The sequence below is a fragment of the Papaver somniferum genome, chromosome 9, assembly GCF_003573695.1.
Source record: "Papaver somniferum cultivar HN1 chromosome 9, ASM357369v1, whole genome shotgun sequence".
In the NCBI taxonomy this organism is placed as follows: Eukaryota; Viridiplantae; Streptophyta; class Magnoliopsida; order Ranunculales; family Papaveraceae; genus Papaver; species Papaver somniferum.
In genome coordinates this window covers 12584334-12656422 of record NC_039366.1, presented here as the reverse complement: position 1 = coordinate 12656422, position 72089 = coordinate 12584334, and the positions used below count along the sequence as shown (strand labels likewise).

At 36.4% G+C, this 72089-nt stretch overlaps 4 protein-coding genes and 2 long non-coding RNA genes across 11 annotated transcripts; 2 read left to right on the top strand and 4 right to left on the bottom strand.

Annotated features, from left to right (window-relative positions):
- Positions 1-1461: 1461 nt before the first annotated feature.
- Positions 1462-5232, top strand: LOC113307568. 2 transcript variants are annotated; one of them, XR_003339181.1, is made up of 5 exons: positions 1462-1499; positions 2119-2177; positions 2900-2968; positions 3537-3675; positions 5115-5232. It is a non-coding gene; the product is annotated as an uncharacterized LOC113307568 (long non-coding RNA). The 2 variants fall into 2 exon arrangements; XR_003339182.1 differs by having other exon boundaries at positions 5053-5160.
- Positions 4033-6721, bottom strand: LOC113307566 (transcription factor bHLH103-like). Of its 3 annotated transcripts, none has more exons than XM_026556001.1 (7): positions 6663-6721; positions 6025-6088; positions 5303-5742; positions 5029-5211; positions 4804-4905; positions 4506-4697; positions 4033-4426 (listed from the first exon to the last, which is right to left on the bottom strand). In XM_026556001.1, the coding sequence occupies exons 3-7, from the start codon at positions 5708-5710 to the stop codon at positions 4328-4330; spliced, it is 984 nt and encodes a 327-aa protein (XP_026411786.1). In that variant the 5' UTR covers positions 5711-5742; positions 6025-6088; positions 6663-6721; the 3' UTR covers positions 4033-4327. The 3 variants fall into 3 exon arrangements, with proteins under 3 accessions (XP_026411786.1, XP_026411788.1, XP_026411787.1); XM_026556003.1 differs by having other exon boundaries at positions 4813-4905; XM_026556002.1 differs by lacking the exon at positions 6663-6721 and adding an exon at positions 6311-6402.
- Positions 6722-9757: 3036 nt separating this feature from the next.
- LOC113314402 lies at positions 9758-12985 on the bottom strand. Its single transcript, XR_003342390.1, has 3 exons — positions 12566-12985; positions 11327-11859; positions 9758-11023 (listed from the first exon to the last, which is right to left on the bottom strand). It is a non-coding gene; the product is annotated as an uncharacterized LOC113314402 (long non-coding RNA).
- An 11455-nt stretch (positions 12986-24440) lies between these two features.
- On the top strand, positions 24441-30574 carry LOC113308551. 2 transcript variants are annotated; one of them, XM_026557016.1, is made up of 3 exons: positions 24441-24587; positions 24692-24857; positions 30315-30574. In XM_026557016.1, exons 1-2 carry the CDS (start codon positions 24510-24512, stop codon positions 24827-24829), a joined length of 216 nt encoding a protein of 71 aa, XP_026412801.1. In that variant the 5' UTR covers positions 24441-24509; the 3' UTR covers positions 24830-24857; positions 30315-30574. The 2 variants fall into 2 exon arrangements, with proteins under 2 accessions (XP_026412801.1, XP_026412800.1); XM_026557015.1 differs by lacking the exon at positions 30315-30574 and having other exon boundaries at positions 24692-24999.
- Positions 29881-32101, bottom strand: LOC113308549. 2 transcript variants are annotated; one of them, XM_026557013.1, is made up of 9 exons: positions 31977-32101; positions 31680-31836; positions 31506-31599; positions 31285-31406; positions 31042-31172; positions 30685-30942; positions 30525-30602; positions 30309-30443; positions 29881-30201 (listed from the first exon to the last, which is right to left on the bottom strand). In XM_026557013.1, the coding sequence occupies exons 2-9, from the start codon at positions 31714-31716 to the stop codon at positions 30103-30105; spliced, it is 954 nt and encodes a 317-aa protein (XP_026412798.1). In that variant the 5' UTR covers positions 31717-31836; positions 31977-32101; the 3' UTR covers positions 29881-30102. The 2 variants fall into 2 exon arrangements, with proteins under 2 accessions (XP_026412798.1, XP_026412799.1); XM_026557014.1 differs by having other exon boundaries at positions 31285-31367.
- A 1399-nt stretch (positions 32102-33500) lies between these two features.
- On the bottom strand, positions 33501-36444 carry LOC113308927. The gene is made up of 3 exons (XM_026557378.1): positions 35675-36444; positions 34112-34175; positions 33501-33887 (listed from the first exon to the last, which is right to left on the bottom strand). Exons 1-2 carry the CDS (start codon positions 36310-36312, stop codon positions 34115-34117), a joined length of 699 nt encoding a protein of 232 aa, XP_026413163.1. The 5' UTR covers positions 36313-36444; the 3' UTR covers positions 33501-33887; positions 34112-34114.
- Between the last annotated feature and the right edge of the window lie 35645 nt (positions 36445-72089).

Below are 72089 nucleotides of genomic sequence, written 5' to 3'. Positions count from 1 at the left end.
CCCCCAATCTATGCGTTCTCTGGCGGCTAGATACTTTAGTGCTGTGTCGAAAGAGTTACCGATTAACTTTAATCTGTCGGCACGCGATGCTGCTCTTTGGCAATGCATCATGATTAAACATGCACAAGATTATTTGTTGGCTGTTCCGATTGAGGGTCTTAATCAGAAGATAGGTCCTAGACAATTCAGCGCAGTTTTGTGTTATAGACTGGGTATCCATCTTTTCGAAGAGGGTAGCACTTGTCCTTGTTGTGGTAGAGACATGGATATTTTTGGAGACCACGCTCTACATTGTGTCAAGGATATTGGGATTAAGTTTCGTCATGATCTTTCTCGTGACACTTTTTCTGACATATGTTACCGTGCTAGTGTTCCTGCCAGGAATGAAGTCGACTTAGGTCTCATCTCCAATACTGGCTCGGATTTAAGACCTGCAGATATTCTAGTTCATAACTGGATTGATGGGTGTGATGTATGTATGGACGTGACTGGTGTCTCTCCCTTCACAGGTGATGGAGTACGTGCTTTTACCCCAGGGCAGGCTCTCACTAGGGCTATCGATCGTAAACATGTTAAGTATCTTGAGAAATGCACATAGCATGGGCTTGGATTTGGGGTCCTTGCCTTCACTACTTTGGGCGAGATCGGTGGTGATACTATCAAATTCCTAAAGAGACTCCGTAATTATATGGCTAATAATGATGCAAATGTCAAAGTTGTAGATTTTCTTTTCCATAGATTAGGTGTTGTCATTCAAAAAGCGGTTGGGGCTCAGCATGTTGCTAGACTCCCCTCCAATTTCTTGCCACGTGATAAGTGTAGTTTTTAGTTTTTGATGTTTAATATAAGCATGTAATGGCCTTTTTCAAAAAAAAAAAAAAAAAAAAAAAAAAAAAAAAAAAAAAAAAAAAAAAAAAAAAACAAACAAACAACAACAACGAAGGTAGATTCAATTAGGGATTTTGCGATAGTTTAATATCTTTAGTGCAATAGTTTAGTATCTTTAGTGCGATACTTCGTTTTACTAATGATTTTACGATTGTGACTTTAATCAATGATCAAATATTTATGAGCAAACCATTAGTCAACAACGAAAAGAAATTCAAATAGTTTGAGAGGGAGAACAAGAGGAAGATAATTAAACTGATTTTGATTTTGATTTGTTTAGGTTTATGTTCTTGTTTTAATTTGATTAGTTTAGGTTTAAGTAATTTAAAACAATTAAGGGTAACTTAGTAATCTACTTATTGCTAGGATACCCCGTATAGGTACAACCTAGATGGTATCATCATTTTACATGCCTCGAAAAAAAACGAGTATGCCTCGAAAATTCAAAACAGGTTTCATTTTTGTTTGCTAACTTTCTGAGGCATATTCAAGCCCAATTTTCTTCGAGCCCAGTCCAACCCAGGGTAAGTTTTTTACGCGAAAAGAGGGAAGAGATTTTATCTCCTTCTCTTAGTTTGAGCGGGAAAAAGAAGGGAAACAGGAAACCCTAGGTAAGGTGATAAGATTTGATAGTCATATATTGGGTTATCAGATGAAATTCTATCAACTTAATTGCTTAATTTCATGAATGGGGATGGGTTTTTCATAATTTTAGATTACCATCACTAAGGTTTGTAACTTTGTATAATTGAAATTGAAAAGTAGAATGTTTTAAGTTTAATCTTTGATAATTGTTGTGATGATGACATGATATAAATATGTGATTATCTAATTAGGCTTGGGACTCGAATTTTATATTGTTATGATGAACACTGCATTTTTTAAAGAAATGTTCCATTGATTGATTGTCTGTTTCTATCCGATCTAATTCGGCTTTATGGCAGTGATTTATCATTTTCATTTTCTTTGTTAAATGTGTTTTCTTAGCTGAGATGCTTACCTTAGTAGTGCTTATTAGTCTCTAGATATGTATTTCCTTCCCTCTGGCCATTGCCCTATAAATTCATTTTGTCATACAATTTTTTTATGGTGTTTATATAATAGAGCTGTACAGACACTCCCCTGACCTAACTGTAGACCTGTAGTACTGCACGCCATTGTTAGCCTGTGAGAGTCTGTGACTCTTAACTCCCTAAGCAGAAACATTGATTGAATTAACTTTTGTTACAGGTAGGGAGCTGCTGTCCCAAGCCAGGTGGAAGCAAGGTTCAATTGCCTGAAGACAGAAGGTAACTTTTTCTCTTTCTTTACATGTGCGCAGAATTATTTTTTTAAGCCACCCCTAGTCTCAAATCATAGTTCCGCCATTGGAGGTGAGGCTTCTTTTGAATAAGCATCTTATAGTTCATCCACTGGACAAACTTAGAAACCTTTTGCTGGAGCTGCACATTGAGTTTTCCTTGTAACCTTGATGTCAATATCTAGTACTCAATTGATTGCTTAGTCAATACTGTTTGGGATTCTAATGATGCCTTTTGGGATAAGCTCTTTAAGCTTTTTGTCTTGTACTCCACTTGGGAGTTTTGAAATTGTAAGCTCGGAGTTCACAATTTTTCTGGTATTTTATATAGGTCAGGATTATAGTATTACTCATTTTTGAACAATCTTGAAGCCACATATTTATTCCATGTCGGACATTAATATTACTCGGATCGTGTTATTTCTTTTATATGCAGCATGGATGTGCTTGAACTCATTGTTGTTTCCTAATTGCCCATTTAATTTAACTGCCTTTCTGCTCATTTTTGAACAAACTTAAAGCCGCAGTTTTTATTCCTTGTCGACATTAATATTACGGGGATTGTGTTATTTTGTTGTATGCAGCATTGATTTGCTTGAACACATTGTTGTTCCTTAATTGTCTGTTTAATTTATCTTCCCTTCCATTCAAATTGCACAGTTGGCGTCATTACAGTAAGTATTGTGCTAACATTTAGAGTTATCGCTACAGGATTAGAAGTTGAGGAAAGCTGTTGAATCTCTCACGGGAAAAAATTGGAAGCGAATAGGTTGGTCCTTGGTAAGAGGATTATCAATCCTGGTGCAATAGTTGATATGAATATTGAAGTTCTATAAGTGCACAGATTACTGATGTTTAGAAGTCAAATGGACTTGGTACGAATATTGTTAATTTGTCAAGCTACTAGGTGTTTCTTTCTGGGTCCATTTAGATGCCAAGTTCAGCAACACATGAAAATCGGGTCATCATATTCTGTCACTATGAGAGAATGCAGACGTGTTAGTATACATGGGAGATTGCTTGTAGTTCTTGCGGACCTCTCCTTTATTTTGTTTGTAAGTTTTAGTTTTGTTTATTTTGCAAAATTCGTCTACCATGTCGATGATGCCCATGTCAATCATAAAATTTGTGATGTTTCCTGTATTAGCTGTTTAGAGTAGTCAATCAAAACTTGCGTACTTAACGATTATTGGCTTGTATCAATTCTTAATTTTCATTTTGTTAATGTCATCTTAGTCTTACTACGTAATGTCCAGGTCTGATGCGGCTGCTAGCTAGGTTTACTTGTAAATACCGACTGTTATAGATGACTTCTAGTATCCTAAAGGTTTTTACTTGTATCTTGCAGTTACACCTAAATCTTGTGAGTGCAGCTGCGCAGCTGTGCCCATCGACGGAACACGTTATTCATGGTGGTTTGAAAAATAAGAATAGTGTGCAGTAAAGTCTGAAAGACAACTGAGTAAATCGGTCCCCCGAGAACGCAAGTAAGATCTGTTATATCTCTGTTGCTCATTAGATAATACTTCAATTCCTATTACCATGATGTTGTTATTAGCTACAGAGTGGTTATGATTTTGTGCTTAACTTTTTTTGCTTGAATAATTGGAATCGAGAGATGGATTTTTTCTACCTACTAAGATTTTAATATTGCAAGTTCCTGCAAGAGATATGACGCAGCGGTAACGCTAACTAAAACCTTGAATCCACAAGGTGTGTTTTGAATCCTCAAAACACTGTTTCGAATCCACGAAATAAAGGTTGTTGTCTTGAATCCACAAGACAAAATATTCTGAATCCACAGTTCCACACAGCAAACAGAAATCTCTGTAATTTAGTAACAAACTTCAATAAATATGTTTTACAAATCAGGATCCTAAGATCAAATACTAGTAGGTAGTTACAGGAAGATAACACACAAGATAAGAAACTGAAATATTGGTTCGAGGATTGAAAACTAAAACATTTAAAAATTGCAGAACCAAGTCAATCTAGATCTGTGAACCTAATAATGTTTCAACTACTACATTGAAAAAAATATGCCAGGAGTCATCTACTTGTATCCACAAGGTTTTTATGGTATCATCTGATTCACGGAGTCAATACGTCTGAGTACTTTGCAGCAAAAGAGAATGTTAATTACGGTTTATCTTGTAAATTGATGTTGTGAGTGAAGGAGACAGGGACGAGGCAGAGTTCTCTTTCTGTTAGGCCATTCCTAATCTCTCCAGTAGCAACCTGATTGACAAATAGCAAATATCAGAATACTTGAAGTGCTAATTGTAAAACACATTTATTAATAGATTGAATCACTTGCCTGCACATCATTTTTAAGGTGATAATAACGCCAAGTATACATCATCTCAATCTGGTTATGAAGATATCGAATATAGTCGCGGGCATCTTCAAGCACTTCGGCTTCACCAGTCAATCCAAATGGATTTATCAGGTCATGAAGTGTTGATATTTTATCTTCTACAATCAGGCTCTCCTCCAAATCATGAATTTCCTATAGCATTAACAACAAGTACAGCGATAGGAAATGAACAATCTTTAGAAAACAGACTAGTAGTTATAAAATTGTTCCAAGTAATATGAAGTTAACTTATGCATACGTTCAGTACTTGTTCCTCATCAGTATCGCTAGATGGATTTATCAAGTCATCAAGTGTTGATATATCCTCTAACGTCTGGCTCTTCTCCAAGTCATGAATTTGCTACAGCATCAACAACAAGCACAATATTTAGGAAATGAACAAAAAGTGAACTGAACAATCTTTAGAAAACAGACTAGTAGTTATAAAATTGTTCCTAGTAATATGAAGTTAACTTATGCATACGTTCTGTACTTGCTTTCTTGCAAGGTTTTGTTCCTCTGACATTGGTTGCTTTCCGCGATTTCCATCTGATAATCTTTCGTCAACAGAGCTGTTTTCAGCAACGGGAGGGACCTTCTTTTTCTTCTTACTGCTTTCACCCCGAACTGGATTAAAGGATCTGACAGGCCTTTTTCTCTCTTTCTTCTGAAACAAAATTACGTAGAGGATTATTAGAATACTATATCGAAAATGGAGTGGTCTAATGAAGCTTGGAGAGTTTGAAATTTCTACTTACATGTATATTATTTAGCTCCTTAATGATGTAAGTGACAGAAGCTTTTGATAGGAGGGGAAGAAGGCGTGGAGCTGGTAATGGAGCAAATCCTGTGTCTCTCACGTGGTAATTAGGCTTGAACACCATTATCTCTGACATCTTCTTATCAAGTGGTTTAAATAGATTAGGTTTGTCACAGGCGTCTTCTCGTATCTCTAGCAGACTCAATAGTCGAGACCTATAATGATCACACCACATGTATACTGTCTGTTTGTTGACAAGTAATCTTCTTGAGAGTTCTTCCAGAGTGGTGCATGGCATGCACCCTCTGAAAGAATTCAATATCACATTTTCTTCATCTGGGTTAGGCATTTCCATTTCATAGTTGTTTCCTCCAGAATTGTGTGGATGTACATTTATACTCCTCATCCTTGAGATTATAACTTCACTGGTGCCAACACCTGAAAAAAGAAGATTTAGAAGACTTACAAATCTACAAAAATTCCAAGGAACATTTCACAAAACACAATCAAACTCATGCCATAGTTTGATTGGAGAAAACAGATTGGCAAAATCAGAGGATGGTAAAAAGCAAAAGGCGATTTCCGAACTTGATAAAACATATGAGGACAAGAATACAATCTTAGGTAGGCGGTAGGAAGATTCTTACAATCTGAACTAATTTGCTGCCAAAACATGCAAATTCAAGATAACTGCAACTTCTAGCAAGAATAAAAACTCACCGCTCACAAAGTAGAACCTTGAACCTGCGCGCGATGCGGGATTCCCGCAGGACTGAGTTCTTTTCTGCAAGATTTGAGATGAAACTTATCACAATGGTAAACTGAGATGTCAAAAATGATTATGCAGTTAAGTTAAAGAGACAAAAATTCTCCTCCCAAGCACTGCGGAGAAATAAACATCTTGATACAAAACCAAATGAAGCGCAATTATTGCCAAACAATAGTATTTCAACCCGTGATGAATAAACTTGAATAATACACTCAAACGTTAACACTCATTAACTACCTTCAAAGCACAAGACGAGCACCTTTCAGAATGCAACTACAACAAAATTGACGTGCAATTTCCTACCAAGCTAAGTGGAAGCACTTTTTTTTAACCGCCCAAATTCCTTGAAATGCCTGTTTGTAATAACCACACTCTTAGATGGTATCGATACTATTACTATACAGAGATCAATCAATCATACAAAGAAAGAAAATTGATCTTGTTTTTCTTTATAAATAATCTAACCCCAAGAAATGCAAAAAGAAACTTCAAAAAAAAAAAAAAAAGCAATCCAGAGATATCATTCACATTTTAAAACTACTTAGAATGTACTATAAAATAATACTCCGTTGTCATTTCTTTCACTCACCGCTGCTACTGCCGGAGAGAGAATGAATATGAGAAGCTTCTAACAAATTCTCAGAGAAGGGGAGAAAGAAGGTGAATTACTGATTCACTGAACCCCTTAATATAAAAAAGCATATTTCTCAAAAGTGATTATGTTTCTGGCTACCCTTGAACTTTCATTTTTCTAGATTAAGGCATGGTGACATTCTGGCATAGTGCATTCTGTTTCAAAGACTTTCCCTTCAAGGAAACTTACAGAACTACGTTCAGTTGTAGAAAAAAGGACATTTAAAAAAGTAGGAATTATTTTCATACCGTTGATTTCGTTTTCTTTCAATTAATTAAAAGGATGGTTCAAATGTATTATGATCCCTAGCTAGTCCTAACAATGTTATAGGGGGGATGCTAAATATACCAACTTTATGAGCGCACAGCTAAGGTCTCTCATTTGGGCAACATCTGAAATACATGAATTGTGTGAGACAAAATATGCATTTGTGATAACCTAAAGTTAAAGAATTAATTAATCCATATTTAGGTCTATCGACCATCTGGCATAAACTTAACAGGAGTTTTTAGACTTTTGTCTTTCTTACATAAATGATGTGGAAAAAACTCTACCAATGATTTACACCTACTGCTGGTTGATGGAAATCAAGGGGCAGGATATTCTGCGAAAATAAAAAACCGATGAAGTACGAGGTCAGTCATGACTTCAAATTCTGGTGGCATTCGCCCTCCCTCGTCAGTATTGCGAGACCTATTACCCAAAAATCTGACCAAATTTTTGCCTTCTACCTGAAGAAACTAGATTCAAAAGGATAAACTTTTTTTGTAACCATAGATAAATAAGTCTTTGTCAGACTTTCACAATAACAAAATGTATTCCTTCTTAACCACGCTAGGCTGCACACGTTAATCCCATGTATACATCGGATGATATGAAAATGGAACTGTATATTCACTAACCCTAATAATTATTGATTTACAAAGAGTATATGCTCAATGAATGGTCAGCAAAAGGTGTAAGGGAACTGGTGGTATCATCTGGCTGTATGCACTCTGTCGCAGTTATATATGGACCTCATTGTCTTGGCCATGACCAGCTCCCTGATATAGTGAAAATCAACATGCAAGCTCTTATGTAGCATCACCGGTTTGGAAACGAAAGAATTATAGAACTAATGTTACCACAACAGCTTGAGAAGGTGAGAAAGAACACAGGTCCTTTAGAAGATGACAGGTCCAAACAATCTCAGCTGCAGCAATGACATGAGCCAAGTATTCTGGAAGAACAAGTATGGCTCCAACCATGTTGGCCTCTTAAGCAAGTCAAGACTCAAGAGCATACCTGATTTGAGAAAGAAACATACCGTTAGGGTTCCCATGAACCTCAAGAACAAGAAAGGAATGCAAGTCCTCAAGGTCCGTACGTTAGTGTGTAACAGTAAAATGAATACCAAGTTGTGCAACAAGACTAGAGACGAACTACGAATCTGTGCCAGAGACCAAGTACCAGCCTTAATGTATGAGAGCCTCAGACTCACTGGACATGGCCACCGTTAGCTTTTGGCAGTATGTACTAAAAGCTGATGTTTTCTAACGCAGTTTTTATCACCATTAAACTAAATGCTTTCAAAAGAACTACAAGCAGGGAAAACTATTAATCCATAATTAGGTCTCAATCATCTGGCATTACTTGTGGTGACAAAGACTTGATATCTGTGGTACAAAAAAGTTTGTCCTTTTGTACCACAGAAATAAGTCTTTGTCACCACAAGAAAATGTATTCCTTCTTAAACACGCTGCACACAGTCTGTACATGAAAGACATAGCTATATTGTTATGAGTGAAATTTTGGGAAATTTATAACTTTTATAAAAGGTGGTGCTCATTGTTATGGACCCATCATGTTTAATGGGATTGTGGGATAAGTAGAGATGCTAACTTCCCTTGACAAATGATGAATTTTGTGTTCCAGGAAATGATAAACAACACTTAAAAGTTACTCTTTTGCGCGTCGATTCTTCAGTTCAAATTCAAGGTGTTCTTTCATGCGTGTTCCATTTTCGTCCATCACTGAGGATGAGAAGATCAAAGGCTAGATGCTTTTTCTTTCTTGATTGCTGGAGAAACTGGTTCAACTGTTGAACCAGGGAAAAGCTGCTGAAATCATACACGTGGCATGCAAGTTATTCTTTGTACCTCGTTTCTATATTAAAGCTATATCCTTCTGCTGCTCTTTTATACAACAATGATTTTTGGCTCACTGGGACGATATTTATTGGCAGAAAGAATGATGATAGCATTCTTTTGATACCCATATCAAAGACTTAATTAAAGGTGCCGAGATGATCTCGGAATCTTAATTACCAGTTGTTTGAAATCGACAAAATCCAGCTAAGTCTACAGCGTATAAATGGAAATCACCTAAAAAAAGAACCAGCTACTCTAAATGATGCTATTATCATTTTGAGGAACCACCTACTCAAAATGTGGTGATCACCTGTAGCTCATGTGAGGATGACTTGGATAGTGACGGTCAATAATAAGCTAAGATAAGGAAGGAGCATTTTAAGATAATGTGAGTGGCTTTTGTTGTCAGTGCATATTTTTATTTTATTTTCACATGGCAGGTCCTTTAATGCATTTCACCGTAATAAAACGAGAGACCGATCCATGTTAATTGAAAGCAAAACTAAATCACGCATAATGAGCATCAACTGTATTATTAGAAAATCAATCTTTTTCCCCTTCATGGTTAACAAACCAACCCGCGTCAGGTAAAGCTACTTAGACTCGACTAACAAGTGCACGTATGCGACAGCCTAATGGTTTACACACTCCTAATTAACAAGCACTAACAATATATGTGACAGCCTCAAAGTTTACAACATCGTCTGACCATTGGATCTATCAAAAGCGATGGCAGCAATTTAATCATAAAACTTAGATTTCCTCCTGAATATGCCATCTTCTATTTTTCCAAATCTATATTGAAATCAAGCAACTAGATCAGATGATCAGATTTAAATGATTTCAGGGAACTAGTTATGAACAACAGTCAAGATGAAAATTTTGATTCGCCCAATATGATCCTTGATATAATTAAAGGCTATTGATTTCCAGTTGGCGTGTTTAAAGGGTTATGGCCTGGGGCAAGAATCACGGCACACATTTTTGCGTTCCAACACCAAAATGCTTTGTGAAACGGGCTTTAAAAAGCATTCTGGGGCGATATCAGATCACACTTTTTGGCGCCTCAGCCCCAAAATGCTTTGTGAAGGGCGCTTTGCAACAAAAAAAAAAAATATTGAAGCTCACAGGCTCCGGAGGCTGTTTTTCAACTCAAAAATAAATAAAAAAAATAAACCACTCGTCTTCTTCTCCTATTATTTGCCTTCCTTCTTCGTCCTCTTTCTTTCTCTTCTGTCTCATCATCTTCTACTCTTCAAACTCTGCTTCTTCTCTTATCTGATCACCATCTATTCATCTTATTTAGTTTCCTTTTATTATGTCGACAGATTCTAAGTTTCCTATAGATCTTATGGTTTTGTGTTAGGATGTTTATTATACATTTACAATTACAAATATTTATATTTTGCGGGGCTGCTATTTATAAACTCAGAAGATGGCTGATTTGTGAACTTATCAAATAAGGGACCACTGCTCAACTGGTTTGTCAATAAACCACTCTGCTGCAGATGCCTTGGCTTCTCCCAATCTTTCCATCCAAATCTTGTAAGACCTTGCTGCCCTCCATGCTATGAATTCTATGCTCTTTCCATGATAGTGATTCACATCTCCAAAATTTCTAGCAATACCTTCTACTAATCCCTTTTGTCTGTCACTTACGAATGTTAAGTATCAGTGCCCTTTTATGTTGCTTTAGCTCTGGTGCAAATATACTGAGAACCGCTTTCTGACTGACAATTGTAAACAGCAAAGGGGAGTAAACCATTATTTGCATCAAGTCCCAGAACCGCCAACAATGTACCACCATATTTACCTTTTATATGAGTTCCATCTAATCCTAGATGGACAATGCAGAGTGACTTTAACCTCCCGTTATCATCTGTCTTGTAGTAAGCAATATTCCTAGGATTCTCATCAAAAACCTCGGACATAGTGCAGGAATCATCTTATATTATATCCAACCTCATAACTACCGAATATCTTTTCCAAAATTAAATGATACCCATGCCATGCAGAATAGTATGAAATGTCAACTTTATGGCATCTTTTTACCTCGGTCATGAAATCCTTAGGCTTGTAGTAAGAGATGAGCTTTAAAGCGCTCCAACATAACTTTTGCTACCCATTTTGCATTTGCCGAAGGATGATTCAGCCCATGAAATGATTCACAAGTATGAAAGAAGTGACCTGCAATATACATGTGACATGCAACGTCAACAACAGCCCAAAGTACTGCTACTTTTTGTTCATGATCAAGCAAGGTGACACACCTAAGATTCTGAATGTCCTGTCTGTGGTTTATGAACCTATCACAGATCGTTTGCACTCTATTACATATACTTTAGTACACTGGACTAACCAATAAGTTTCAACTACTAAATCTTGCGATTAAGATATTGCTACACATAGGATAAAGATACTTCTCCTAATCCTAAATGGTTTTATGCACAACCACAAAAAAATAGAAAAAACAGATAGTAGACAACTGACCAGATTTGTATTGTATAGTTTGGCCATTGGGGAGCACAGCACAATAAATTTTCCACAGACAATCATCAAATATGCTGCTTCTTCCTGATGTTCTTCACTTCAGTTCATGTCTCTGGTTAGGTTCTTCAAATAATCAGTGCATTGTTCATAATTTAACCATTCTTGGCCAACAAATAACTTTTCAACTGCGTCAATCTTTTCAGCCATCTTATATTCACCATTTATCCTCCAAGTTTCTACAACAAATTCTTTGGACTCAACTGTTGATGCGAGCGTTGATTGGATTTGACCAGTCACCCTAATCTCGTCATCGCAATCAATAACTGGTTCTGGCAGGTCTTCATCATCACTGTTACAGTTAACCTCATTCAAATCCATTGACTCGTCACCTTGGTACCTTTCTGCAAATAAAACTTCATCTACACTAGATAGCCGAGTTGACTGCTTTGTGAGCTAACTTTCTTTGGATACAAAAGAGGAAGAAAGTCTGGCAGTGTCTTTATATTAGGAAAATATATCATCCTCCATAGTACCTGCATTTCAATACACCCAACAAACAAGCATTAGTATAATACAACATTCAAGTTACATAATTATTTACCACTAACAGTAAACAACTCTGAATACAACTTCAAGATACTCATGAAAAGCACCACTGTATACACAAAACACACTAGTTGAACCCAACAGCAGGACAACAAGAAATTAACACTTCATCCATCAACTTCAAGATTTGCAGCAACAATTAACAACTCATGGAAAGACAAACCCGACAAATTCAGAGACAATTGAAAAAAAAAAAAAACTAAAATATTCCTGGTTAAAAACAAAATCCTAAATTACAGCAAAAACAAAACCAAATTAACCCACTAAACTATCAATCACAGTACTAGACAACATGGGCATTCATCAAAAAGAACTAACTTAAGAAAATCCCTAATTATATTAACAAAATGAAAAAATCCCTTTTCATACCTTTTTCGTTGACCTATAGTCGACAGAAACAATTTCTTAGAAAATTGAAGCACATCAACTTAGAAAATCCCAAGTCTTTTACTTGTCATACAATTTCCTTTTCTTCTCTTACACTAAGATTTAAAGTTACTCATACAAACAACAACTAAATGACATTATGAACAATTTTACTCCACTCTGAACAGAAAGATGAAAATAATCAGAATAAGATTAGTATTATTAACTCAAAGTAACAAGAGGACAAATTTTGATTAGTATTATTACCAATCAATCTGTGCCACCACTTCCCTTCTTCTCTTATTTTGATTCAAAGCCCTATATTTACTGTTTTCTACTTAATTTCACAGAGAAATTAAAAAAGTAAAAATTGAAGAATGCGAAAAATGGGATTAGGTTTCTGCGAATAGGATCTAGAGGATGGGGAATAAAAATCACTTGGTAGCAATTAGGATATGGTTAAAAACGGAAAATGTTGCGATTCATTCTCAAGTGATGGAAGCCAAGCAAAGATTTCATAACATTGAGAGGAAAGATCATCATGGTGATATGGTTTGGGGTTGATGATCCTGCTATTATTTAATCCGTATCATTAAAGGATCTGTGGTTTTGAAGGAGGCTAGGATTTTGGTTTCTTACTCTCCTTAGAGGGGAGGCACATATAAAAGGATCCAGGAAAGTATATACTCCTACTTATACTTATTAAGGAGTTATACATCCCACCGTTTAATTTAGGGCTTAGTTATTATAGTTGATTTCGTTGATCTAACGGTTGTTTTATTGTAGTCTCTGGAGGGACACGGATAGGGGTGTAAATTGGGGCAGGCCGGGCCGCCCGACCCAAAAACTAAGACAGGTCGGGCAGGCCAGGCTTAATATTTGTGAGCCCGTAAACAAATTCAGGCCGGACAGGCCGGGCACAAGTAGATAATTTGCTACCCAAAGACCGTCCAAAGCCCGCTTTTTATACGGGCAGGCCAGATCGGGCCGGACAGGCCACTATTTTGATTTTTTTTTTTTAAGTTTAAATTTTCAAATGAACGATATTAAATACAATATCCTTTCCTTTCCAACATCACATATCATAAGTGATAATATTATTTTATATTTAAATTACACTGACAAATATTTAATTTTAGCCTATAATAAATAATTAATTAGAGTATAATAAACTTTCTAATAAGAAAATATATTACCATTAATGTTTTGAAAAGGTTAATTATAAGTAAAAAAAGCAATTATATATTTTATTTTTCTTGACACAAAATTGACAATTATAAAATTGTAACTTTTAAGTCTTTTAAGAGGGTATTAAATGATTAATGGCACATAGAAGGCTTTCAGGCCGGGCACCAGGCCGGGTATCAGGCCGGGCATCATAATTAATCGCAAAGCCCGAGACCGCCCAATAAATTAATCCAGGCCAGGCCGGGTGGTCCATGACGGGCCATAACAGACTTTGGGCTACTTCGGGTACAGGCGGGCTCGGGCGGATACAGGCAGGCCGAGTATTTTCGGGTATTATTTACACCCTAGACATGGAATTGAAATGAGTAAGGGTGCACAGGAACCGAGCCGGACCGACGGACCGAACCGGAACCGATGGAACCGTACCTGATTTTGGACCGAACCGGGGTACAAGGTACAAGTACCGGTCCCAAAAATAGGAACCGAGCTCTGGGGGTACAGGTACACGGTCCAACACAAGAAACCGGACCGAAGTCCCGAATAATTCTGACCGTTAGATTTAGGGGATAACGGATCTGTCTCAGCCATTGGATTAATAGGGGGTATATAAGCTCACTGTGAGAAGGAGAAGAAATTCTTAGGGTTTCAGTTCCCTTAATTTTTTCTCGCCTCTTCTCAGTACTTCTCTCTGAGAAGGAGAAGAAATTCTCCCCTTCTTCTGATCTTCATCTTCTCTGTTAACCTTCAATCAAACGATTAAAAGTTCAAACCGTATTACTTCGTCTGTCTCTTCGTTTTTAATTCGGGTGTGAAGAAAATTAGAAGAACAATTCCGGTGGTAAGTAATTTTTAATTTTTTGATTTTAATTTTTGTATGCATGTCTGTGAATCTGTGATTGAGATTAACAGATTTTTGTTTTCTCTAGCGAGTAGCGGCTTAAAGCCAAAAGGACAACAAACTCTGACATTAAATCCTGCAGCACTGGGTGAGGATGAAGGTCAGTTAGTCTGTACTAATTTCAGTCAGGATAAATGTAAAATGGCAGTTGTTGAATTTATTATAATTGATGAGATGTCATTTAGAGCAGTTGAGGGTGAAGGTTTTAGGAGAATGATGCATGTCTTAGAGCCTAGATTTGTTGTGCCAAGTAGAATGACTATTTATAGATGTTTATTAGACATGTATGTATTAGAGAAAGAAAAGTTGAAAAATTACTTCAAGTCAACCAAGCAGAGGGTTAGTTTGACAACAGACACATGGACTTCACCAAACAATTTCAACTACATCTGTGTAACAGTTCACTTTATTGATCAGCAGTGGAAGTATCAAAAGAGAATTATTATGTTTTGTGAGGTTAGTGGTCACAAAGGAATTGACATTGGTGAGATGTTAGAGAAGTGTTTGTCAGATTGGGAGCTTAAAGATGTGTTTACTGTCACTTTGGATAATGTGAGTGCCAACAAGGTAGCAATGGATTATTTGAAGACTAGTATTGTTTCAAAGACAGGGGCAGAAGAGAGAGCTAAGTACTTGCATGTAAGTATATGTATATGAATATGAGTCATATGACTTATTTATTTATTTTACTTTCTACTTATTTATTAAAATATCTAATACTTGTTTGAATTCACCTTTTCAGGTAAGGTGTGCAGCTCATGTACTTGCACTTGTGGTAAAAGATGCTGTGAGGGTCTACAACAAATCAATTGCAAGAATCAGGTCAGTTGTCAAGTATATAAAAGGTTCTCCATCTAGGTTGGCTAAGCTTAAGCGTTGTGCAAAATTAGTTGGAATAGAGTCTACGGTAACATTGATATTAGATGTTAAGACTAGGTGGAATAGCACATTCTTGATGCTACAGGCTGCAGAAGTGTTTGAAAAAGCATTTATTAGGTTAGAAAGGTATGACAAGGAATATCGGCAGTTGTTTTATTACCCAAAACAGAGTGAGAAAGATCTACCTGATGCTAATGATTTTGATATTGATGTTAATGTTGGTGAAGAAGAAGAATTTAGTGAAGAAGAACAAGAAGAAGTTGAGGTGACAGGGAAGAAGAAGGCACCAAAGAAGAAGAAGAAGGTAGTAGTGAGGAAACCTGCTCCATGTGAAGAGGACTGGATCTTTGCCAGAGGCCTTGTCAAATGTTTGAAAGTATTCTTTGATGCCACTGTTGCATTTTCATCCTCGACTAAGGTAACAACAAACACTTTCTTATGGCAATTAGTTATCATATATGATCAACTAGTTGAGTTTAGAGATAATGTAGATGAAGATCCTTTTATTGCTACTATGGCTGGAAAATGTTTAAGAAGTATAACAAATATTGGGGTGATTATGCAAAGATGAACCCTACAATCTTTTTTGCCATGTTGTTAGATCCTAGAGAGAAAGAAAAAGGAATACAATTTGCTCTTGATCTCTTGTATGGGAAGATTTCTTCTAAGGTTGAATCTGTTATGAAGCTTGTTAAGTTGGATTTTAAGATTCTATTTGAAGAATATAAGGATGTTTATTCAGTTCATGAGGAGTCAAGTAGTTCTATCCAGGGACAAGCCAAAGCAGTGGTAAGTAAACCAGTGACAGGGCCAAGTCGTATGAAAGAGTTGATGTCAAGGAGTAAGAGGTTCAAGAAAGGCCCAAATGATGATGAGGGAAAAACAGAGTTGGATAAATATTACATTGACGAGTATGAACAAGGTGAAGGAGAAGATGATGAGGAGGAGTTTGACTTATTGGGTTGGTGGAAGACCAACAGTACAAAGTATAAGATACTTGGACATATGGCTAAGGACATATTAGCCATTCATGTGTCTTCTGTTGCCTCTGAGTCTGCTTTTAGCACAGGAAAGCGAGTCTTAAGTCCTTGTAGAAGCTCTTTATCTACAAGGACAGTTGAGGCATTGCTTTGCACACAAAGCTGGCTAAGGAAGCCAATACAACTTGATCTTCTATCTGATTACATACCAGATGATGATGTTGAAATTGAAGAAGGTAACATATTACATTATTACTTGTGTTTGGCAGTAATAGATATAGTCTAATGGTTACTAACTGCTATTATTATTTTTTTGCAGCGTTACTTGGTCCTATCAACAATGATGACACCACAAGTGTTGCTGACATGGATTAGAAGATCAATATTCAAGGCTACTGCAGCACTGCTAGACTGCTAGTTGTTCTTTTATCAGATTTTCTCATTTTCAAGACTTAGTGTGTGTCTGTGACTACTGCTACTTCTTTTTTAAGATTTTCAAGACATTGTTTGTTTGGTTTGCTATTAATATTGCTACTTATTAGTTGTTGCTTTGAGATATTGAAAAATAGGTAAAAAAAACAGGTAAAAAAGTAAAAAACAGGGCAGTAGGTTTCTGTTTTTTTTCTTTTTCCCCTGAAATGGAACCGGAACCGGTACCGGTACCGACCGGAACCGGCCGGTCCAGAATGGAACCGGAATCGAGGTACTCGGTACCGGGACCGGTCCATTTTTTTGGTACTGAAGGGTGTAAGGTACAGGTACTCGGTCTCGGCAAGAACCGAGCCGAACCGTACCGTGTGCACCCTTAGAAATGAGGCACAACCCGCTGTACTGTAAACAAGTACCGGCCCGGCTGTGTACATTTTTCTTTTTGAAAGGAAAATTTTTATTGGTTAGCTGGAAGAAAAGCTAGCACTAAAAAAATTCCATTGCCCAAGGCCCGGTCGGGTACATGTTGATGCAATAAGTTAGCTCTCATTCAAACAATAAAATTATACCATGTATAGAGAAAGATTACACATGTATAGTATTGAACTAAAAGAGATCCTCATTTTTTGTTTACCTTCGTGGTTGAGTTTCTTTTTCTTCTTCTTTTGAAAGGAAGATTGAAATTGATTAACCAAATGCCAAATTTTTATTGTTATCAGGTTTAACATAATTAAATATTTTATTAACAAAATTATTATTTTATATTGAAAGGATGTCGATTGGCTCTCTCATTCTCTTCCCTTTTTCAAAAGAAAATAAAAATAAAATCCTAGTGCCAATCTAGATCTGAGCAAGAATGTTTTTTTTTTTAAGTTTTTGGTAGTAGGTAATCGAATAAGATGTTTTCATATCGTTTTTGATGTCTTTTGACAAAAAAATTCGTCGTTTTGGGACGACTTTTCTTCGTTGTTGTGGGGCGAGTTCTTTAAATTTTAATGGCCGGTTCGTGGCTTGTATGCTATTCTCGATTTAATGACGATTCATCACGACATCTCTTTGAATCGGCATCCGTGTTCGAGTGGATCGACAAATTCATGGGCAAAGTACTCCTTTGTATTAGGAGCATCTCTTATCGAAGAAGAACTACACAATCAGATTAAATGGTCGGATTTTATTTTCTGATATCGCGTCATCTCTCCCTTATTTTGTTGTTCATCGCTCTTTCTCTTCACGATCTACTTGTAATTGATGTCCTTGTTTGTATTAGGGTTTTGATTATTTTGTATGTTGATGTTTTTCTCATTGTTGTAAGCGAACATGTATTCATCATTTTTATTTGAATGAATTGAAATATGGTGATGTAAAAAAAAAAAGGATGCCACTGAGGGATTTTATTGAAAAAAACAAACAAAGTCAAATATTACAAGAAGTCAATTGGCAGCGTAGCAACCAACTGGGCACCAACAACTATCTGAATAATAATACCTAGTCTATGAAATCTTATTATTATTTTATTAACTATTTTTTTTAATTGATTCCCTTAGTTGGCGCCCTTTATAGCCTAAGAGTTTCTTCAACTCAAATGAATACTTTAAACCAATCTGCCTCCCACTGATAATCCCATATGTGATTTTTGTTCTGATCAAAAGATCAAGGTGAGATGGGAAATCGTTTGAAATAGACAAAGTCTAGCAAACCTCAAAATCTGGTACTTACGACTCCCGATGTTTTAGAAGGTATACCCCAAAAGATCAAGGATGGGTTTATCTACTTTGACTAATTTAGTACAACCTATGATATTTCAATTATAAAGATAAACAATATAATGCAGAAAAAGAAATAACACAGACACCAGAAATTTTGTTAGGGAGGAAACCGCAAATGCAGAAAAATCTCGGGACCTAATTTAGATTGAACATCAAACTGTATTAAGCCGCTATAGGCACTAGCCTACTATTAGAACTTCGAACTGGAATGTAGTTGAGACCGAATTAAATTGTCACGCAAATTCAGTTACACTCGCGCCCCTTATGCCTCTTGATTCCCAACGGGACTCCACGCAATTGATTCCCTAAGATGACATCCTTGACAGCCTAAGAGTTTCTTTAACTTAGTTGAAGACTTTAAACCAATCTGCCTCCCACGGATAAGCCTATATGTGATTTCCATTCTGATCAAAGATCAAGGTGGGATAGGAAATCGATTGCAATAGTCAAAGTCTTGCAAACCTCAAAACCCGATAATATGACTCCCGAAGAGCATCCTACATTATTATTCACCTCACAAGTATAAACTTATGGAATCACAAAGTCTGAGATGGAGAAATTTTGTGATATCTATCTATCTTGTTTAATGGGGTAATCTCAACAATCAAAACAAGATCATGATACACAAACTATCAAGATAACGATAGTTGGACATGGCTTCACGAATCCCAAGGTGAAGTCTTTTTAGTTGCTAAACCCTAAAAGGGTTTGAAGGAGAGGACGAGTCTAGTTTACAACTAGGACACACAAGAATAGTGTCAGGGATCCAAAGATCCAAGTTTTTTGAGGTTCTCCTTATATAGACTTTTAAGATCAAGGTTGCTTTGGATTTAATTAAACTAAGGTAGCTTTGGAATAAAGCAATCAATAATCACTGTTAGCTGTAAATTTTGACTTGAGATTAACATAGCAGAATATACACTCTGGTTAGGATGGACCTAACCGAACCGTGTACAATGACATGTTTATGAAAGGTTAGCCGAAACTAGCCAATCGAACTATATGCTTAACCATTTTCATATAACACCTTAAGATTTTAATCTTGAGTTACACTTGTGATCAAATATGTCTAGATAGTGTTTTTAGAGAGTTGTTCAGATGCCGATTATCTCATAGAAATAATTCTGATGCATCTGAAAATATTCGACAGGGTAAGTACGTGCACTATATCTGTAACACCTCGAGTTCCGGACCAGGATCGAGCCCATATAGAGATCCGAACTCGAAGCGTTACGGGTCGGAAAGAGACTTATGCATACATATTAATGCTAGTTTACTTTTGCACAAAACATAGTTGAAACTTTATATAACATAAACTAAAGCATATAAATCCGCTTATTATCTTAACAACGATTTCAACCAAACATATTATTTCAAATTACATTTCAAGCAGTACAATTAAGCATTTCAATCACTAAGCTACTTATTCTAGCTTTCGTTGCGCCACTCTGATAAATTTGTAAGGACGTCAATTGAGGTGAGATGACAGCTCAATAGAATGCACCCCCATTCTATAAAGATATGAAAACAAATATCAACCAATCAAAGAGAACATACAACAAAAGATTTTGCACAACTTTAAGGATTCAATTATATATTCAATTAACAAGATCGCAACGTCAATAATATTTCAAACAAATAATCCAATTACGATTCAATACATCCTTGATAACAACACAGTTCATCCATTTCAATTTTATACATCAATTCACAATTCATCCATTTAAGTTTCAACGCATGAGTTCATAACACCAATTATGTTTCCAACAATTCATTTAATCTAGATTTCAACACATGATTCACAAATTAATATTGTCACAACAAGCCATGAGTTTACAATACCAAAACAATTATCAACAAGTCATTCATTGATGATTCAACACGTATATTCACGTATTGATATAGTCACAAAGAAACCATGAGTCCACTAATCATCTATTTGGAATTTAACACATCAATTCACAATTCATCAATAATGTTTCCAGCAACCCATACTTTTAAGTTTTAAAACATAAGTTACATATAAATATTGTCACTCACATATTTATAAGTCACCTCAAACCATGAGTTCACGGTACGAAAACCTTGGTTCGTACACCCACCTATCGTTTATCGGCACGGACAGTCTTCGTCGATGGTCAGGAACAAAAGTTCCTATGGGGATCATACCCATTTGCTCTCGGGGATCATTACCCGTTTCATTCACAGTATGAAAACCTTGGTTCGTACACCGCATATTGTTTATCGGCACGGACAGCCGCCATCGATGGTCGGGAAACACAAGTTCCCATGGGGATCATTACCCATTTAACTCTCGGGATAATTACCCGCCGTTAGCATGAAACCATATTTCATCTAACGGAAAAAAATGAACTTATTTCCATTTTTAAATAATTTTTACAAACAACACAAACAACAACATGAGTTTCTTTCAAGCATTTATGCAAACAAGTTAACTGTAGCCACTTTACATCATGCATCTTAGGGTGATTAGTTTGTCCGATCTTCCTAAAATTTTAAAAGCACGTACAAAGCTCAATAAATAAACACATATCCAAAATTCACAGTAAACCAACGTTTCAAACAAAAAATATTGAATTTATAGTGATAACCTAAAAACTAGGCAGTTTACATGCCATTAACAACTAATTCATGATAAATTCATATAAACTTGAAATTGATCAAACACAAAACACATTCAAAGATATCATATATTTCTAAAACTTTTGTTAAGAATCTAATTCATTCTAAAATCGTTAAGGTTACCTAAATCAATCAAAAACGTGATAAAGCGAATCTGTCCAGAATTTTCAGAAATCATCATATATTAATTCAAACATTCAACGGTGAATTTACGGTGGATTATTCTCAAATTTTATCAATGATACCCAATTATGTTATCTATCAATAACAGAAACCTGATCATAAATCAAAGATATTTAATTATATGAATAAATTATTGAAACCTAATAATAGAAAATCATATAAATTAAACACCCAAAGAAAAACATCAAAAGAGAAAGGGTTTCACATTCTACCTCAATTAGATTGATCCACTACTGATTTTCATAACCTTCTTCTCTAAAAGAAACATTAGCTTCATCTCCTTATTCTCCTTAACATTTGGTTTTCTAATATCAAATTCTCTCTCCCAATTTTGATTATAATACTACTAATAATAATTAAAAAAATTTATAATTTATTTTAACTTTAAATGTCTCTTTATTTTCCTCCTATTTAGGTGATTATGTTCACACCCTATCTTTTTAGTTCAAGCAACCCCTTAGGCTAAGGAAAACAATAAGGCTAGCTAATTCGTGTAAAACCCGACCCGAAAAGACAAATAAAAATACAGGGTATTACAATATCTGTTCGTCAATGTTATTGTCATAGTACGTGTACTGGGTATGAGTACCCTTAAGAAAAAAACGGTTCAGGAACCTACAGATATTTTATGGTTTGCATACATGGGTATGCCTACCTTTTCGATTTTGAAACCAACTGATCCTTTCCGGTTTACATACTAGGTATGCGTACCTTTCCTGGTTCACGAGTCCACATAATTTTTATGGTATGGATACTGGGTTTGCATACCAAAAAGTCGTTGTCGAACTATAGCTACGCCGGTACGTGTACTGGGTACATGTACTGCGGCTCTGGACTCATAACAGTTCTCACAGTATGTGAAATGGTATGCATACTGTCTTATATCCAGAGTAGTTCTACTAATAATAAATATGAAATACTCCTGAATAACATCAATGAAACATATCACTGTTCCAGGCTTTTTTCAGGTGATTAAATCTTGAATCGTAATTTACGTCATAAACAATAAATTTTCTTTAACCAAATTCATCAAGTATGAACAAATGATCTTAAGCATAGTTAGTCATATTTCGAGAACGATAATCAATATACACTTGACTCGAACTTTTTATTATGCATATACTGTCTAATTTAGTCACGCGACAATGCCTCATAGATAGAAATGTGAAAACTTGAGAAATAGGGGGTTTAGTATTCACTTACCTTTTTCTGAAGAAGTTCTCTAGAGATCCTGTTGATCTCCGCCTTCAAACGAAAGAACGTAATGATATTCGATACTCAACTACACACTTCTATCCTAATCCGAGACTTGACCAAATGTAGACTAGAAATCAAGATACGGTTTTCACAACTAAATTTGACAACAAGCTTGAGTTAGCAACACTTACGAGTTCGACCGAGCAATGCTCTAACACAATCTAATGCGAGTTTGAATATTTTTTTTATATGAAAAAATAAAGGACCTAGGATTTTACCACAAAATATCATATGCCACTATGGGTAATGGAGAGGTCCACTCTCCTCCAAAATCACTCGTACATTCATTGGAACGAAGGAGTGTTCGACAGCCTTCACTAAGAGGTACATGATTAGCCTCTAATAAAGAAAAAACATGTGCTAGGCAACACATGATCAACCTCCTGAGAATAAAGTCAAAAAGATGAATATTAAAATAAAAAAAATGGGTTAGAAAAGGTACATGATCAGCCTCGTTGGCGAATTTTTCATCCCAGGAGGCATATAATTAGCCTCTTACATGACTTTTTCTTTCAATGACCATCCTCTTCTCTTGGGTGTAAAACTCTCCTTCACTCAGTATCTCCCACGCACGGTTCAAAAAACACTTATTTACTCGGTCATTCACTTTCGGAAGTGAAAACTACAAGGAGATCCATTCTTACACATTTCCCTGCTATGAAACCCACGCCCACAAAAACTCATAGGCGCACCCATATATGGGCAAATAATTATAGCAAGACCCATATTTTTGAAAAATTATATTTCTTCGGAGATTTGTTTTCCTTTTAATGGCTAACATATCGTTTCATTTCTTCGTTTCATTCAGATCCAAAATAAAGACCGGAGTAGATAAAGACGAGAGGAAGATTAGGTGAGATCGGAGAATATAATGAATGAGGAAAAAGATTTTGCAAGGTGATTGAATGTTCGATTCTGTTCTTAATTCGTAGTTGCTTCTCATGGGAAGATTATGATGGGCACAGATCCGGTTCTTTATGATAATCGATTAATTTCAAATTTGTTGAATTCATGACATGTTCAATTACTCTCGCTGATTAATGCAGCAAATGTTTCAATTTCTTTATTGACATTTGGTATATAAAACATACCCAAAGAAATTCTCTCCCGGTCTGTATTGGTAACTACCCTATTTAGTGGGCTCTTCAATACTCCATTACTCTGCAACTGATCCCAATGAACAAGGAGAGCTCGAGCTCCAGGCATGCATCAACCATTAACTCATTAATTATTTATATGAACTTGAAGGCTTACTACTTCATGGTCTTGCGGAAGAACAGTCCTCCATCTGTATGAGATTTTAAACGATATATTGGGAACATATGTACCTCATTCTTTCTACTAAGAACAGATTCTAACATGATCGTAGTTGTATCTTCCCTTTTTTTTGTTAATCATTTTGTTATTTTTGATCATGGTGAAATTAAGTAGTGAGTAACGGGACCAACATGCCCCCCGTATCGATATAAATTTTGAAAAAGTTTAAAGTCCGGGTTGGAGGATCTCATAAACAACTTTTTTCTTAGTATTGAAACCAACAAAAAATAAGGCTGTCATGCACCTACAATAATACCTACATAACATGTTATGCAGTCATTAAAATGGATGCATAACCTGTTATGCATCCAAAAATATGACTGCATAATGCATTATGCATCGAGAAAATTGTTGCACAATCTTTTATGCATCGAGAAAATAGATGCATAACCTGATATGCATCCATAAATATGGATCATACCGCATATGCATCAAATTTTTTTATGTACGCACTAAAATTAACCAAAACAATGGTTACATAACTTGTTATAACAGGGGTGCCACTTTCCCAAGTCTCACTGGGCTTGCAGGGTCGCATTGGGCTTGCAGGTAGACTAATAGACTTTTATAAGCCGCACAGAATCATCACTGTATTTATTTTTCCTGCGCGTTAAATTTTCTTCTTCATCTGATAAATTGATTAAGTAGGTAGGTTCTCAATAAGATCGGACATGGAATTGCATCACCTGTTCAAAGACAAGAGATTCTGGTTTTCATCTATCCTAATTGCTTGGGCTGCTGGTCTCCAGGTACTAAATTCCATTTATAAACTAATTTCTAACCCTTAAATCTCCATTTTTTTTTCAATGTTCTTAGTTGGGTTTACTGATTCTTGTCTTAATTCTTTGTACAGGGTCATATGATGTGGTTACAAAGGCAAGATAATTTCAAGAAGAAATTTGGAGAGCAAAATCAAAATGTTGATGAGGATAATGATAATGATAATCAAGTGAAGGACAAGAAGGAGGAGAAAGTTACATTTGATTTCTAATAGCCTCTCCCCAATTTGGGTTTACTGGGTATGTCTTGTGTTCAATTTGATAAATGTGGGTTCAATACCTTAGATTTTTAAGTATGTTTACTTAGTCTGTAAGTGTTGATCTACTCAAAATCATGCAAATGGAACACTAGAAGGATATCCAATGCACTTTTTTGATTAGACTTGTTACGGATTGCAATGAATTTTGATATCGATTGAAGTTAGAGAAATTGAGAGTTTTTTGACATTTTTTGGTCAGAGCATATAATTTTGTTTAGCTAATTTTAGATGCGCCAGAGAATTGTATGTAATTGAGGTCGAGTGAAACAGTGTGTATTATTGTTATCTGGTTCTTATACAGAAATGATATTAATAGCGAAATTACTGAAATGAATAATTAAAGCCTGATAAGTAGATTGATATGCATATCCTTTTCAGAGAACATAAGAAGAAACCCATGTGAGGATTTCTTTTGTAGTCAATGATCTTGAATGGAACTTTCATGCCGACTGATTTCCAACTGGCCATGACTTAAGTGAGTACTTTGGGTTTTGGGTGGATATAACAAATTGAAAAGTAGAATTATTGAATTTACCGCCAACAGCTACACACCGGGAAGATTGTCTCTCATTACATAATTAAACTTTAGTGATAGTATTAGCATGTTTAAGGGTCCTTAAGTTTATCTGTTGTCTGTTCTCTTTTGTGTTGTCTCAGTTAGATATTACACCATATGAAGTTCATTTACGATTTTCTGTGTAAATGCTTGAAGTCAAGGATTTGGGTATACTTAGAAAACCTTAGAAAAGTATCCGTAAGTATATATGATTGTCCCCCTATTTAGATGGCAGCGTTGTTGCTTTCAACGAATTGTGAGTAGTTGATGATGATATTGACTCTCATTACTTAAACATAAGGATTGTGTGTGTGTGTGTATTTGTTTGTGTCAATGAAGGATCCAGTCATTGCATACTCAGGGATGCCACGGATATTGTGCAATTTTTCCTCAGTCGGTGTTTTTCATGTACCTAGCTAAGAAGAGGGTACCCTTAACGTCTTTTATTGGTATTTAGTAGTGGTTATAATTGTTAGTAGTAGATTGCGTTAATTAGCTCAATTATGTAATTAGTCTGTTAGTTTCAGTTCTGATGGGGGTTGGAGTATAAAGACAGGAACTCTTGTTAGCCGTTAGCTGGTAGGTTAGATTGTGTCTAGCTTTATAAGCAAAAGGAGACTGTAAGAACAGTTTATCAGAATTATAATCAAATCAATCGTTTATTCGATCTAAGGCTGGTTCTTAGGAACTAGAAGGCTTTGATCCTTGGATCAAAGAGGTTACCACTATCCATCTTGTTATTGTACATCAAGGTACATAACAATTGGTATCATCCAGTAGTTCTTGTGCGTGCTCTGGAATGATGGGAGATCCTTCAACGGAGGAAAAAATGAGTAGAAAGGATTTAGATAGCTGTGTATGCTTGTATAGATTTTATATGGACAAGGCAGTGAAGAAATTGAGATCGATCTTGTTTATCAGGTGTACTGCTTCAAGTCAGCAGCCTCCTTTCAGAGTGAAAGAAGCCTCTGTAGATATTGGTGAATCTCCCAATTTTGAGTTGATCCCTTCTTATTTCTTTGACGAAGATGAAGATGATTCTCTAGAGGAGTTGATTCCTTCATTCAATGAAGAAAAGGAAGATTCAACCACTGCTGTAGTCGGCTCAATTCCATCCAGGGCTGCGAATGTTCATGTTAAGGGTTTTTCTAATTTCGTTAGTGATTACAAGAATTCAGTGTATGAGCTGCTTCACAAGAATGGGTACTACAGTGAGAAATTTGTTTATGAGCTTGTTCATAAACTTGGGTATGAGTCAGCTATATTCGTCTGTGATTCAATTGTACTCCCGTTTGTTAATAAGGGTGATGATGGGGATTGTGGTAAGATGTTTGTGGAAATGTCGCAAGGAAAGAAAATTTAGTAAGTTCTTTAACCTCTCTGGTGAACAAGTACTATGTGGAATCTGTTAATGAGCTTGTTTTCAGACATGAGTACCCATTAGAATTGCTTCTTGAGGGCTTGATTGTGTTTGTGTTGGTGAAAGAGGTTGAGAGTCGTGATGCTTGCAAGTTGTTGAATAAAAGGCTGCAGCAAGGTAAAGTTTTCTGTACTGTTTTTCTACTTCAAATGACAAAGGAAGGTGCTTATGGCAAAGCTCAAGACCTATGTGATCAAATGCATCATACTAGAAATTGTTGGAGTTGTGGTATATGGTCTCTAATTTTGGAGCTGAGGTGTCATAAAGTGGCAACTCATTCTGCAATACATGGGAATGGAGAGATACAGAAGCTTTTTGACAAAATGACAGATCATGTAGCTTGGAGTTTGCTTAAATGTGTTGTGTGGAAGATTCCCTTGGAAGAGCATACTTCCAGATTATTCTTCCTTCAATTTTCACAGTGATGAATGGTAATATTTATCCCTCGTGAATCAGGTTCTTGCATGTTTTATGGCGTACATCTGAAGTCTATCAGAGTTTTCGTTTCGTGAGAGAGTTATAATGACAATCTTATGTTCAATTCGGAGCTGTTGGCAGTCGTTTTGCTGTGCTCAGTATTTTAGTTCTGGTTGCAACCAACTGATGGGTGTATATAAATGCGATTACACTCAGTATTCTCAACTGTGTTCCAAGTATATGTGGGGAATTGCATGTCAAACCGAGGAGAATTGTTTCTGTATTGATTGTGTACTTGCAACGATAGTGAGAACTCAGTCCATACTCAGTATGCTTCACATTCCCAATGTATCAATGATGTTAGTCCTGTTGATGTGGAAATTCAGATTGGTCTCAACAAGTTTATGGAGTTTGGGCTTTTCATTGCGCTACCTGGAGCACCTGGTACTATCTGCTGCGGTCGTTGGTTGTTTGATAGAGGAAAATGCATGAACCCATATCATGGAATTTTCATTCTAGGAGTTTTTGTGGTGCAGATGATAGTCTGTTGCAGCTTCAACTTGGTTTCTCTGCTGCTACAAAGGCCCTTTATGGTGAATTCTTGAAAGTTAACGCAGGAGAACGTAGACGCAGGGCTTATAGTCAGGTACATGTGAAGCTAAAGTCCCATGGAAGAGTGGTGGAGACTCGGGCCATATTGTCTGTAGTTTACACTGAAAATGTGTTTGAAGTGGTTATCTTGTTAAGGTGGGAATTGTTTTCGACAGGTTTATGGGGTATGGAAGTTGTTATATCCCAGAGAATGGTTGATATTGGTATTCTGACTGTAACTGTGTGGAGGATAACAACGAAGAAAGAGGTCAAGCAACTCTGATAATGGGTAGGAAGAACTGTTCAGGAAAGGGAAGTAGTGCTGCGAGGAGAAGTACTAAAGGAATCTACAATCTCAGAGTCTTCCACCAGGTTTTCCATGCCATTGGTTGTACCTCGTCCTGTTGTGTTTGAAGAAGATGAACTTCTTTTCTGTCAACTATGGGGTCTATGGTACTCATAACCAATCATTATAGCTGGGCAATGTATCCTGTTAAGGGAGGTGGTCAACAGAACTTACTGTCACATACTTCTGAAGTTCCTTCCAAGAGAGACAAAAGAAGGCAAGATACTCATGCCATGCGCGGGAATGGAGACTCCCTTATTCTACATATCAACCTTACACGGGCACTAAACAGTCGAGGCTGGGAACTTATCTTTGATTCAGTTTTTGTTAGTGACATTAGTCCTGGACTTGTTTTTTCTGGTGGTAAGATCAGCTCAAGTGAGTTCAAATTTCTGACTGACGTGGAGGAAGGAACTACGCTCAGGGCTAATAGTCAGGTACATGTCAAGCTAAATTCCATGGAAGAGTGGTGGAGACTCAGGCCATGTTGACTGTAGTTTACACTCAAAATGTGTTTAACGTGGTTTTCTTCTTGAGGTGGGAATTGTTTTCGACAGGTTTATGAGGTATGGAAGTTGTTATATCTCAGGGAACGGTTGATGTTGGTATTCTGACTGTAACTGTGTGGAGGATAACGACAATGAAAGAGGTCAAGCAACTTGATAGCGGGGTAGTAAGAACTGTTCAGGGAAGTCCCGAAGGGAAGTAGTGCTGCGAGGAGAAGTACTGTAGGAATCTACAATCTCGGTTATATCAGTTAGCAAGGGATGGGTTTAGATTGAGATTACACTCCCACTGGCTTATGTAGTTGCTTGCAAAGAAGAAGAAAGAGAGAAAAATGCTCCTGCCGTAGCTAGAAATGGAGATACACCTCTTATGCAGATTTACTATACACGAGTACCAATCAGTCAAGACTGTGTAGTACTTGATCCAGCAGTTACTGGTTCTCCTAATTTTGTAGTTGTTATTCATGGTTGAGGGATTGATGTTTCAAGTGGTGCCTACCAAGAAGGGAGCTGTGCAGATAATAGAGGTTCGGATATTACTAAAACACCCTATGAAGTTGGCTTACTTTCTGAGATTAAAAGGAAACCTTACACAACAGGTGAAGCTGGGCAAGGGCGAACTATATGATGAGACACCACACCAACTGTGAACAAGAGATCTGGGCAACAGTTCCATGGGATATAATACATAATGTCTCCTGTACCTAGCTAAGAAGACAAGTAAGCAAAAAAAATACCTAGCTAAGAAGAGGGTACCCCTTCTTTTATCAGTATTTAGTAGTGGTTATCATTAGTAGTAGTAGATTGCATTAATTAGCTTAATTATGTAATTAGTCTGTTAATTTCAGTTGTAATGAGGGGTTGGGATATGAATACACGGACTCTTGTTAGCCGTTAGATGCTAGGTTAGATTATGTCTAGCTTTATAAGCAAAAGGAGATTCTGTTGTGAAAGGGTAACACTATTGGTAATTGGTTAAGTAGTTCTTGTGAGTATATGGTGTGGCATTTTTGTTTTGAGTTTCTAAAACTTCCCTCTGGATGTCTGTACAGTTGATTGTGGCATTACAGGCTCCCAATTGTTAGATGGAGGTGAAAATAAAACCAAGAGAAAGTGAAAATAAAATTTAAGATTAAAATATAGTATAAATTTAACTCAGGTGCAGAGAATGATATGTGAATCTAATAATGTTTCAACCACTACATTGAAAGAAATATGCCTGGAATCATCTACTTTATTTTCATTTAACATCTCTTCTACATATATAGCTTGAGACTTTAATTAGGCTAGGAGTATGAATCTAAAAATGTAATGTTATGAGCTGGTTTTTCTCCTGTTAGCTGACTCACGGAGTCGAGACGTCTGAGTAGGTTGCAGGAAAAGAGAAAGTTAACGCTTTTCTTGTTTAGTGATATTTTGAGTGAAAGAGACAGGGACTAGGCAAAGTCCTCTTTCTGCCAGGCCATTGCTCATTTCTCCCGTACCAACCTGATTGACAAACAGTAAATATTATGATTATGAAACAGAAATCATAAATGTAATACGCATTTATTAGTAAATTGAATGACTAATCTAATAACTTTCTGATTACTTACCTGCAGATCATGTTGTTTATGGTAATGATGGAGAAAAGCATCGGGTTGGAAGTAAGGATTAGTGAGCAGCTCAATTTGATTATAAAGCATTTTGATATGATCGGCAGTGTCCTTAAGTACCGAAGCTGTATCAGTCTGCATAATTAATAACATTAGCAGAATTCATGGTTAATTGTAATAATCTGAAAAGAATAATGGTTCAGTTTTGTAATTTACCTTTCCAAATGGTGACACCAACTTTTGAAGTGTTATTATTTTATCTCCTATCTTTTGGCTCCTTTTCTGCCGAATTTGCTACATTATCAACAAGAAGCCAGTGAGTGACTAGAAATGTTTAAAATGAATATTATGTTCCTAGTAATGAAGTTGTACATACGCTTTGTACTTGTGTGACTTCCAACTGCTGTCGTTTAGCCTTGGCTTTTTCTAGTTCCAATAACCATTTTTCTTGTGCCTTGGGTTGTTTTCCTCGAGTTGGTTCCGACATTCTTTTGTCAACAAAATATTGGCTTTGTGGGTGTCTGTCGTCTTTTGCCATAGCAATAGGCACAACATTCTTCGTTCTCTTAATGGACCCTTCAACAGTTGCAGAACCAATGTCACTTTTAACTATAGTTCGTTTTCCATCATTATCCTGAAAGAAATTCATAGCTGGATTATTAGTTTACCGGTAATTGCAAACCAAGTCACAAATCCAAGGCTCTTCTAATCTTAATTGTTCGCAATAACTTACAAGTGAATTTCTGTGAGCTGAAAATAGGTATTGAGCATATAGTTGCTCAGCAGCAGCATCGCGATGCATTGCAGTAGTAGTACTACTTGCAATGATATTACTCACAGATGCATCCGAAATTGGGTGCAACCCTACAAGTGCATTTTCAGTCGTTAATTTCCATGAACCTTCTTACCATAAACAAGAAGAAAAAATAAGTGTGAAATGAAAATGAAAATCATTTAAGAAAGTGGTTTAGAGAACCTGGGAGCAGACTAAGGTAGTTAAGAGGTGAAGGTATCTCAATGGCTGATAATGGAGAAAAGCTACCAAGGACTTGATTATTACTGAGCTGAGACTCATGAAAGAAATTGTACTCACAAACACTTCCGCAAAATGAAACAAGAAAGATATTTAGAAAAATCAAAAACAAATTCTAATTAATTGATAATTCGTGTTCGTCACCACCGGGAAGTTAACCATACATATTTTTCTCTTGTAAATCGCTGGAATTGTGATTTGGCATTGTTGAATGCAGTGGGATATCCGAGTTGAGCATTTGATGATCATCATTGTTGCCTGTCACACAAAAATATCGATTATTGAGTGATTAAATTAATTTTTCGATGATGATGAGGAGAAGGGCTAATCGTACGTACCAACATAGAGCGATGGATATACAGTAGTATTCCTCATCCTTCAAATTAACTTGTAAGTATTTTTGTGGTGCCAACACCTGAAAACAGAATCTAACTCCACGGAGCAGAAGTGAATACCGGCCGGAATTCCAAGATTTGTCAGCCGATCTCAATACACCTACGTTAAACAACATTGTCGTTACAATACAACCAAGGCCTTGGAAGTTGGAACAACAAATATTCAGAAAAAAAAAATTCAAGCATGGGAAGAAAGCCAGAGATATCACTCAAGATTTTACTAAAACTACTTGAACTCACCGCTGTTACTGCCGCCGGAGAGAGGAGTATTAGCTTCGAACAAATTCTCAGAGAATGGGGTAAAGAAAATGAACAACTAGGGAACCCTCTATATACAAATGCATATTTCTCAAAAGAGATTATATCTCTACGTTTAAGCTTTCGTTTTGTTCTACCTGTTAAGGCATAGAATTCATTAATGATTCTTGCATGTACATGGAACCTTCGTTTTCAAAGACTTTACTGTTTGTAGGAAACTTGAGCTGACAGAATAATGTTGAGTTGTAGAGAAAAGATGGTGATTAAGGAAAGCTTAATAAAACCATCTACACAATTTTTTGAAAAAAAAAAGTAGAATTCAGTTTCAATAATTTAGGTTAAATGAGGAAGTATTGTTTGCTTTCGCTTTCATTCAATTAAGTATTGTTTGGTCTTTCTATTTGTCTTGCTCTCAGGAACAAAAAAAACTTGGTATATTTTTTTTTTTATGATTGGTCGATGATACAAGTATGAGGCCAGTAAAACTCCTGGTAAGAATTTAAAAATACACTAGAATGCGCGTACTAACGCTACCAACATCGCGCTTATTTGTCATCAGAATTTAAAAACACACCAGAATCTCGCCGGAAATTCATGGCTATCAACGATACTCACAGCTTGAATAAAGTTTATAGGTGTGTGGATTTGTCTTGTACTAGTAAATGAGAATAGGGAGTATTTAAGGGGGATGCTAAATATACAAATCAATTAAGAGTGCACAGCTAAAGCCTTTCATTTGAGGAAACATGCAGTTGAAATTTAATTGAGCGATAACCTAAAGTTAGAGAAGTAATCTATAATTAGGTCTCGATTATCTGGCATACCGTACCTAACAGGACCTCTAGACTTTTACACTTTGTTTCTCTTATATAAATGTTGTCGAAAAATCTTAACCTCCCTGATTTACACCTGCGTTCCGGATCTTCTGCGAAAAATTTCCAGGTAGTCTGACAAATCCAACAGAACCAGCAAGAGACCAACCAAATTAAAAACCGATGAAATACCAGGTCAGTCATATGACTTCAAATTCTGGTGGCACCTACTGGTTCTCTCCCTTCAGACTGGTAACTGAGCGCAGGCCGCAGAGGGCATTCGCCCTCCCACCGTCAGTATTGCCAGATATCCGTAGGTTGTCAAATAATAATAAATGAAAAAGCAAACCAATTAGTAAAGTCAAAGATGCTGTCGTTAACTTGACACAGCATAGACTAGAGACTTCTTACCTGAAGCCTATAAAGCAAATGCATTTACTAACTAAAAGTTCAAAATTCATTCTTGTTCAATGATCTTTTAACCCAAAAATGACCAGGCATTGACAAATAAGTCCGCCAGATTTTCACTTTAAGAAAATCCATTCCTTCTTAAACACGCTGCATATGTTAATCCCATTCAGCATGCAGCCTGTACATGAAGAACATAGCATGCCGTGCCGTCCATCCAAGGACTTGTCAATTTCAAACAGCTGGTGAGATCCGAGTTCATCACAGCACGTTTATGTCATTGATATGGCAAATACTAATAACATTTATCACAGAAACTCACGCGTAATGTAGATAAAAAAACATTACACTTGGAAGCAAAAGAACAAGCTCTAAGAACCAAAAGAACAAAATCAAAAGGCAAAATTGTGCATGAAGTGTTTCAAAAACACAACCAAAATCTAAAAGTTTCAACTTAATTTATGACAATGTTTTCGCAGTCACATCATGGTAAGTAACGCATTTGGACGAAAGTCAAAGTTGAAAATTATTACATAAGTGATTGGTACCAGAGAGAAGTCGCAGAAGTTCTCAGTTGATCAACCCTATCTTTAAAGAAGTAGGATTGATAAACGAGAACTGCTTCCCTTCTTCTTCCACACGTTTGCTCACATCTTCTACCCGATTGCAAATCCTGCCAAAGTTCGATTGGAGAAAACAGATTGGCAAAATCAGAGGATGGTAAAAAGCAAAAGGTGATTTCCGAACTAGATAAATCATATGAGGACAAAAATACAATCTTAGGTAGGCTGTAGGAGATTCTTACGATCTCAACTAAAAAATAAAAAAGTACTTGTTTGCTGCCAAAACATGCAAATTCAAGATAACTGCAATCTGTTTGCAAGAATAAAAACTCACCGCTCACAAAGTAGAACCTTGAACCTGAGCGCGACGCAGGATTCCCGCAGGACTGAGTTCTTTTCTGCAAGATTTGAGATGAAACTTATCACAATGGTAAACTGAGGTCACAAAAATGATTACGCAGTTAAGTTAAAGAGACACAAATTCTCCTCCCAAGCACTGTGGACTTGACATCCATCACCTACCAATTTTCTTTTATGAGGCTTACACTGAACAATAATCAATGATCGTAAAGCAGTACATGTATCATCGATAAGGTCAAAATCAACCACCTAAGAGATGGTCATAAGATATTTTTGGTCTTTTGTTTTGTTCATAGGTGGGACCAAATATTTGAAGGAACAACATCGGTCCATGAGGAAACCAAATAATGAGCAATCAAACAGAAAGGTGTACTTCTTCAATTCGTGGCTTATTACAGAAACTAGAAAACTAACCAAAAGCCTAAAAACCAGGAAAACATCATGATACGGAACCAAATGAAGCAAAATCAACGATAAACCAAACAACAGTATCTCAATCCGTGATGAATAAACTTGAATAATAAACTACTTGGAAATGGAGAAAACAACAGCGCGCAACTCAAAGTTTAACACTCATTAACTGCCTTAAAAGTACAACTGGCGACTAGCACCTTTCAGTATGCAACTACTACATAATTGACGTGCAATTTCGTACCAAGCTAAGTGGAAGCACTTTTTTTTCACCGTCCAACATTCCTTGGAATGCCTGTTAGTAATAGGCTTTTTTACTTCTTAAATTGCTGTAATGACGAATTTCTAGGTCAGTTGTTGCAACATTTCTTATTTATAATATGAGTTAACTCCATCAAATTTGTTAGGAAAAGGGAAACGGTTTCAGGGGTTGCACCCAGAAATTAACAGACACAGTAGAAGCGTAGTCCTTTCATTATTTATCAAGCAAATCTTCAGTTGCTAAATGGACAAGGGGCTAGCTAGAGCAATTTATCCAACTTATGATATACCGAGTTTAGAAGTAATTGCTTCTGCGATCGCCCATATGTTATGGCGTCTTCTGTATACAAATTTACTGTCATTGAATCTATAATCGAGGACTGACCTATACCTAATGTAAATGCAAGTTTACCAATCTTTACTCAGATAATAATACAGGTAGGTTTCTAGACAGAAAAATAAACAACCAATTAGACGGACACTTAATCAGTCAACTACAAAAAATGTTGTGAACTCGAAATAAAACCTATCCAAGTTTCAATTACAAGACTTTCCCTTCCACAACCACAGGTTACCATAACAGTGACCGTAACTCTATCAAACAACAATAACTTTCGATCTAATCAGTCCACATATTATCCGTTCACCATGTGCTCATCCCATATGCAACATAAATATATCGTCTAACAACTGACAAAGCAAACACAAAACATTCATTTTCTAATCTAAAATCTTCTAAACAACCGAACATATTCATCATTTGCAAAACACCCATTATACAATAGCTACTATCAGAATTCGCATCCACACACATTGATTTGAAATCCCAAAAATGATAACAGTACAAGGAAATGAATGTTATTACCTCGGTGAACCGGCATTCATACCATTCCGATGAAGAATCCTACAACCCGTACTCGAATCTCCACCATCAATCAATTCCCTGAGCCCCAAATTCCCCACCTTTTCCTCCTCCTCTTCATCCTCATCTTCCTCCTCCTCTTCCTCTTTCTTCTTCTTCAATCCTCTAAGAATCTCAGCTGCCGCCGAAGAACCCGAAACCTTAGGTCTTTCAAAGTAATTCCCATAAATATACTCAGGTGTATACCCATTCTCTTCATCAAACAACATAATATGACCATGCCATTCCCAAACTCTATAATCAGAACCAGTCTCTTGATGATACCCAACACAAATATGATGCTCACCAACAGTAACAGCTTGACCTGAATTAGGTTTCAAGGTCTCACCTTTACCACTCAAAATCACCTTAATTATGTCTTTTTCTAATTTCGATTCTTCTTTTGATAACTGGGTTTTCGATTCATCATCTTCTCCATCTGAATCGATTTCAGAGTTGAGTAAGAAATCTTCTAAGCTTTGATTTAAGAATGAATTTGAGTTGGGTGAGTTGTTGTTGGGTGGGCGAAGTTGGAGTCTTCCCATTAGGCTTTGGAGGAGTAATGAATCAAAATTGGAATTGGTTCCATTGAAAGAACTCATTTTTCGATTCTGGGGTTTGGAAATAAGTCTCTGGGGTTTGATTTTGAGATCAGAAATGATTGATGATGATGGGGATGAAGAATTGGTATTCAAGGGTTTTTTCAGGGTTTTAGAAGCGATGGAATTTAGAAAGAGATAACTAATGAGTTTATCACTGACTTTTCTTAGGTAGTGTTTGTTTTACACACAAACTCTCATGAGTCAGATTCTTCTGACTCGCAATCAACTGAGTCAGACTGCTTTGAGTCAGACTCATATGACTAAACAAGGCTCAAACTCTCTGCTCGTCACCTAATCTTCAGTTCTTCACCTTGCTTGATTTATACAAACTTTTCCTAGTCTGGTTCATTTTGGTCAATTGACGGGTTGAGGAATGGGTTGGTAGTCACAGGAAAAAATTGGAGCAAAATGGCTAAGATGGCCAAAAATTTGTTTAAAAGAGCTAAAATGGGCTTGGGAGCCAGTGGGTTGGATGTGCAGTTGCACACCCATGTTTCAAGCTGCCTTTGCCGGTTACGGACGGACGGTTGCGGATTACGGGTCAACCACAACCAATCCGTCAAAGTTGCGGATTCGGAAAATCCAATCGTGTCCGGTCTAATCACCTGCGGATTTCACATCCGCGGATCAGCGGATGATACGGACCGGATATGGATTAACCGCGGATTTAGTCAGGAAAAAAAAAAGTAAAACAAATAAAAATACTAAGTTCAGAAACTAGAAATTTTAACACAAAAGATAGTACTGTTAACACAAAAGAGTATTGTGTTTTTCTTTACGGATACAAAGAAGTACTAATTCTTGCAACAACGGAAAGTAAACTATCAAATGCAACAAGTCTAGTATCAAGCCAATGGAACTTCTGCTACCAAAAAAGAGTCCTTGGAGTTGAGTACTAGTTCATTCAATCCATAATTGATATGTCCGGAATTTCCTTCAAGATTTCTTCCGCATCCGTAAAATGAGGAAGAGTTATAGACCAGGTGATCAAAAAAACAAGAGAAACAAAATGAAAGGTGATGATTTTTGAAACTAGCAAGTATTTAAGAGTTCCGTGAAATGACAAGCACTGGATTACACTTCTTAAAATGTTTGCAATTAGATAACCTGTGATCATATAACACCAACATTTCTTATTTCAGTTCACTACTGATTTAACCGCAATACACAGGCAACACCAACATTTTCATGAACTGGCACTTCAACTTCACCACAATCACACACACAACCTAATCTCAGCATTACCAGTACCTATACTCTTCATACTTTTGCTAGTTATTCATTACCAGTACTTATACTCTCCATACTTCCGCTAGTTGTAATTCGGTTCACTTGAATACCACTAACTCCAGCTCAATTCAACACAGAAAATTAGCAACATCATCTCTACAACTACATATCTCCATATCAGTTTATCAAACAAAACCACTAACAACCACAGACACAACAGTTCCATTTATTCACATCTAAACTTCAATTAAAAATCTGTGGAAATAACTCCCCTTCAATTCAGATAAAACAAAAACATTACTTATGGTTCACACTCAGGAAATGCTGAACATGTTATACTGGATGTAAACTGCAGCTACAATTGCTTAAGCCACTGAAAAATTAGGAATATAGCTTAACCTAATATAAGAAAGAAAAAAACATTCCCACAACACAGACAAAGAAGCAAGGTTTGAGAGTTAACTAAGTCAATTTTTTCAATCCCTTTTAGCATCTCCTCGAGATTGATTGGTTTGTCTTTCAGCCAAGCTTCAACACAGATCAGTGCCTGCACTGTTTTTGGCAGCATGTGTTAGAGCACTGTTCGATCGAACTCGCATGCGTTGCTATCTCAATCATGTTTGTCAATGTTAGTGATCAAAACTATAAGTCTTGATTTCTAGTATACTTATAGCTAAGTCTCGGACTAGGATAGAAAGTCTAGTTGAGCTCAAGACTCCATGGCGATCATCATATAAAGACGAAGAACTACTCAAGGAACTGGTGAAACTTCATCGATTAAAAGGTATGTGGAGAATTGAACTTATCTATCACTCAAAAGTCTATCTACTCTATCTCCTATCTTGAGAGAAAAATCGTTTTGCTATATAGACTTTGATTATACACATTTGTTATTTCGAGCCGAGTTTATCTCGCTTATCTATTTATCGAAATATGTGTTGGTAAGATTTCTCTTTTGCCAAGTTCATCTTTACTAGTGACGAAAGTCATATTAAGTTTCAATTACTTGAAAATTGCTTTGACGAAAAATAGTGTGTAAACAACCACTATATAACGTCCTCTAAGAATGTTTCAATAATTGAAATGAAAGTTTAGATTATATAACCATTGTTGGATATAAGCATTGTGTGGTAACACATACATGTATATGTCCTTATTCCTTGAACCAAAGTATGCGTACTTTGCTACTCAGGAAAACCGGAACTAGAGTATGCGTACCCAGTCCGCGTACTGTCGGAGGTTCTCATCCCGAGAATTTCTGCTGGAGTTTGTGAATTGAAAACAAACTTATTCCGGGTACTTAAGTCCGCCTACAAGTCCGCGTACTTAATTTGGTTATTTTCTAAAAACGATTATTCGTGAACTTAAACTTATATAAACTAAGGAATGCAAGTTTGCAAACCGTGGCTATAAAGTTCACGAATCGATTCGAGTAAATCAAATCATTTTTGCTTCGATTAGTTTAAACTACTGTTGAACCAACTAGATACACATGTTTGGGTACGGTTACAAAAACCTAGATAAACGTGCATTTCATTTGTGTGTAACAAGCTAAGTTTCGATCTAACGGTTGAAAGATATTAGCTTGAATCTAATCAGGTTTTCATCTAACGATGAATATTGAATGTTTTGTTACTAAGCTAAGATTGATTGCAAACCCTGATTTGAAAGACTATATAAGGGAGAACTCTAGCAACTGGGAAACCTAATCCCCACACCTCCAGTGTGATACTGGTTGTATTAGCTAAAGTTGATTCTCCTTTAACCTTAGGCTTCTACCGAGACCCTGTAGGTTAAAGACTTGAAGACTTCATTGGGATTTTGATTGGGAAAACCTTCATATGGCAGATGATGTTGTGGGTGAGATCAACTAAGGGAATCAAGTGCGTAGTATCCTGCTGGGATCAGAGACGTAAGGAGCGCAACTGTACCTTGGATCAGTGTGAGATTGATTGGGTTTCAACTACAGTCCAGGCCGAAGTTAGTTTGTAGTAGGCTAGAGTCTGTAGCGGCTTAATACAGTGTGTGTTCAATCTGGACTAGGCCCCGGGGTTTTTATGCATTTGCGGTTTCCTCGTTAACAAAAAATATAGTGTCTGTATTATTTCTTTTCCGCATTATATTTGTTTATATAATTGAAATATCACAGGTTGTGCGTTGAATTAATCAATTGGGAAATCCAACCTTTGGTTGTTGATTGAAATTGATTGATACTTGAACGTTGCTCTTTGGTACCGTTCAAGTGATTTTTCGTGTATTCAATTAGACTCGCAGATTTTTATTTACTTGAGTAAGTATTGAATCGAGAAAGAGAGATATAACTCTTTGATATACTTTTATTAAGATTGAGTCTGACTGTCTAGTTGATTCTCTTAAAAAAGTATATTGGAGTTAGTCCATACAGATTGTTAAGCGAAATATTGGGCATGGTTTTTAGAAACCGTATTTGAAGGAAATACCAATGAGAAATAAGCTAGGCTTCAGAACCTAAATTTTGATTGGGAAAACCTTCATATGGCAGATGAATAAACATTTGATGAGTTTGATCACAAAGTATCTGAAATTGTTAATGCATCTTTTGCATTGGGTAAGACTATTCCTGAAAAGGACATTGTGATAAAAATTCTCAGATCATTGCCATCTAGATACGACTCTAAGAAGCATGCCATCATTGAGGGAAATGACCTTGATACACTTTCCAGAAATTCCCTAGTTGGAAAGTTGAAAATTTTCGATCTTGAACTTGAACAAAGAGAGAAGCGTCATCTGTTTAGAAACCATGTTTCTGCATATGATCGTAAGTCTCGACGTCCTAAATTGATTGATAAAAGGGATGAGAATTTCTTTAATTCGACTCTGTCATTGTTTATACAACAACTTAAGAAATCTCTTAGACAGAATAAAAGAAAATCTCAAAAGAAGGCTCCGTCAATCAATAAAAAAGTTCAGAAAAACTATGTTAACAATACTAGTTTCAAGTGCTATAGAAGTGTTCATGATACTTCTAGATGTCCTGATGCGAAGTTGAATAAGATAACTAAAGCAGGGATGGCTACTCTTGACTACTGTCCTGAGGATGATATTTGTGATGGTTCTCTTAATCTTTTTGCTAATAATCACGTATGTCCTCCTAACAGTCCTGATTATTTTATGATAAACAATCTTAATTCCTCAGAAATTATTCAACTGGAAAAGGAAGTTTTAATTAAAAGGATTGAAAATCTGGAATACCAACTATCTAATTTAAAATTGGAGATGATCAGTTGCAATCGTGATTCTTACAAGACAGAAGAGTTATGACGCTTAAAAATTGTCAGAAAATTCCTCTTGATTCTATATCATTCTTAAGTCACCCTGATGACAAGGATTGTATAGAAAATCACGAGAACGTACCTAACCTTGTGATTTCCTCATGTGAATATCAGGATCATCTTAAAACGTGTGGCACTAAGAAACAGGAAAAGCTCTCCTCTGTCAAACACTGTTTGCAGAAGAAGAAAAATAAATCTCATACAAAACCCTCGGTCTTTGTCAAAGAGATTTCCAAAATAATGCATAGTTTACGAAAATCAACAATCAAGGTATTCAAATATGTGTTAAAAGAAAGAAAAAATGATGTACATAACTCTTCTTTCTTAAAAACAGGACAGAAACAAAGAATAATAAACACTTCATCCCCTCGTAAGAAATCACCCAGTCCTGTAGTGGATTGGAACAATTACATTTTGTAATTGTGTGTTGACTATTTGTTGTTTATCCCTCTTAGACAAAAAATAATAATCTGCAAGAGGGTTGTGATGAAATATTTCTGTTGTTGTCTCGATTTATTTTATCCCTGAAATGTATGTTTACAAACGGTTTTCTCCTTAAGACCTTTTCTAAGGATAACCTAATTCAGTTAGGGTTTTTGGTCAAAGGACATTGTGGATATTTATCTCCTATCCTCAGCTCCTTTTTAAGATGAAGGTTTTACCTCAGCATAAACATTTCATCTATCTCTTCTACCATGTCCTTTTCAAGTCTTTTAAGCAAAGAAGGTGATGTTTGGACTGTTATTTTTCCGTCCAAGAAGATTCGGTTTGGTTCTTCCGATAATGCGATGAGCCCTGACAATTATGGTTCTTCTCTAGACGTGAAGCTCTATGTTTCTCATTTTGATAAGCTCTCTTTGACCATGAATCTCGTCTTAGAACAAGTGAACTTGAAGCCTTTTCCAAGAGACTTGAAGAAAATATGGATAATCTGGAATCCAGAATTGATATGATTGAAGATGAGCTCGATGAATACAAAGAATATGAGAAGAGTATTCAAAGTAAGTGAAATGATTTATAGGAGCTTTAGGTCTAGTAAATCTTCTTATGAGAAATTTATTCTTGTGTTTTTAGGAAGAATAACTAGAGTTTGGAATAGCCATTATTGTGATTATACATACCTATGTCCAACGTTTTCATCTTCATGTTTTTTTGGTTTATTTGCTTAAATTCTAAAAAGTTGTTTGGAAGATGATTTTTTTGCAGTATTAATCTTTATGGTTTTAAATATTGCAAATTTGTTATGGGATATGTGTGTTTGCGTATGTGAACTATGATTGTCCCATACCTTGTCAAAATTTAAGTCTTTCGTATGTCGATATGCATGTATTGATAAAAGAATGAATGAACTTTTGACATTACAAAAGTTTTAAGCCTATCATGTCATTATGCAAGTATTGGTGGAAGATAGGATGAACTTTTGACTACTAGGATTATGTCTATTGTATGTCATTGTGCAAATAGTGATGGAAAATAGAATGAATCCTTGTCTATTCCGCAGTATTGATCTTCCCTGATCCATTTTTTATGTATATACTGTGCGTCTCCGTAAGTTCTCTTATGTTGAGCATTTTCGATTAAATTAATCATGGGTTTTCTTGTGGTTAATTTAATTGAGTATTTTTGGATTCAAATTCATATTCGTATACGATTTGTTATGTCCAAAGAAATCCTTTTTTTCTTGTGAAAGTAAGGTCGCTTTTGTTGTTCTTTCTGGAATGACATTTTATGGGGGGTGGGGGGGGGGGGGGGGGGGGGGTGGGGGGGGTTCTTAATTGAACTTGTTCTTAACTGCCAAATCTTTGTGGGGAGTGCAGCTGTGGAATATTATAGGGGTTATCTTGTATCTTTATAAACTCCTTGATGAATGCATTTAGCTTCGACTATATGATGGCATCTAAAAAGTTGATATGTGCTTTCTTTTGTTCATGAAATGTCTCTATGGAAATTTCATTAGGATCCCACTAGTTTTCGTACCTTTGCCAATTTTATTGACAAAAAGGGGGAGAGTTAATGTGTATTTCATACTACAAATACATATGATTTTCGGATCATTATGTAAGGGGAGTGGTTTCCATGTGAGATGAAGTATTGACTAAGGGGGAGTGATACATATCACCATAGTATTGTTGTCGAAGTTGTGATACAATTGAACTTTGATGTTGTATAATAATACTATGACACTGTATAACAATGATTGAGAATTCTTGTTTTCTCATTGTTATGACTACGAATTTTCAACAACGGTGATACTAAACTTACAACCTTTGAGATCATTGGAGTACTTGGAAGCGGCGAAGATTTCGAGTAATGTTAAAGAACCAAGAAGATCATGCATTATCTCACTTATCTATTTATCGAAATATGTGTTGGTAAGCTTTCGCTTTGTCCACGTTCATATTTACTAGTGACGAAAGTCATATTAAGTTTCAATTACTTGAAAATTGCTTTGATGAAAAATAGTGTGTGAACAACAACTATATAACGTCCTCTAAGAATGTTTCAATGATTGAAATGAGAGTTTAGATTATATAACCATTGTTGGATATAAGCATTGTGTGGTAACTCATACATGTCTAAGTCCTTATTCCTTGAACCAAAGTATGCGTACTTTGCTACTCAGGAAAACCGGAACTAGAGTCCGCGTATCCAGTCCGCATACTGTCGGAGGTTCTTATCCCGAAAATTTCTGTTGGAGTTTGTGAATTGAAAACAAATTTATTCAGGGTACTTAAGTCCGCGTACCAGTCCGCGTACTTAATTTGGTTATTTTCTAAAAACGATTATTCGTGAACTTAAACTTATATAAACTAAGGAGTGCAAGTTTACAAACCGTGGCTATAAAGTTCACGAATCGATTCGAGTAAATCAAATCGTTTTTTCTTCGATTGTGTCTTGTATGCTTCTATAAGATCTAAGCAATTGAACAACTCTCTAACTAGTTCATTTGAGTCATTTGAACTAGTTATAGTAAAGAAGAATATGATTGATATGATATGGCTAACCATTTGGTTAACTACTGTTGAACCAACTAGATGCACATGTTTGGGTACGGTTACACAAACCTAGATAAACGTGCATTTTATTTGTGTGTAACAAGCTAAGTTTCGATCTAACGGTTGAAATATATTATCTTGAATCTAATCAGATTTTCATCTAACAGTGAATATTGAATGCTTTGTTACTAAGCTAACATTGATTGCAAACCCTGATTTGAAAGACTATATAAGGTAAATCTTTGTGGGGAGTGCAGCTGTGGAATATTATAGGGGTTATCTTGTATCTTTATAAACTCCTTGATGAATGCATTTAGCTTCGACTATATGATGGCATCTAAAAAGTTGATATGTGCTTTCTTTTGTTCATGAAATGTCTATATGGAAATTTCATTAGGATCCCACTAGTTTTCGTACCTTTGCCAATTTTATTGACAAAAGGGGGAGTTAATGTGTATTTCATACTACAAATACATATGATTTTCGGATCATTATGTAAGGGGAGTGGTTTCCATGTGAGATGAAGTATTGACTAAGGGGGAGTGATACATATCACCATAGTATTGTTGTCGAAGTTGTGATACAATTGAACTTTGATGTTGTATAATAATACTATGACACTGTATAACAATGATTGAGAATTCTTGTTTTCTCATTGTTATGACTACGAATTTTCAACAACGGTGATACTAAACTTACAACCTTTGAGATCATTGGAGTACTTGGAAGCGGCGAAGATTTCGAGTAATGTTAAAGAACCAAGAAGATCATGCATTATCTCACTTATCTATTTATCGAAATATGTGTTGGTAAGCTTTCGCTTTGTCCACGTTCATATTTACTAGTGACGAAAGTCATATTAAGTTTCAATTACTTGAAAATTGCTTTGATGAAAAATAGTGTGTGAACAACAACTATATAACGTCCTCTAAGAATGTTTCAATGATTGAAATGAGAGTTTAGATTATATAACCATTGTTGGATATAAGCATTGTGTGGTAACTCATACATGTCTAAGTCCTTATTCCTTGAACCAAAGTATGCGTACTTTGCTACTCAGGAAAACCGGAACTAGAGTCCGCGTATCCAGTCCGCATACTGTCGGAGGTTCTTATCCCGAAAATTTCTGTTGGAGTTTGTGAATTGAAAACAAATTTATTCAGGGTACTTAAGTCCGCGTACCAGTCCGCGTACTTAATTTGGTTATTTTCTAAAAACGATTATTCGTGAACTTAAACTTATATAAACTAAGGAGTGCAAGTTTACAAACCGTGGCTATAAAGTTCACGAATCGATTCGAGTAAATCAAATCGTTTTTTCTTCGATTGTGTCTTGTATGCTTCTATAAGATCTAAGCAATTGAACAACTCTCTAACTAGTTCATTTGAGTCATTTGAACTAGTTATAGTAAAGAAGAATATGATTGATATGATATGGCTAACCATTTGGTTAACTACTGTTGAACCAACTAGATACACATGTTTGGGTACGGTTACACAAACCTAGATAAACGTGCATTTTATTTGTGTGTAACAAGCTAAGTTTCGATCTAACGGTTGAAATATATTATCTTGAATCTAATCAGATTTTCATCTAACAGTGAATATTGAATGCTTTGTTACTAAGCTAACATTGATTGCAAACCCTGATTTGAAAGACTATATAAGGTAAAACTCTAGCAACTGTGAAACCTAATCCCCACACCTCATGTGTGATACTAGTTGTATTAGGTAGAGTCGATGATCCTTTAACCTTAGGTTTCTACCAAGACCATGTAAGTTAACGACTTGAAGACTTCATTGGGATTATGAATCCATACCGATACTAATTTTCTTGTAGTTGTGTGATATGATCTTGTTGTTTCTATCGTACTAAGTACAATCGTAAGATTGGCTTGAGATTTCTCCGATAGGAAAGATATAAAAGAAGTCACAAACATCTTCGTCTCATCGTTTGTGATTCCACAATATCTTATTTGCTAATCGATTAAGATTATTGTGATGATTGATAATACTAGGCTGTTCTTCGGGAATATAAGTCTGGGTTATCAATTGGTTCATGTTCACCTTGATTTATCAAAAGAGGGAACAAAAAATCGTAGGTATTTCTGTGGGAGATAGATTTATCTACTACCGTAGACTTTTCTGTGTAATACATATTTTTTTATTAAAGTCTTCGACTTTGGGTCGTAGCAACTCTTAGTTGTGAGTGAGATCAGCTAAGGGAATCAAGTGCATAGTATCCTGCTGGGATCAGAGAGGTAAGGAGCGCGATTGTACCTTGGATCAGTGTGAGATTGATTGGAGTTCAACTAAAGTCCAGACCGAAGTTGGTTTGTAGTAGGATAGTGTATGTAGCGGCTTAATACAATGTGTGTTCAATCTGGACTAGGTCCCGGGGTTTTTCTTAATTGAACTTGTTCTTAACTGCCAAATCTTTGTGGGGAGTGCAGCTGTGGAATATTATAGGGGTTATCTTGTATCTTTATAAACTCCTTGATGAATGCATTTAGCTTCGACTATATGATGGCATCTAAAAAGTTGATATGTGCTTTCTTTTGTTCATGAAATGTCTCTATGGAAATTTCATTAGGATCCCACTAGTTTTCGTACCTTTGCCAATTTTATTGACAAAAAGGGGGAGAGTTAATGTGTATTTCATACTACAAATACATATGATTTTCGGATCATTATGTAAGGGGAGTGGTTTCCATGTGAGATGAAGTATTGACTAAGGGGGAGTGATACATATCACCATAGTATTGTTGTCGAAGTTGTGATACAATTGAACTTTGATGTTGTATAATAATACTATGACACTGTATAACAATGATTGAGAATTCTTGTTTTCTCATTGTTATGACTACGAATTTTCAACAACGGTGATACTAAACTTACAACCTTTGAGATCATTGGAGTACTTGGAAGCGGCGAAGATTTCGAGTAATGTTAAAGAACCAAGAAGATCATGCATTATCTCACTTATCTATTTATCGAAATATGTGTTGGTAAGCTTTCGCTTTGTCCACGTTCATATTTACTAGTGACGAAAGTCATATTAAGTTTCAATTACTTGAAAATTGCTTTGATGAAAAATAGTGTGTGAACAACAACTATATAACGTCCTCTAAGAATGTTTCAATGATTGAAATGAGAGTTTAGATTATATAACCATTGTTGGATATAAGCATTGTGTGGTAACTCATACATGTCTAAGTCCTTATTCCTTGAACCAAAGTATGCGTACTTTGCTACTCAGGAAAACCGGAACTAGAGTCCGCGTATCCAGTCCGCATACTGTCGGAGGTTCTTATCCCGAAAATTTCTGTTGGAGTTTGTGAATTGAAAACAAATTTATTCAGGGTACTTAAGTCCGCGTACCAGTCCGCGTACTTAATTTGGTTATTTTCTAAAAACGATTATTCGTGAACTTAAACTTATATAAACTAAGGAGTGCAAGTTTACAAACCGTGGCTATAAAGTTCACGAATCGATTCGAGTAAATCAAATCGTTTTTTTCTTCGATTGTGTCTTGTATGCTTCTATAAGATCTAAGCAATTGAACAACTCTCTAACTAGTTCATTTGAGTCATTTGAACTAGTTATAGTAAAGAAGAATATGATTGATATGATATGGCTAACCATTTGGTTAACTACTGTTGAACCAACTAGATGCACATGTTTGGGTACGGTTACACAAACCTAGATAAACGTGCATTTTATTTGTGTGTAACAAGCTAAGTTTCGATCTAACGGTTGAAATATATTATCTTGAATCTAATCAGATTTTCATCTAACAGTGAATATTGAATGCTTTGTTACTAAGCTAACATTGATTGCAAACCCTGATTTGAAAGACTATATAAGGTAAATCTTTGTGGGGAGTGCAGCTGTGGAATATTATAGGGGTTATCTTGTATCTTTATAAACTCCTTGATGAATGCATTTAGCTTCGACTATATGATGGCATCTAAAAAGTTGATATGTGCTTTCTTTTGTTCATGAAATGTCTATATGGAAATTTCATTAGGATCCCACTAGTTTTCGTACCTTTGCCAATTTTATTGACAAAAAGGGGGAGAGTTAATGTGTATTTCATACTACAAATACATATGATTTTCGGATCATTATGTAAGGGGAGTGGTTTCCATGTGAGATGAAGTATTGACTAAGGGGGAGTGATACATATCACCATAGTATTGTTGTCGAAGTTGTGATACAATTGAACTTTGATGTTGTATAATAATACTATGACACTGTATAACAATGATTGAGAATTCTTGTTTTCTCATTGTTATGACTACGAATTTTCAACAACGGTGATACTAAACTTACAACCTTTGAGATCATTGGAGTACTTGGAAGCGGCGAAGATTTCGAGTAATGTTAAAGAACCAAGAATCATGCATTATCTCACTTATCTATTATCGAAATATGTGTTGGTAAGCTTTCGTTTGTCCACGTTCATATTTACTAGTGACGAAAGTCATATTAAGTTTCAATACTTGAAAATTGCTTTGATGAAAAAATAGTGTTGTGTAACAACACTATAACGTCCTCTAAGAATGTTTCATGATTGAAATGAGAGTTTAGATTATATAACCCTTGTTGGGATATAAGCATGCATGTGTGGTAACTCATATGTCTAAGTCCTTATTCCTTGAACCAAAGTATGCGTACTTTGCTACTCAGGAAAACCGGAACTAGAGTCCGCGTATCCAGTCCGCATACTGTCGGAGGTTCTTATCCCGAAAATTTCTGTTGGAGTTTGTGAATTGAAAACAAATTTATTCAGGGTACTTAAGTCCGCGTACCAGTCCGCGTACTTAATTTGGTTATTTTCTAAAAACGATTATTCGTGAACTTAAACTTATATAAACTAAGGAGTGCAAGTTTACAAACCGTGGCTATAAAGTTCACGAATCGATTCGAGTAAATCAAATCGTTTTTCTTCGATTGTGTCTTGTATGCTTCTATAAGATCTAAGCAATTGAACAACTCTCTAACTAGTTCATTTGAGTCATTTGAACTAGTTATAGTAAAGAAGAATATGATTGATATGATATGGCTAACCATTTGGTTAACTACTGTTGAACCAACTAGATACACATGTTTGGGTACGGTTACACAAACCTAGATAAACGTGCATTTTATTTGTGTGTAACAAGCTAAGTTTCGATCTAACGGTTGAAATATTTATCTTGAATCTAATCAGATTTTCATCTAACAGTGAATATTGAATGCTTTGTTACTAAGCTAACATTGATTGCAAACCCTGATTTGAAAGACTATATAAGGTAAAACTCTAGCAACTGTGAAACCTAATCCCCACACCTCATGTGTGATACTAGTTGTATTAGGTAGAGTCGATGATCCTTTAACCTTAGGTTTCTACCAAGACCATGTAAGTTAACGACTTGAAGACTTCATTGGGATTATGATCCATACCGATACTAATTTTCTTGTAGTTGTGTGATATGATCTTGTTGTTTCTATCGTACTAAGTACAATCGTAAGATTGGCTTGAGATTTCTCCGATAGGAAAGATATAAAGAAGTCACAAACATCTTCGTCTCATCGTTTGTGATTCCACAATATCTTATTTTGCTAATCGATTAAGATTATTGTGAGGTGATTGATAATACTAGGCTGTTCTTCGGGAATATAAGTCTGGGTTATCAATTGGTTCATGTTCACCTTGATTTATCAAAAGAGGGAACAAAAAATCGTAGGTATTTCTGTGGGAGATAGATTTATCTACTACCGTAGACTTTTCTGTGTAATACATATTTTTTTATTAAAGTCTTCGACTTTGGGTCGTAGCAACTCTTAGTTGTGAGTGAGATCAGCTAAGGGAATCAAGTGCATAGTATCCTGCTGGGATCAGAGAGGTAAGGAGCGCGATTGTACCTTGGATCAGTGTGAGATTGATTGGAGTTCAACTAAAGTCCAGACCGAAGTTGGTTTGTAGTAGGATATGTAGCGGCTTAATACAATGTGTGTTCAATCTGGACTAGGTCCCGGGGTTTTTCTTAATTGAACTTGTTCTTAACTGCCAAATCTTTGGGGAGTGCAGCTGTGGAATATTATAGGGGTTATCTTGTATCTTTATAAACTCCTTGATGAATGCATTTAGCTTCGACTATATGATGGCATCTAAAAAGTTGATATGTGCTTTCTTTTGTTCATGAAATGTCTCTATGGAAATTTCATTAGGATCCCACTAGTTTTCGTACCTTTGCCAATTTTATTGACAAAAAGGGGGAGAGTTAATGTGTATTTCATACTACAAATACATATGATTTTCGGATCATTATGTAAGGGGAGTGGTTTCCATGAGATAGTATGACTAAGTGAGTGATACATATCACCATAGTATTGTTGTCGAAGTTGTGATACAATTGAACTTTGATGTTGTATAATAATACTATGACACTGTATAACAATGATTGAGAATTCTTGTTTTCTCATTGTTATGACTACGAATTTTCAACAACGGTGATACTAAACTTACAACCTTTGAGATCATTGGAGTACTTGGAAGCGGCGAAGATTTCGAGTAATGTTAAAGAACCAAGAAGATCATGCATTATCTCACTTATCTATTTATCGAAATATGTGTTGGTAAGCTTTCGCTTTGTCCACGTTCATATTTACTAGTGACGAAAGTCATATTAAGTTTCAATTACTTGAAAATTGCTTTGATGAAAAATAGTGTGTGAACAACAACTATATAACGTCCTCTAAGAATGTTTCAATGATTGAAATGAGAGTTTAGATTATATAACCATTGTTGGATATAAGCATTGTGTGGTAACTCATACATGTCTAAGTCCTTATTCCTTGAACCAAAGTATGCGTACTTTGCTACTCAGGAAACCGGAACTAGAGTCCGCGTATCCAGTCCGCATACTGTCGGAGGTTCTTATCCCGAAAATTTCTGTTGGAGTTTGTGAATTGAAAACAAATTTATTCAGGGTACTTAAGTCCGCGTACCAGTCCGCGTACTTAATTTGGTTATTTTCTAAAAACGATTATTCGTGAACTTAAACTTATATAAACTAAGGAGTGCAAGTTTACAAACCGTGGCTATAAAGTTCACGAATCGATTCGAGTAAATCAAATCGTTTTTCTTCGATTGTGTCTTGTATGCTTCTATAAGATCTAAGCAATTGAACAACTCTCTAACTAGTTCATTTGAGTCATTTGAACTAGTTATAGAAAGAAGAATATGATTATTGATATGGCTAACCATTTGGTTAACTACTGTTGAACCAACTAGATGCACATGTTTGGGTACGGTTACACAAACCTAGATAAACGTGCATTTTATTTGTTGTAACAAGCTAAGTTTCGATCTAACGGTTGAAATATATTATCTTGAATCTAATCAGATTTTCATCTAACAGTGAATATTGAATGCTTTGTTACTAAGCTAACATTGATTGCAAACCCTGATTTGAAAGACTATATAAGGTAAATCTTTGTGGGGAGTGCAGCTGTGGAATATTATAGGGGTTATCTTGTATCTTTATAAACTCCTTGATGAATGCATTTAGCTTCGACTATATGATGGCATCTAAAAAGTTGATATGTGCTTTCTTTTGTTCATGAAATGTCTATATGGAAATTTCATTAGGATCCCACTAGTTTTCGTACCTTTGCCAATTTTATTGACAAAAAGGGGAGAGTTAATGTGTATTTCATACTACAAACATATGATTTTCGGATCATTATGTAAGGGGTGGTTTCCATGTGAGATGAAGTATTGACTAAGGGGGAGTGATACATATCACCATAGTATTGTTGTCGAAGTTGTGATACAATTGAACTTTGATGTTGTATAATAATACTATGACACTGTATAACAATGATTGAGAATTCTTGTTTTCTCATTGTTATGACTACGAATTTTCAACAACGGTGATACTAAACTTACAACCTTTGAGATCATTGGAGTACTTGGAAGCGGCGAAGATTTCGAGTAATGTTAAAGAACCAAGAAGATCATGCATTATCTCACTTATCTATTTATCGAAATATGTGTTGGTAAGCTTTCGCTTTGTCCACGTTCATATTTACTAGTGACGAAAGTCATATTAAGTTTCAATTACTTGAAAATTGCTTTGATGAAAAATAGTGTGTGAACAACAACTATATAACGTCCTCTAAGAATGTTTCAATGATTGAAATGAGAGTTTAGATTATATAACCATTGTTGGATATAAGCATTGTGTGGTAACTCATACATGTCTAAGTCCTTATTCCTTGAACCAAAGTATGCGTACTTTGCTACTCAGGAAAACCGGAACTAGAGTCCGCGTATCCAGTCCGCATACTGTCGGAGGTTCTTATCCCGAAAATTTCTGTTGGAGTTTGTGAATTGAAAACAAATTTATTCAGGGTACTTAAGTCCGCGTACCAGTCCGCGTACTTAATTTGGTTATTTTCTAAAAACGATTATTCGTGAACTTAAACTTATATAAACTAAGGAGTGCAAGTTTACAAACCGTGGCTATAAAGTTCACGAATCGATTCGAGTAAATCAAATCGTTTTTTCTTCGATTGTGTCTTGTATGCTTCTATAAGATCTAAGCAATTGAACAACTCTCTAACTAGTTCATTTGAGTCATTTGAACTAGTTATAGTAAAGAAGAATATGATTGATATGATATGGCTAACCATTTGGTTAACTACTGTTGAACCAACTAGATGCACATGTTTGGGTACGGTTACACAAACCTAGATAAACGTGCATTTTATTTGTGTGTAACAAGCTAAGTTTCGATCTAACGGTTGAAATATATTATCTTGAATCTAATCAGATTTTCATCTAACAGTGAATATTGAATGCTTTGTTACTAAGCTAACATTGATTGCAAACCCTGATTTGAAAGACTATATAAGGTAAAACTCTAGCAACTGTGAAACCTAATCCCCACACCTCATGTGTGATACTAGTTGTATTAGGTAGAGTCGATGATCCTTTAACCTTAGGTTTCTACCAAGACCATGTAAGTTAACGACTTGAAGACTTCATTGGGATTATGAATCCATACCGATACTAATTTTCTTGTAGTTGTGTGATATGATCTTGTTGTTTCTATCGTACTAAGTACAATCGTAAGATTGGCTTGAGATTTCTCCGATAGGAAAGATATAAAAGAAGTCACAAACATCTTCGTCTCATCGTTTGTGATTCCACAATATCTTATTTTGCTAATCGATTAAGATTATTGTGAGGTGATTGATAATACTAGGCTGTTCTTCGGGAATATAAGTCTGGGTTATCAATTGGTTCATGTTCACCTTGATTTATCAAAAGAGGGAACAAAAAATCGTAGGTATTTCTGTGGGAGATAGATTTATCTACTACCGTAGACTTTTCTGTGTAATACATATTTTTTTATTAAAGTCTTCGACTTTGGGTCGTAGCAACTCTTAGTTGTGAGTGAGATCAGCTAAGGGAATCAAGTGCATAGTATCCTGCTGGGATCAGAGAGGTAAGGAGCGCGATTGTACCTTGGATCAGTGTGAGATTGATTGGAGTTCAACTAAAGTCCAGACCGAAGTTGGTTTGTAGTAGGATAGTGTATGTAGCGGCTTAATACAATGTGTGTTCAATCTGGACTAGGTCCCGGGGTTTTTCTGCATTTGCGGTTTCCTCGTTAACAAAACTTCTGGTGTATGTGTTATTTCTTTTTCGCATTATATTTGTTTATATAATTGAAATATCACAGTTTGTGCGTTGAATTAATCAATTGGGAAATCCAACCTTTGGTTGTTTATTGAAATTGATTGATACTTGAACATTGGTCTTTTGTACCGTTCAAGTGATTTCTCTTGTATTTAATTAGAATCGCAGATTTATATTTGCTTGAGTAAGTATTGAATCGAGAAAGAGAGGTATAACTCTTTGATATACTTTTATTAAGATTGAGTCTGACTGCCTAGTTGATTTTCTTAAAAAGTATATTGGAGTTAGTCCTTACATATTGCGAAGCGAAATATTGGGTGTGGTTGTTAGACCCCCACTTTTTCAGCATGGAACTTCGATACTCACTAAGAACACGACCACCTGTGGAGAAGGCTGATTCAGAAGCTCTTGTTGATACTTGCATAGCCAGCACGTCTCGAGCTATCTTGGACAAGATCTTATACTTGGAAGAGTTAACCTTCCACCAATTCAAAATATCGAATTGTGGATTAAAATCCTCTCTTTTCTCTGACAAATACATATCCAGCTATGTGTTTTCCCTCTACTGTTTCTTGATGTTTTTCAGACTCAACAAATTTGTTGATAGAATTCCGAGGTTCTTGTGAAAGAGAAGTATCATATTGTATTTCAGTTGTAGGTCTTGAAACCGTATTATCCCCTTTATATATAATAGTGCATACTCATCAAACATATTTGTTAAAATAAGTTTAATTGCAGTCATCATATCATGGACCTCTTGATCAACTGTAACATGATTGTCTTTCAACAACTCTCTCAAAGCAAATCTAAGATAGGCTTCCTTGCGTCGTGGGTCAAGAAACACAACAATGTATAGCATTTTGTTGATTTTATCTACTGCCCAATACTTTTCATATTTCAGAAAAATCCAATCAACCATGTCAGTCAATAACATATTGTCATGTTTAACCTATTCTTGCAATATTTAATAGAGATTACTTCATCGAGGAATAAATTGGATGTGACATAGGTTGATCCAGAAAATTTCAATGTACCCTCATAGAATCTTTTTAACAATCTAACAAATGCACGAGTTGTTTCCCAATCAGAAGCAATATGCCATACCTTAGGAATTGCTGGTACTGTTGTTTTTCCTCTGGTTGGTGGTCGAGGGGGATTAAGAAATTTATCCGCGTACCCTGATTCCTCAAATTGGTAGAAGGCCTCCTCATGTTTTTCAGCTGCAGACAACATATGGTAAGTCGAATTCCATCTAGTCTCAAAATCCAAGCTAAGAAATTTGGTGATGTCAATCTTCCGTTGTTCACAACATTCTCTAAACTTTTTCAATCTTTCTCCTGATGCTCTAATAAACTTAACTGCCTCTCGTATCCTAAAAATCGATTCATTATACAAATCCATACCGTTTTTAACGACTAAGGCAAGGATATGTGCTGCACATATAAGATGCATGTACTCTCCTCCAAAAATTGCTGCCTTCCAACCCACAACTCTCTTGGACAAATAAGAAACGGTTTCATTGTTTGGATTGATATTATCAACAGTCATAGTGAAAACCCATTTAATCCCCCACTGTAAAAGACAAGATGCAATTGTTTTACCCAATTCGAGGCCAGTATGATCCGTAACTGGACATAAATTCAATATATTCTTCTGTAACACCCAATTCTCATCAATATAATTACCTGTCAACACCATGTAGCTCATGTTTGTCACTTAACTCCATGTATCATTGGTGAGAATGAACCCTCTGCCATACTTCTTAAATTCAACCTTCAATCTGTAGTACTCACTCAAATACATCTTCATGCAGTCTCTAGCTTCAGTATAACGAGAAGGGACTTCAAACCTAGGTTATAGTTGATGAAAAAATTCTAGGAAGCCTTCACGTTGTACAAGAATAAAATGTAATTCACATTTGATGATCATTCTAGTAAGGGATGCTCCGCATGCATCTTGGTCAAAAGAGTGAGTCACAACAGAATGAGTCTCACCGTCATCACTTACTTGAAATGTAAACTGTTGTTGTCCAGGTGGATTGAATTGAGGACACTTTCTTTTCTTTATATGGTTGTTTATATTTGTTGTTCCATGAGAGTTAGAACCCCCTGTAGTGTCTTTTCCCCATGAGAACCTCTGCTTACAATGCTTGCACTCAACTTTAGGTGGCTTAAGATCAAGACGCTTGATAGATCTCTGCTCGGTCGAACTCGCATGCGTTGCTATCTCAAGCATGTTTGTCAATGTTAGTGATCAAAATTATAAATCTTGATTTCTAGCCTATTTATAGATGCCTCGGACTAGGACATAGTTTGTGTAGTTGAGATTAAACTTCACGTCGTTTATCACTTGAAGACGAAGAACTACTAAGGAGAGCTTGTGGATCTTCATCGACAAAAGGTATGTGGAGACTTAAACTAATCTATCACTTGGAAAGTCTATTTATAATCTATCTCCTATATTGAGACATAAGTCGTGTTACAATATAGTTTTCTCTATACACATTTGAGATTTCGAGCTGAGTATATCTCGTTTACATATTTCTCGAAATATGTGTTGGTAAGATTTCGCTTCGACCAAGTTCATCTTATATCATGAGAAAATTGCCGAGTAACAACTTACATGGTTTTTGTGATACAATCATTTGGTGTAAGACTTGAAATGTTTCGATAATGATTATTTCAATATCTTGAAAATTGCTTTGATGAAATAGTGTGTGAAAACAACTATTCTCATTATAGAAAAATGTTTCAATGATTGAAATAAAGAGTTTAGAATCTTGTAACCATCTTTGGATATAAACATAGTGTGTTCGCACATTAGTGTATAATTACAAAACCGGGAACCTAAAGTATGCATACTTGTGTGTATACAAAAAGGTTGTAGGAGATTGGGTAAGTATGCGTACCCGTACGCATACTGGCGGAAGTTCACGTCCGTAAATTTCTGTTGAGTTTGAAAACCAAAACCAAACTCCTTTGGTTACCTAAGGTACGCGTACACGTACGCATACTGGCGGAAAGTTCAGATCTGTTAATTTCTGCTGAGTTTGAAAACCAAACCGAACTCATATCCGATTACTTAAGTACGAATACCTGTACGCATACTTAAGTGGTTACTTTCTAAAATCGGTTGTACATGAACCTAAAAAATTTATCAATAAGGAATGGAATCTTTGCAAACCGTGGTTATAATGTTCATGTATAGATTCGAGTGAATCAAACCGATTTTGCTTCGATTATGTTCTTATATAAATCCATGAGAATATAACAATTGAACAACTCTTTAACTAGTTTCATTTGAGTCATTTGAACTAGTTATGGTTAAGATGAATAAGGTTGATATGAGAGTAATCATATGACTAACCTTGGTTAACTATTTGTGAACCAACATGGTGTACACATTTGGGTACAGTTACATAAACCTAAATGAGGGTACATTTCATTTTTGTGTAACAAGCTAAGTTCGATCTAACGGTTGGAAGATATTATCTTGGTTGAATCATGTTTTCATCTAACGGTGAATATTGAATGCTTTTTTACCAAGGTAACTTGGATTGCAAACCCTGATTTGAAAACTATATAAAGGATAACTCTAGCAACTGGGAAACCTAATCCCCACACCTCATGTGTGTTACTATTTGCATAACTAGAGTCGATTCTCCTTTAACCTTAGGTTTCTTCTCGAGACCCTGTAGGTTAACGACTTTCTACTTCATTGGGATTGTGAAGCCAGACCCAACTATTCTCTTTGTATATGCGTGATCTGATCTTGCTGTTTCTATCGTGATTGATTAAAATTGTAAAATTGGCTTGAGATTTATATCTCCGATAGGAAAGATGGAAAAGTAGTCACAAACATATTCGTCTCATCGTTTGTGATTCCACAATGACTTGTTTCGCTAGTCGATTAAGTTTATTGTGAGGTGATTGATAATACAAGGCTTTTCTTCGGGAATATAAGTCTGGTTTATCAATTGGTTCATGTTCACCTTGATTTATCAAAATACGGAACAAAAACTCTTGGGTATTTCTGTGGGAGACAGATTTATTCAATCCTATAGATTTTTGTGTGTGAGACAGATTTGTTTATCAAGTCTTCGACTCTGGGTCATAGCAATTCTTAGTTGTGGGTGAGATCAGCTAAAAGGAATCAAGTGTGTAGTATCCTGCTGGGATCAGAGATATAAGGAGCGCAACTGTACCTAGAATCAGTGTGAGATTGATTAGGCTTCAACTACAGTCCAGTCCAAAGTTAATTGGTAGTAGGCTAGTGTCTGTAGCGCCTTAATATTGTGTGGTGTTCAAACTGGACTAGGTACCGGGTTTTTCTGCATTTGCGGTTTCCTCGGTAACAAAATTCTGATGTCTATGTCATTTCTTTTCCGCGTTATATTTTGTTATATAATTGAAATATTACAGGTTGTGCGTTAAGATCAATCAATTAGAATATCCAACCTTTGGTTGTTGATTTACATTTATTGACACTTGAGCATTGGTCTTTGGTACCGTTCAAGTAATTCCTCTTATATTCAATCGGGCTCGCAGATTTATATTTCCTGATTGCGGATTGAATTAAGAGTTAGAGATTTTAAACTCTTTGATATACTTTATTCTAGATTGAATCTGACTATCTAGTTGATTCTCTAGAAAGTGTATTGGAGTAAGTCCTCTCAGATTTCCAAATGAATGGTTGGGTGTGGTTGTTAGGCCCCCGCATTTTCAACTCTTATTAAAATGTTGCCAACAATATGATTGCTTCTTACCAGAAGCTTGAGGAGGCTTTGAAACTTCAACCTGAGATTGCGTAGCTGTCACTGTAGCTGTAGCTATGCTCTCGACGGTTACCGGGGTTGCTGTACCAATGCTCTCATCAGGATTGTTAACAGGAATAGAAGGCCCCTCAGTAGTTGAAGCCATCTCCAAAAAAAATTTTTAACACATTAGCAAGTACAACACATTCTAACTCCAAACAAATTTAACTACCAAAACAACATAAACATCTTCCTCTATCTAAATCACCAATTTCTCAAATACTAAATCCCCATAACTTCACTAATTCTTTGGTACCATCACCATTTCATCAAAAATAAACAACAAATAATTGAAAAAATGAAATCAAACAAACAAGAAAAATGAAATCAAATACTGACTGATTTTTTTTGGTTTGTTATACAGTGAAAAATAAAATCAAATACTACCTCCATCACGAAGTTGTTGTACACATAAAATTAATGGTGATTTACTTGCATCACGAAGAACCAAAACTATTCTGGCATATTAGTAGTCGTCGCAGACTCAAAGAAACACCTCCCAATTGCTAATACAAGAACGTATACTCTTAAAAAGCAATGATGATACTTAAAGTTCATTTCTGCGAAAAATCTTACAACAAATTCAAGTTCTCCTGAAGCAATCAAACACTTGCAATCCTAGGTAAATTCGGTAACAAAAATAAATCAACCTTTCAGACTCAAAAAGACATTGTCCACAAGTGTTATTATACAATATCACCTAAAGCAAGATCAGAGAAGCCAACTGATGGTGGTGGTGTTGGACAGTAAATGTTGGACATATCAAGAGAAAATATTGACATCTCAAGGTTGATGCTAACTACCTCCATCACGAAGCTGAAGATATTCTACTTCTAATTGTGAGTTACTTGCCAGGTAGAAACAAAAATTAAGTTTCAACAGTTCCAACTACTAAAGGATTTGCCATCATTAGAAAACATAACCCACATTCATATCTTGTCTAATACCTAATCAAGCACATTTCAACTATCAATTTGAACAACTACACCTCCCAAACCTAACAAATACAATAAAATATAAAATCAAGAATTAAAACCCTAAAAACAACCAATTTATGCACACCAATTTGTTTATTTTTTGCTCAATTCAATTTAAACATGAAAAATACTGAAGCATAGATCGAAAGATCTCCAAACCCCCACTATATTCAAACCCATCAAGCAAAAAAATCACAATCACTAACTATGTTATAAAAATTCAGAAGATTAGGTTTTCAGAGACGAAAGTAACAATAGAGATCTGAAAACAAAACAAAATTAGGGGAAATTTAAAGAGAATGAAAATACGTACCTAGAATTAGTTGAAGAGAAAGTGATAAGAAGAAGAAATTTAAGTAATGGAACCAACTCCGACTTGAAATTTAAGTAACACAACAATAAAACGAATTCATGACTTAAATCACAGAGGAATCTAACCAATTCATTCAAGAAAAGAATAAAAAATGTAAGAAGAAAAACCTAATTGATGATTTCAGCATGACTAAAGAAGAAAAACCTTACCGATTTCTTGATATTTCTGGTTTGAGTAACATCGAAATTGACAGAAGGAGAAGATGAATCAACTTTCGCATGAGAAATCTTGCAAAAATACTACTTCAATTATAGTTTCCCAGTAGGAATCATGGAAGAGAGACATGAGGGTTTCGATTTAGGTTTCTGAGTTTCTCTCAGGATAAAGAAGTTTATATATAAAACTCAAACTTCCAATATTATCCCTAGTAATTTTATTAAATTCCCTTACTACCCTATGGTTCGGGTGAATCCGCGGATTTACAGAACCAACCGCAACCAAACCGCTAAACCTTGCGGATTTGAAAACTCAACCGTGTCCGGCCATAGACTATTGCGGATTGGTTTTCACCCGCAATTTTTCGGACGGTTGCGGGTGAAATCCGCGGTTTCAGTTTTTCTGCATACCCCTATTGCCGGTGACGTGTTTTTTTCTGACTCAACTAACTCGGATTAGATCTGACTCATTTGAATCTAACTCGTTAGGCCAAGCAAGATAGATTGCAATTTTTCTTAATTATAATAAAAAAGGCTGAAATGCAATATTATGGGGCATCACATGACCTTAATCTATTATTTTGCTTGGCTTTGCCTCATGGAAATTGAGTTGTCGTTTGAAATACTACTTTACGGAAACCCAATTTCTTAGTTAAAACGAAAACTGAGTTAAAGGGAGATACGAAGTTTCCGTGTTATTTTGGATGGATACTGAATTTCCGTCTCAATATTTATATTTGTTTGACATTTTTTTGTTACACTCTCCTCTCACACCTGATCGCAACCCAATGAGTTATTTCTAACGGATCCCATCAAAATTTTTTTAAAAAAATCTAGGCATATCGCCTATAGATAGTACCTAGTTTTTTTCCTCAAATAACTCCAAAAAAACTTCATACAACTTGATCTTTCCACTCAAATCTCCTCAAATCATCTTCTCATCTTAAAAGTTTTTTTTTCCATTTTTCTTATCCATCTATTTTGTGGAAAAATATGAAAAATTTGTAGAACCCTTATGGTGGAAAATCCATATAAGTGTATTATACCTGAAGTTTGAAGTAGGTTTTACATTATCAAGACATACGTGGTTTTTTTTTTGATGTCTTACAATTGTTAACACGAATTATCAGAACTTATTATGTTACACAAACATGTTCGCAAGACTTGTTACATTTTTTTTATTCTTCGTTTTATTTTAGTTGATTTTAATGTAGTTTATAAAACAGAGGACCGAATGAAAATGCGGGGGTCTAACAACCACACCCAATAACTCGTTTGGCAATCTGAGAGGACTTACTCCAATATACTTTCTAGAGAATCAACTAGATAGTCAGACTCAATCTATAGAAAAGAATATCAAAGAATTTATATCTCTAACTCTTAATTCAATCTGCAATCAGCAAATAGAAATCTGCGAGCCCGATTGAATATAAGAGGAGTAACTTGGACGGTACCAAATATCAGTGTTCAAGTTTCAATCAATTTAAATCAACAACAAAGGTTGGATTATCTAATTGATTGATTTTAACGCACAACCTGTGATATTTCAATTATATAACAAAATATAATGCGGGAAAGAAATAACACAGACACCAAATTTTGTTAACGAGGAAAACCGCAAATGCAGAAAACCCCCGGGACCTAGTCCAGTTTGAACACCACGCTGTATTAAACCGCTACACACACTAGCCTACTACTAATGAACTTCGGACTGGACTGTAGTTGAACCCTAATCAGTCTCACACTAATTCAAGGTACAGTTGCGTTACTTACGTCTCTGATCCCAGCAGGATACTATGCACTTGATTCCCTTAGTTGATCTCATCCACAACTAAGAGTTGCTACGACCCAAAGTCGAAGACTTGATAAACAAATCTGTCTCACACAGAAAAGTCTATAGATTGAATAAATATGTCTCCCACAGAAATACCCAAGAGTTTTTGTTCCGTCTTTTGATAGATCAAGGTGAACATGAACCAATTGATAACCCGGACTTATATTCCCTAAGAACATCCTAGTATTATCAATCATGGCGAAACTAGATATTGTGGAATCACAAACGATGAGACGAAGATGTTTGTGATTACTTTTTATCTTGCCTAGCGGAGATTAAATCTCGAGCAAATCTTAGAGAAGATAATACTCAAACGATTGAATCGGGCTAGATCAGAACACACAACAACAAAGAAAATAGTTGGGTCTGGCTTCACAATCCCAATGAAGTCTTTGAAGTCGCTAACCTACAGGGTCTCGATAGAAACCTAAGGTTAAAGGATAATTGACTCTAGTTGATGCAACCAGTAACACACAAGAGGGGTGGGGATTAGGTTTCCCAGTTGCTAGAGTTCTCCTTTATATAGTTTTCAAATCAGGGCTTGCAATCCAAGTTACCTTGGTAACAAAGCATTTAATATTCACCGTTAGATGAAAAACCTGATTCAACCAAGCTAATATCTTTCAACCGTTAGATAGAACTTATCTTATTACACACAAATAAAATGTACCCTCATTTAGGTTTATGTAACAGTAACCAAACGTGTACACCATGTTGGCTCGACAATAGTTAACCGAAGTTAGTCATATGATTACTCTCATATCAACCTTATTCATATTAACCATTACTAATTCAAATGACTCAAATGAAACTAGTTAAAGAGTCGTTCAATTGCTATATTCTTATAAAAGTATACAAGACTTGAAGAAAAATCGGTTTGATTCACTCGAATCAATTCATGAACATTATAGCAACGGTTTGTTAAGTTTGCATTCCTTATTTTATAAATGTTTAAGTTCATGTACACAACCGATTTTAGAAAGTAACCAACTCAAGTATGCAAACGGGTACACATACTTAAGTAGCCGGACCGAGTTTGGTTACGCCAGTACGCGTACGAGTGCGCATACCAATTTACATTCCGAACTCCAACAAAAATTCACGGACGTGGGACTTCCGCCAGTATGCGTACGGGTATGCATACTTGCCCAGACATCCAACAACCGCAAGTACACGTACGTGTACGCATATTTCAGGTTCCCGGTTTTGGACTTAGACACAAATGTGATAACACACTATGTTTATATCCAAAATTGGTTACATGATTCTAAACTCTTTATTTCAATGGTTGAAACTTTCTTAGAGGATGGAAATAGCCGTTTTCACACACTATTAGCATCAAAGCAATTTTCAAGATATTGAAATAATCATAACGAAATATTCCAAGTCTACACCAAATGATTGTATCACACAAACCATGTAAGATTTTACTCGGAAATTCTCACATGATCATATTCTGACATTCGTCAAGATTATAAAATGACCTTGGTCGAAGCGAAATCTTGCCAACACATATTCCGAGAAATATGTAAGCGAGATAAACTCAGCTCGAAATCTCAAATGTGTTAATAGAAAACTATATCGTAATACGACTTATGTCTAAATATATGAGATAGAGTATAAATAGACTTTCCAAGTGATAGATGAGTTTCAGTCTCCACATACCTTTTGTTGATGAAGTTCCACAAGCTCCCCTTAGTAGTTCTTTGTCTTCAAATGATGAACGCGGTAAAGTCTAAGCTCAACTACACAATCTATGTCCTAGTCTGAGACATCTATAAACAGGCTAGAAATCAAGACTTATAGTTTTGATCACTAACATTGACAAACATGCTTGAGATAGCAACGCATGCAAGTTTGACCGAGCAGTGCTCTAACACCGAGTATTTCAAGGCATACACGAAAACCTTCACTCGCGAAGAAAAATTTGAGTTTCTTAAAGACATTATAAATGTAGGAGAGGATGATGATGAAGATATGAAGGAAGATGCACATCCTTTATCAAGCTAACCCCCTAATACCTCATATATGTTTCCAAGTCGATCCCCAAATATATTTTCGAGGCAATCCCCAACAAGATCAGAGCATGGATGGGACAAATACAATTGAAATTTACGAAATAATTTAAACTAAGAACTAACCCTTGAGGCACTGGATATTCCAGTCCTCTTGGGTGAAGCACTGGCTAGCCCAGGCATATCCCATTATAACACCCAAAGACCCCTATTTATACATACAATGGAAATCCCAAAAAATCCCCAATTAACAGCAAAACTAGGGTTTGTAAAAAAATACAATTAAACCCAAAATTGGTTCACCTAACCTACTGATAACAACCCAATCAATCAACCCATGCTTCAATTAGACGTACAATCATATTCCCCCAATTATCACCAAATTATGAAATTAGGGTTTAGAAGAAATAGAAATTAGGTTTACCTAATCACTGCAAACTCTTGATAGCTCTCACCCATGCTTCCTTACGATCTTCTGATGCTTCCCACGCCTCCAATTGATCTATATCATCAACTAATTTAACCAACTCACTCTTAGGGTTCAGTGGTGAGAGAATAGACGAAATTAGTTGTTTGAGAGAGATTAGAACGTGATATAGGTGATGGGTCGAGTGTGTATGATGATTTTAGAAGAGATGGTGGTGGTTGTGGTGATTGAGAAGGAGTTGGTGGCGGAGCAGGTGGTGGTCGTGGAGTTGCAGAGGAGAAGAAAGGGGAAGAAGAAGGAGAAGCCGATAGTTTTAGGGTTAAGGTGTGTTTGGGTTATGGTATAGGTATTTGGTGCTTAGGTGTTGAGCAGATGCATCAAGTCTCGATGATACGCGAAGCTGAGCCGTGGGATGCGGAAATGATAGATTGATCTAACGGCTATAAGTGAAGAGTCTGGTATCGACCGTCGGATGCCTGATACAACGAAACTGACGGCTCAAGATGGAGTTAGGTGCTGTAGTGTTAGACAGTAGCTTCAGACTTTGATGCACTATGATGAAGCGACCGTAGGAGGCTGAGATGATCCAATCTGACGGCTGAAGATGAAGGCGAGTATGGATATTGGAAATGGGTTTGGGTGAGGGTTTTGGGCCTTGGGTATGCCAAGCCCATATCTTCTTTAAGAACAATTCTTCCTTGTTAAGCCCATTTCTAGCCTTTTGGTCTTGTGCACAACATTCCTCGCGGCTTCCTTGCGTAATTCCTCCCGACTTTTCACTACTTTTCTGCTCCTTTCGCTCCGCAATTCATCCAAACTTTATTTACAACCTAAAAATGCAAAATTAATTAATAAAAATATTTATTCTTGAAAACAATGAAAATACAGAATATGGGATAAAATGTAGAATTAATGCACAAAAGATGAGTTAAATGCCAAGAAAAATATATAGAAATATGCACTTTTTAGCACTCATCAAATACCCCCAAACCTGAATTTTACTTGTCCTCAAGTAAAACAAAACTAAGGAAATCCTAACTATACCACTGTCGCCGGTCTCTCGATTGCATTTAGCGAGTGCAATAAGCCTTTTAAACCACTAAGTGTCCCTAGTGGACGAGTGAAGTCTCGTGAAGGTTTGCTTAGAACGTACCTACAAAGTTCTAGGACAAAATATAAGCTCAGATTCCATGAAATGTGACATGTGCAAGACAGTAGAAGCTCACAACAAAATGGAGATGTCAATCTAGCTATCAAAGTCACAATCCTAGCACTGATAACAAATAAAGACATGTGATAAGAGTGTAAAGTGTATCTACACATGTGTAAAGAAAGATCGGATGTTATGACTACTAATCACCAAGAGATAGTTTCTCAGGCTAAAAACCGAGGTCGAAATCTAGCTAGCTGTCCGGACTTTACGAAAATTGTGAATGAGTTGGAGGTATTTCACAATTACTCGCGTTGTACATCAATGGCATACACCCTTCCTTGCTTATAACACAAAAATACAAAAGATGACTCTTTACATGACTCTTATTTACATTGACTACTCTCTTTTATTTTTGGAACAAGAGAAGATGGAATTGATAACTAACTGATTTCTTTTTTTTGATATTTTTTTTTTTTGATATTTTTTTTGATTTTTCTGAATTTTTCAAGATTTTTTTTTTTTTTTTTTTTTTTTTTTTTAAGAAATAACTTTGATCTTTACAACATAGTGACACTTTTGATACATGAACAAAAGAAACAAAAAATTACATGACACTTTGCAAGAGGTAGCCCTTTTTGATGCACCCAGTTAAATTCGATGGTTGTCTTTCTTAATGTAACCTCCACCTTCTATCCCAACCAACCAAAGAACAAGCTAGTAAAGTTTCGTTCAGTATTCTAAAGTGATTGGCAACTAAAACTTCCGATAGAACACCTCAAGGATGAGACTATACATGTATTGGTAGATCGTGCGCGTGCAAGTTTCTTATCACTATGTGAATTGTGCTAGAATCAGGGTGCCTAAATATCTAGACTAAGAATCCTTATGTTTACATAATGCACAAGAGCCAACATTTCAAGGTAAATGAGCTCCATTTTTATGTTTTTTTTCAATTTTATATTTCTTATTTTGATTTTTTCATTTTTTTTTTCAAAAAGGAAGGAGTTCTATTTTTCGATTATAGCATGTTATCAGGATATCTACTCTATACCCCCAAACCTAAACTAAACATTGTCCTCAATGTTTCAAAATATGAAAAGAATTATAACATACGAAGAGGATTATGCTGAGTAGAGAAAAAGGAAAGAGAATACCCGATTTGACGGCGAAAGCAAAATTAGAATTCCGTTATTCAAGGCAAAAATCCAACATATTTTCAGTTAAGAGTCACATTGGATTAGCAAAATATGTACAAAAGAAACAAAAGATTTAACTAAGAAATTATCTACTAGATTCTATACAAGAAAATTTGGTTTTTAATGGGATTGGACTTTTTGGGAAAAATTTGATTTTGTCGGGAGACATTTGGTTTTGATGGGAAAAAGAAAAATTTTGATTTTTAGGAAAACTTTTGGAAAACTTTGGTTTTTATGGGAGAAAAACATTTGGTTTTTAATGGGTTCTGAAAAGAAAAATTTGGTTTTAAAATCGGGAGCAAGCCCACATTGGTGGATGAATGCACAGCCCACAACTTGTATGAAGTGAAGCCCAACGAATTAGTTTGAATTGAGCCCAGCAAAAGGTTTTGAAAAAGAAGAGGTCCAACTGTTTGGGTTCAGGAGCCCAGAAGTTCAGTTTCAGTTTGGTTTTGGGCTAACAGAATAGCCGAAATTCGAGGCCCGGTTGGGCTTAAGAATTGTTTTTCCAATTTTAATTTGGGTCAAGCCCAGAGTTCAGAAATTCAAATTTCAGGGTTGAAACCCACAGTTCAGAAACAAAATAAGCCCACAGTTCAGCTTAAATACAGGCCCACAGTTAGCACAGACCAGTATTACAAGCCCAGCATTCAGTCTTAAAATTACAAGCCCAAAAATTGGGTTTACTGATGGGTTTAGGCTTACTAGTTAGCACAGACCAGTTGCTCAGTAATTGCAGTTGCACAGCCCAGTTGGGCTTGGTTCTTTTCCAGCAGCACAGAGCAGCACCAGCAGCAGCAAGAGGCAAACAGCAGCAGCACCAGAGGCTGGCTGTAGCAAAAGCAGGAGTTGACAGCAGCAGCATCAGTTCAGCCACAGAAAAGCAGCAAGTAGAACCAGCAGCAAGTAGGAAGAAGAAGAAAGAGTAGCAGCACAGCTGCAACAACAACAGCAAGAGCACCAGAGGCTCAGCACCAGCAGCAGCAACTCCACAGCAACAGAAGACAAACAGAAGCAGCACCAACTACCTGACACTCATTGTGTGTGATCAGTACACAGAAAAGGCAGGAAAAAAAAGGAAAACTGCATAAAGCAGTGCAGTTTGCAGCTGTAGTTGGCAAGGTTTATTGATGAGTGCCAAATATTGTATTTATTTATCCTTTTTTGTTGGCATTTAACTCATCTTTTGCGCATTAATTCTACATTTTATCCCATATTCTGTATTTTCATTGTTTTCAAGAATAAATATTTTTTCTTACTTAATTTTGCATTTTTAGGTAATAAATAAAGTCTGGATGAATTGCGGAGCGGAATAGAGCAGAAAAGTAGTGAAAAGCCGGGAGGAATTACGCAAGGAAGCCGCGAAGAATGTTGTGCACAAGACCAAGAGGGTAGAAATGGGCTCAAGAAGGAAGAATTGTTCTTAAAGAAGTTATGGGCCTGGCATACCCAAGGCCCAAAACCCTTTCTCAAACCCATTTCCACTACCCAAGCCCGTATCGGATTTCAGCCGTTAGATCGAAGCATTTCAGCATCCTACGGTCGCTCCATCATCGCACATCAAACTCCGAAGCTCCCGCTTTACATCGCAACGCCCATCTCCATCTTGGGCCTTCCTTTTCGTTGCATTCCTCCATCCGACGGTCGCTACCCACAGCCTCCCATCTCATCGTTGGATCCACCTACCATCGTCACATCCTACGGACCAGATCGCGAAACATCACCCCTCGCTGCAACCGCCCAACACTACAGTACCAAACACCCTACACCTCTACCAAACGCCCCCCTCTCCCCAAAATCAGTCGACCACCTTCTTCCCCAAAAAAAAAAAACTCTGCAACCCCCTGCCATTGTCGCCACCACCAGCTCGACCACACTCTGCCATCCCCACACCTCTGCCACCATCACCATAACCTCCACCATCACCCGACAGAACAATCCCCCTAAACCTAGCTGTTTTATCCTCTCTCATCAACTGCCCTAGGTGAGGTTGATAAAACATCTCGATTTAGGGAAATTAATGGTAGCAGAAGACTCAGGAGGGAGCATAAGGACGATTCAGAGCATGGGTTGAGTCCAATTGCATCAGAGGGTGAGTCAATTTCATTAATTTCTCGAAACCCTAATTTTCAAATTTGGGGATTTTCCAATTAGGGTTTGTAGAAGTGTATTTTCCTTGTAAAAACTATAAATGGATGATAGGGGTGTGGTAGAAAAGCTCTCTGGGCTAGCCAGGAACAAATTATTGCATTAATTCTCAAATTTCTGTTTAGCAACAGTGTATGTGTGGAACTTGTTCATCAGTTGATTTTTTTTTTTGGGAATTATGTTTGCATTATTTATGTATGCTGTTAGTAACATGTTAGCCATGAGCTAAGTCACATTAGCTAAGGGTTAGATGAAGCCTTAGTGCACAGTTGGGTGGTGGAGTGTAGGTTGTAATTCTTGTAAACTGAATTGATTGAGAAATGGGGGGAGATTAGTGCTCAACTGTGCTTGACTGACCTGTTAAAAGACAGTCAATGCCAGGAGTTAATCAGTTGAGCAAGCTGATCATCCTTCCATTCCATGTTTGTATGCCCTGGAACTTAGGCAGGCCTGAATTATCACTTAGCTCCATTAGGGACAGGAATTTAACCTAGAACTACACTATCTGGCTAGGTCATTAGGTGGATTCAGAGCCTTAGTTTATCCCACAATCTCATTTTACAGTCATTTGTAACTCTCTCTCTGTTTTGCTTATTGCCTTCTTAAGTGTTTCTTTACTGTTTGGTTCAATTTGTGCAACTCCAATCCTGCTGTGCACTGGATATAGTGCACTGCTCTCCTCTGCCCTTGGCTCATAGCCTTGGTTTACTTCACTGTTACCTTTGTCTTGCATCCACTGCCTAGCTTAGCCCAACTTCAATTACAACCTCCTAATCCCTGTGGAACTGACCCTTCTTACCCACTAGCTACAACTTATCCCTGTATACTTGCAGGCAAGTTGTGAGCAGTCTTTTTTCTTCACACCAAGTTTTTGGCGCCGCTGCCGGGGATTTGGTTGTGCTGTTTTTGAAGTTCTCCTAACTATTCTTGCATCTTAGCTCCTCTTGCATTTTAGCTGATTCTATTGTTGTTGTTGTCAACTAGAAGTTTCTTGTATCTTCCTGCCTTGCCTTGTATCTTCCTGCCTTGCTTCCCTTGCTGCTGTAGCTCACCTGTTGCTGGTGCCTTCTCTGCTGCCAAGCTGTGCTGTGCTGTTGCTGCCAAGTTGCTGCCAAGCTGCTGCCAAGGCTGCTGCTGCTGTTGCTGTGCTGTTGTTGCTGCTGCTGCTGGTGAACCAAAGCAACTGCTGCTGCCAAGTGAAGCTGCTGGGCTGCCAACTGAAGTGAAGCTGCTGGGCTGCCAACTGAAGTGAACATCTTTGGGCTCTGCCAACTTCTGGTGGGCTTGAACTTTTCTGAATTGGGCTTCACCAAGTGCTGCTGGGCTCTGCCTCCTTTTGCTACTGGGCTCCTGGTCTCTTGTTACTGAGCTGAACCCAACTCAACTGGGCTTCACTACTGGTTCTGCATTCTGCTGCTGGGCTTGAGCGAGAGCTGTATAGGACGATCCTAAAGCCCAACTGGGCTGTGCAACTAAAAGGGAACAAAAGCCTAACTGGGCTTCCCTCCTTAACCAAGTAAGCCTAAAACCATGAGTAACCCACTTGGGCCTCATTAAATATTCAATTTGGGTATGTAATAATTAATTTATTTTATTTTATTTTTTATTTTGGGATTGTAATAATTATTTTCATTTTTATTTTTTTTTGTATTTTCTTTTTCTTTTATTTTCTTTTATTTTTCTTTTATGGGCTTGTAATTATTATGATTGTTTTTATTTTCTTTTATGGGTTGTGCTAATTTATGCTAGGTTTAGTTCAAAAAACTCTTCCAAAGCCCAATTTTAGACCAAAAACAAAATCCCTATTTAAAACCAAAATTCCACTCCTTAAAACCAAATTCCACTTAACCCTTTCAAAACTAAATCCTTATGGGCCCTGTTTTCTTCCTTATCTGTGGGCTTGTTATTTCATGAGTGGGATATGATTGTAACCTTTAGAGACCAATCAAATAGACTAGTTAGAGTAAATCAAATAGACCCAATTGACATACCCACAACTTCTGAGGAAAACACACCGGACCAATCTGAAACAATGGGAGAACCCCGTACCCTCAAGGATTATATGTACCCAACTAGAGCCAGTCAACCTTCTTGTATTGTGCTACCCGAGGCTAATGGCCATTATGAGCTGAAATCCAGCACAATACAGATGCTCCCTATTTTTAGAGGTGTTGAGAATGAAAACCCTTACCACCACGTGAGAGAATTCGAGGAAATTTGTGGAACTCTGCGTTTCACTCAAATGTCCGACGAAACCCTAAAGTTAAGGCTCTTTCCTTTCTCCCTGAAAGATAAGGCAAAGGCCTGGCTGTATGCTTTACAGCCTCAATCCATCATGACATGAGATGACCTCATAAAGGAGTTTTTCAAAAAGTTTTTCCCGAATCACAAGACTGCGACAATTCGTCAAAGTCTGAATAGCTTTGTGCAATTAGAGGGTGAGACCTTAGCTAGATACCTGGAGAGATTCAATGAATTATTGCTCCAATGTCCCCATCATGGTTTTGAAAAATGGAGACTTGTGCAAATTTTGTATGAGGGTCTAGATGTGTCCACCCGAACAACGGTTGAGTCAATGTGTAATGGTCTATTCGTAGACAAAACCGCTGAGGCGTCTTGGGACTTCTTGATTGAAGTGGCTGAAAAGACGCAACAGTGGGAATCCATCCGTGAACCCATAAAGACTACTTCCGAAGCTAGGGATTTTAGGATTGAAGCGTATTTTGAGGGAAGAGCAAACATGGCATCAATAGTTAGGAGATTAGAAGAGTTAGAACTACATAAAAATTCAAAACCTTCCACCACTACTCTCCGAGAACATGTCGCTTCGTCTGTATGTGCCGCTTGTAACGATCCCAACCATCAATTCCAAAATTGTCCCGATTTGCTTGCAGTCCAGGAATCTAGGCTTGAACAGGCACAGGCCATGTTTCAAAAACAAGAGCATAACCCCTATTCACAGACCTACAATCCAGGATGGAGAAACCACCCTAACTTTTCATGGTCCAAAGGACCCACTCAGGGAGGACCATCTCAACCCAATCAGAGCTATCAAAACAATTAGGGATATCAGAACAATCAAGGTTATCAACATCCTAGGAACCCTCAACAACAATCAAACTCTCAACAATCTTATCCTCAACACCATACCGACAAGAGATTATCCGCCCTAGAGGAGATGTTCCAGACTCTGATGCAAAGTCAGAAAAATCTAGATCAAAAGATGGATCAAATGTGTGAGAGGGAAAAGGGTAAACTTCCTAGCCAACCCCAACAAAATCCAAAGAGGATATTTCAAACAGGCACAACATCCTGCACTGAAACCTCACCTGATCAAATCCATGCCATTACACTCCGAAGTGGTAAAGTCATCGAGAACAACGTAGGCGAACCTAATGAGTCTGATACAAATTCCACGTTGTCTCCACAACCCCAGAAAACCAAAGAATCTGA

Excerpts from the sequence above, each read along its gene's own strand:
- LOC113308927 (XM_026557378.1), bottom strand. The coding sequence starts at position 36,312 with ATGAGTTCTTTCAATGGAACCAATTCCAATTTTGATTCATTACTCCTC. Across the intron at positions 34,176-35,674 it reads ATGAATGCCGGTTCACCGAG|AAAAGAACTCAGTCCTGCGG; the intron begins GTAATAACATTC and ends CAAATCTTGCAG.
- LOC113308551 (XM_026557016.1), top strand. The coding sequence starts at position 24,510 with ATGGAATTGCATCACCTGTTCAAAGACAAGAGATTCTGGTTTTCATCT. Across the intron at positions 24,588-24,691 it reads CTTGGGCTGCTGGTCTCCAG|GGTCATATGATGTGGTTACA; the intron begins GTACTAAATTCC and ends TTCTTTGTACAG.
- LOC113307566 (XM_026556001.1), bottom strand. The coding sequence starts at position 5,710 with ATGAGGAGTATAAATGTACATCCACACAATTCTGGAGGAAACAACTAT. Across the intron at positions 5,212-5,302 it reads AGGAGCTAAATAATATACAT|AAGAAAGAGAGAAAAAGGCC; the intron begins GTAAGTAGAAAT and ends ATTTTGTTTCAG. Across the intron at positions 4,698-4,803 it reads ATGAGGAACAAGTACTGAAC|GAAATTCATGATTTGGAGGA; the intron begins GTATGCATAAGT and ends TTAATGCTATAG.
- LOC113308549 (XM_026557013.1), bottom strand. The coding sequence starts at position 31,716 with ATGAGGAATACTACTGTATATCCATCGCTCTATGTTG. Across the intron at positions 31,407-31,505 it reads GATTTACAAGAGAAAAATAT|TGTTTGTGAGTACAATTTCT; the intron begins GTATGGTTAACT and ends ATTTTGCGGAAG. Across the intron at positions 30,444-30,524 it reads TGGTGTCACCATTTGGAAAG|ACTGATACAGCTTCGGTACT; the intron begins GTAAATTACAAA and ends TTAATTATGCAG.